Raw genomic sequence first — 72089 nt, forward strand, 5'->3', positions numbered from 1 at the left:
AATAACTTGTACTTGACCAGAAGTATCAATACTTCTAGGGACATTTCACTTAAACAGTAAACACAGAATTAGATGGACATTCTAACGTGGGCCATGATTTGTCCAACGCTTTGAGTTCAGTAGCTGCACACAAACACATCATTGCCCACATGTAGCACTGCCCGTTCTTAACCATGCCATCCTCAGTCAGTCACCCTGTGTCCCGGCTCTTTGACATAGTTCTCCCCATTCTCCACTTTTAGAACTAGGGGGTCCTCAGACACATAACATATCAAGTGGATATGTTATCCACTTGAACCCTATAGCATCCTTATCCATCCTTCAACCAAAACAGCCGATCTACTAACAAGCTGATCACTTCATGTACACTCGTCTGATCGTCGCCCCTGGCACCTTGGAAGCCTCCTCCCTATTCACTCTCAGTCAGCCTGCTGGGCACACTTGAACTTCCGTGCGCGGCCAAAGGAAGCTGTCTTTCCGGGTTTTTAGACTGCTGGTGGATGGAAATGTCCACGCATGGAATCTTAGGTGTAGTTACAGGGTCAATCCTCCAAAATAACCATTTTCCATATAGCCACGAATCACCCTCCATTCCTCCATTGTTACTGAAATTAGTTGTTGTTGTTGTTGTTGTACTATTCTGCTATGTCTGTCTAAAAATACAGTACTTGTTAGTTAAAGATTTAGCTGGGGACCTGGGCCTGTTACAGTAGGAATGTCTTATGTCTGTGAAATCTTTCACAGACTTTCCTACTAGGCTGAGGAATATATCCCACCTTTTTCACATTGGCCTGTTACAGCGCCACCGACAGGTGGACTTTTGAAAATGACTCAAATCATGAACGCAGCGTGCAATTTACATGAAATCTTTCACAGACTTTCCTAGTGGAGCTGTGGACTTCAAACCATCAGCCATTTTAATGACTATGGTCACTAAGCGACTACGTGGAAGTTAATGATTAACTAGGGATAAGAATCTAACATTAATACTTTCACTTTCACGTGAGTTCTGGTTAGTTGTCTGCAAGTTGTTTTAAGTTAGAGTCTTAAAGCGTCGTACGCCAAGGGGTGAAAGGTAAGCGATTATCTTAGCATTTTTATTCAACATTTCATAAAGAATAAATCTGTCTGCAGAACCACTATAGGGTTTCCAGGGTTTGTGAGCAGGAAACAGCGGTCCGTACGAACTGTTGGTTACTTAAATGTGACCAAGTGTAGAAACTATATAACCTCCATTCCCATGAAGAATATATTGCAGCTCACGAATCACAAACTATTTACAGATAAATGTTATGAATGTTAGGTGTGGTAATGTGTCTATTTTTCCCTCTATACAGGAGACATGGCAGGGGCCAGAGGTCACGGTAGATCACAACAATGTTTTTTTTTTAAATATATTTCCTGATAGATGAACTATCATGATCAACTGCAGTGTTGTTATTTCAGCACATTTTGATTTTAGTTTTAGTCATAATCTTCTGTGTGTGTGCGTGCGTGCGTGCGTGCGTGCGTGCGTGTGTGCGTGTGTGTGCGTGTGTGTGTGTGTGTGTGTGTGTGTGTGTGTGTGTGCGTTTTGGGTGGTGTCATTATAAAGTGTTGGTTACATCACTGCATATCTTCTTAATTATGGTTACGTTTAAATTAACAGTAATTCTTTCATATTTCACTAACTGTGCCTTTTCTTTTCTCCAGGTGGTTTTAAACTCAACACTGTAGGCTATGCTGTGTGTTGGAGAGGTAGAGATCTCACCTTCCCCTGTCGTCTCTCTCCTGAGACCAGCGCGTCTTCCATGACAATCAGCTGGTTTAAGGAGTCAGAGTGTATTTACCTGTATAAGAATGGTCAGGTGATCGAGGGGAGGGGCTACGAGGGCAGACTGACCCTGAACATCCAGGAGCTGCAGAAAGGCAACGTGTCTCTGACACTGAGGGACAACAGAGACAGAGATGATGGAGTTTACATCTGTCAGGTCCAACATGGAGAACAGGTGGAGGAGATTGCAGTGGGATCAGCATGTAAGTGACCTACTGTACTGTCACTGTACATTATCATTAACCCTAATGTTGTCTCTGTGGACAGGTGGAAACCCTGTATGTCCAAAACTGTTACTTTTCAGGAGATGTCGTGTGTGTGTGTGTGTGTGTGTGTGTGTGTGTGTGTGTGTGTGCGTGTGTGTGTGTGTGTGTGTGTGTGTGTGTGTGTGTGTGTGTGTGTGTGTGGTCATTAACTACATGGAAGTTAATGATTAACTAGGGATATTTCAAATTCCAAAGTGGCGCAAATGTTTCGCCGCCAAATACAGATGATTCTGGGGGTCATTGACATGAAAAAGGTTGAGCACCACTGACATAGAAACATACACATTTTTTTACATTCTGCCTCAGTCTTCATGATGTACAAAGATCATCTCTCATGACTGATCTCTTAGTATGAAGTTTTAATACAAAACGACGTCTAATGTTTCTTTAAATGGATTGTTTGTGTAATTTGCATAACCCCAAGGTCATTCTTAACCCATTCAGGACAGGAACTCCTTTTGGTGTTTTAAGCATTATGTTATACTTTAGCCATTGAAAAATAGCAGATCTACAAGCTCATAGAGTATTTTCAGATGGGGGACCGTGGACAAATACAGATAATTCTAGGGTCCTTGTGATAAAAAAAAGGTTGAGCACCACTGATAGAAACATAGGTTTTTCAGAAAGAAATTATGATTTAGAAGACATTTTGATCTACATGTTGTGTCTAAGTATTGAAGAGTTTAGCTGTTTGTAAATGTTACAGATAAACACTATATCTAAAGATGAGCAGAAACAGTAGCAGATCTTACTGCATACCATATACTGTACAAGATTATAGTGTAATTTAAGATAACAAGATTATTTATATTACTGACAGATTATTACTATTGACATAGCAGAGTGATTTTTTTAATGTTATGTTTCATGTTATTTTACATTTTGTAAAATCATCTCTGTTTAAAATAGCAGTTTTCTAAACAAATGTGTGTTTTGTTTTTCTTTTCATGTATCATGTATGTGAAGATCTACTAGTTGGTGAGTATCAAACATATTTTACTTCATGTCCTCCTGATGTGTTTTCAGATTAATATCACATACTCACAATCATAGAAGACACACTGAATGGATCTTACACGTCTTCACAGTGAAAGAACATTAGATTTGACATTGTTTGAGCAATAATAATCTACTTAAGTACATTTGGCGCAAATACTTTTGCACTTTTACTCAAGTACATTTTGAATTCTGGACTTTTTTTTAACTACTTTTTCCCCTCTACACCAAATCGCTTGATGTAATGGTGATGTAAAACAAACGGTGCAAACACAAACATTAAATCCCTGTAACAATAAAGAGACAATATGACGTAATGAGGGACAATATGGTGTACATTTTCCCTTTATTGTCAATGGCGTTTTTAAAACAAACATTGAACTAAAAACAAACATTAAACCTGTATATAGGAGGGCCCTCAAAAATATCAGGTCTATCCACACTTTTCCTGGGCTGTGTGTGCTCCAGTTCCTGTTGATTTCATTGGATATCATTGGTCATCTGACCAGTTTCATTGGCTTTCATTGGATCAAATCGACAGGAACTGGAGCACACAAAGCCCAGGAAAAGTGTGGATACAAACTCACAGCGCTTTGTGAGCTTGTAGATCTGTCATTTTGGTTAATGTTCCCCCGTGAATGTGGATTTCTGCGTTCAAGTGTTTAAATCTTCTTCTCGCTATTGCTTGATGTTTAGAAGTTGAATGTTTCTTTAAATGGATTGTTTGTGTAATTTGCATAACCCCAAGGTAATTCTTAACCCATTCAGGACAGGAACTCCTTTTGGTGTTTCAATCATTATGTTATACTTTAGCCATTGAAAAATAGCAGATCTACAAGCTCATAGAGTATTTTCAGATGGGGGTCCGTGGACAAATACAGATAGTTCTGGGGTCCTTGAGATAAAAAAAGGTTGAGCACCACTGACATAGAAACATAGGTTTTTCAGAAAACTTTTAGGATTTAGAAGACATTTTGACCTACATGTTGTGTCTAAGTGTTGAACAGTTTAGCTGTTTGTAAATGTTACAGATAAACACTATCTAAAGATGAGCTGAAACAGTAGCAGATCTTACTGAATATATATATAATGTACAAGATTATAGTGTCATTTAAGATAACAAGATGATTTATATTACTGACAGATTATTACTTTTGACATAGCAGAGTGATTTATTTAATGTTATGTTTCATGTTATTTTACATTTTGTAAAATCATCTCTGTTTAAAATAGCAGTTTTCTAAACAAATGTGTGTTTTGTTTTGTTTTTCTTTTTATGTATCTCATGAATGTGATGATCTACTAGGTGGTGAGTATCAAACATATTCTACTTCATGTCCTCCTGATGTGTTTTCAGATTAATATCACATACTCACAATCATAGAAGACACACTGAATGGATCTTACACGTCTTCACAGTGAAAGAACATTAGATTTGACATTGTTTGAGCAATAATAATCTACTTAAGTACATTTGGCGCAAATACTTTTGCAATTTTACTCAAGTACATTTTGAATTCTGGACGTTTTTTTAACCACTTTTTCCCCTCTACACCAAATCCCTTGATGTAATGGTGATGTAAAACAAACGGTGCAAACACAAACATTAAATACCTGTAACAATAAAGAGACAATATGACGTAATGAGGGACAATATGGTGTACATTTTCCCTTTATTGTCAATGGCGTTTTTAAAACAAACATTGAACTAAAAACAAACATTAAACCTGTATATAGGAGGGCCCTCAAAAATAGCAGGTCTATACAAACTCACAGCGCTTTGTGAGCTTGTAGATCTGTCATTTTGGTTAATGTTCCCCCTGAATGTGGATTTCTGCGTTCAAGTGTTTAAATCTTCTTCTCACTATTGCTTGATGTTTAAAAGTTGATTTTTTCTTTAAATGGATTGTTTGTGTAATTTGCATAACCCCAAGGTCATTCTTAACCCATTCAGGACAGGAACTCCTTTTGGTGTTTTAAGCATTATGTTATACTTTATCCATTGAAAAATAGCAGATCTACAAGCTCATAGAGTATTTTCAGATGGGGGTCCGTGGACAAATACAGATAATTCTGGGGTCCTTGACATTAAAAAGGTTGAGCACCACTGACATAGAAACATAGGTTTTTCAGTACTTTTAGGATTTAGAAGACATTGATCTACATGTTGTGTCTAACTGTTGAAGAGTTTAGCTGTTTGTAAATGTTACAGATAAACACTATCTAAAGATGAGCAGAAACAGTAGCAGATCTTACTGCATACCATATACTGTACAAGATTATAGTGTCATTTAAGATAACAAGATGATTTATATTACTGACAGATTATTACTATTGACATAGCAGAGTGATTTATTTAATGTTATGTTTCATGTTATTTTACATTTTGTAAAATCATCTCTGTTTAAAATAGCAGTTTTCTAAACAAATGTGTGTTTTGTTTTTATTTTCATGTATCATGAATGTGATGATCTACTAGATGGTGAGTATCAAACATATTCTACTTCATGTCCTCCTGATGTGTTTTCAGATTAATATCACATACTCACAATCATAGAAGACACACTGAATGGATCTTACACGTCTTCACAGTGAAAGAACATTAGATTTGAAATTGTTTGAGCAATAATAATCTACTTTTGCACTTTCACTCAAGTACATTTTGAATTCTGGACGTTTGTTTAACCACTTTTTCCCCTCTACACCAAATCGCTTGATGTAATGGTGATGTAAAACAAACGGTGCAAACACAAACATTAAATACCAGTAACAATAAAGAGACAATATGACGTAATGAGGGACAATATGTTGTAAATTTTCCCTTTATTGTCAATGGCGTTTTTAAAACAAACATTAAACCTGTATATAGGAGGGCCCTCAAAAATAGCAGGTCTATACAAACTCACAGCGCTTTGTGAGCTTGTAGATCTGTCATTTTGGTTAATGTTCCCCCTGAATGTGGATTTCTGCGTTCAAGTGTTTAAATCTTCTTCTCGCTATTGCTTGATAAAAGTTGAATGTTTCTTTAAAGGATTGTTTGTGTAATTTGCATAATCCCAAGGTAATTCTTAACCCATTCAGGACAGGAACTCCTTTTGGTGTTTTAATCATTATGTTATACTTTAGCCATTGAAAAATAGCAGATCTACAAGCACCACTGACATATAGAAACATAGGTATTTTCAGAAAACAAAATACAAAAAACAAAAACTTTTTTTTTTTTTTAATCTGCCTCAGTCGTCATGATGTACAAAAGTCATCTCTGACTGATTTCTTAGAATGAAGAAACAATAGCTATTTAATTAAGAATGACGTGAAATGTAAATGGTGTGAATAAACAACGCTTTTTGTCATTAGAAAGCCTACTTTCCTTGGTGGTATAAACAGTACTTTTTGGCCAGAAAGGGTTTTGTTTTCACCGGAGGAAAAATATTCTCTATGAGGCAATTCTCTGGGCAATATCGGTAGAAGGCGCAGTGGAATAACTAAAAGTATATTTTTTTTCAGTGGAAACAAACACAAAGTACCGTTTATACGTGTGGTGGGGGGCTCAGAGTGCTCCCACTAAGGAAAGTAGGCTTTCTAATGACACAACCCGCCTTTGTTTTGGTGAGCAGCAAAAACGTTATTTTTATTTACGCTAAAGACGAGAGGCTGGTCTGCATTCATGTGAGCGGTGGAAGTCGAGAGTAACATAGCTCTATATGCAACGCATTAGAGCTATGGACCAGAGCTAGAGGAGATCCATGCTGCTGGCTGTGCCTTTACTGTACTGTGGTACAAACTAAAGCCACAAGGAAACTAAACCTCTGTTACAGAGGAGAGCAGATGGTAACTTCTGTCTGGACAGTGTCTCTCTCTGAATGTTTGTGTAGATGACTCATTTATCATGTGTGCATCAATTATTACCTCTATGCACAGCAGCTGTGTAGTTACACCTAGTATAGCTCTAGTATAGTCCAATTAGTTTGAGTCAGGCCAGGTGTGACTGTTTTAACATTGTTATTTATTTAATTATTCATTTATTTATGTATTTATATATATATGTATTTAGTTGAGTTATCTTGAACTCTCAGCATGGCAACAGACAGACAGACAGACAGACAGACAGGGCTGCACGCGCACACATACACGGTATTACACGCACGCACACACGCACAAATCAGTGATTCCGTTTTTTTACACAATAATGTATATAATACTACATATATAACACAATATTTACAGTAAATTTACAAAGTCTGTTTTTATCTGATGTGTTCAGATTCCTGCATGCCTGTTCTTTGTATTTACTATTTAGTATCCAATCAGTATAAAATGATGAAGAGTGTAAAAACACAGTTCAACTCTCTTGCAGCTAAAGCTACAGCTGTAGTGTACCTCAGGAAGGAGACAGCAGAGCAGAAGGATAGAAGACAGAGATCAGTTCATGTGTATGGTAAATATAGGATCAACATACTCGCACACACGAACGCACACACACACGCACATGCATATGCGCACACACACACACACACACACGCACACGCACACACGCACACGCACAAACACACACACACACACACACACACACACACACACACACACACACACACACACACACACACACACACACACACACACACACACACACACACACACACACACACACACACAGTTAAGTCTTAAGTCTGTGATTTGTCTAAACGTATGTTCTCTATGTTCTATAAAAGCGACACAACTTGAAATGATCCAGCATATGAACCCGGATCAGAGAAAAGTGTTCCTGGATCAGCAGGTCTTGGTGACAGAAAAAGACACAGAACTGAAGAACAGTAATAAACTACTGAAAGAAAAAGACACAGAACTGAAGAACAGTAATAAACTACTGACAGAAAAAGACCAGGAATTGAAGAACAGTAATAAACTACTGACAGAAAAAGACAACCAACTGGAGGAAAGGATTAAACTACAAGCTGAAAAAGATGAACAACTGGAGGACTGTAAATATCTGCTGTCAGAAAAAAACCAGGAATTGGATAAAAGGAATAAACTACTGACAGAAAAAGACCAGGAATTGGATAAAAGGAACAAACTACTGACAGAAAAAGACACAGAACTGAAGAACAGTAATAAACTACTGACAGAAAAAGACCAAGAACTGAAGAACAGTAATAAACTACTGACAGAAAAAGACCAAGAACTGAAGAACAGTAATAAACTACTGACAGAAAAAGACCAAGAACTGAAGAACAGTAATAAACTACTGACAGAAAAAGACCAAGAACTGAAGAACAGTAATAAACTACTGACAGAAAAAGACCAAGAACTGAAGAACAGTAATAAACTACTGACAGAAAAAGACCAAGAACTGAAGAACAGTAATAAACTACTGACAGAAAAAGACCAGGAATTGGATAAAAGGAATAAACTACTGACAGAAACAGACAGTCAACTGAAGAGAGGCATTAAACTACTAGCAGAAAAAGACAACCAACTGGAGGACAGTAATAAACTACTGACAGAAAAAGACAAACAACTGAATCGGAGAGATGAAGAGCTGAAGATGAGGAAAACGGAATGGGATGACATCATCTCTGAAAACAAACAGCTCGGTGAGAATTGGATTATCTCATCTCTCTTGTTTATTTTGGTCAGTGTTTCATAAAATACTGAATACTGTTTAATATAATATTAAGTACATCTTCATCCTGTCATTGCAGCTCAGCAGATCTGTGATCTGAAGATGGAATTAGAGAAACAGAAGACTGAATCAGACCAAAAGACTGGTCAGTAAACTGAAATACATTTCCTTAATTGGATTATAAAAACCTCATCTCTCTAGATTATCTTTTCAGTGGTTAGTCAAAACATAAATATTAATATTCTATATCTGTACATAAACTCTGACTCAGGACTGAATCAGACCAAAAGACTGGTCAGTAATCTGTTATGTGTGACACTATAACATTAGTAAGTTGATAAATGGTTGTCTTGTCTTCTAGAGAGTGAGTATACCTCTACAGCAGGCCCCAAGCTACCAACCAGGAGATGGAGCATCAACATTCCTCCAGGAAGTTAGTAATCAAATGTAATGTAAAGTTTAGTACAATACATTCCAGGGCATTTAAAAGCCCACTAACCTTTTCCTTTTTCTATTCTCACTGTTTATGTTGTGTTGCAGAGGATGGAGAGAACGCTCTTCCACTGAGGAGGAGAACCAGCATGGCTTTTCTCCTAAACAGTGAGTCCATGTTACTGTTTCATTTTGTGATCATGTAAGTAGTAAGTACTAAGCCTTGTCAAGCCATGAGGCGCATAGGGCAGGAGCCTATCTCCTGTTCCTGTAGCGTGAGGCAGCTTGATGTACAAGTACACCCCCTGGACATGACGCTAGTATGTCGCATGCAGGGATTTAACCCTCAATCCAACCCTTGACGCTGAGTGCCAAGCAGGGAGGCACTGGGTCCCATTTTCAGAGTCTTTGGTATGACCCGTCTGGGGATCGAACCCTGACCTCCCTGCAGGGCGGACACTCTAACCACAACCCCACTGAGCTGCCTCCCTGCAGGGCGGACACTCCAACCACAAGCTAGGCCACTGAGCTGGTGTTGTGATCATGATGTTCCGTTAATTCTGGTCATTCAGTTATGTCACAACTTAAAATGTGTTACTAAATAAATAAAACACTAAACGTCATTATGGTTGGAACAGAGGCGACCTGGGTGCTCTTTCATAGTGACAAGTTGACAACAACAAAGAGTTGTTTCCTTTTAGGAAGAGGTGCTCACAAAATGAAAGGAGTTGGGCGAACACCAAGCACACTCCCGACGAGCAAGGACATCCTTGTTCGTCAGGAGTGTTGTATGGAGTTCGGACAGTGGGACTCCTGTCATCTATGTATGGTTATACTTGTTGACAAGAATTCGGAAATCCAGCTGAAACTATAAAGACTGTTGAGGGTGTGTGAATCAACACAATACCATGCAATGTAGGCCATTAGGTGTGACCTTCCATTTGCTGTCAGAACGATCCCAAAGTGTCTCTTCATAGATTAGAGTTAGACCATAATAGAATACCAAAGTCTGATACCAAAGTCTGAAAAAACACGCCCACTGGGTCAAATAAGTGTTTTCCACATTCAAAACCACATACTCTTTTTTTATGTTATGGTTTTGAAGCATCGACTGACTGTGAAAGGCTAGGATTTTTTTTCTCTATCTTTCTGTAAGGTGTCAGGTCTCAGTTGTTAAAGGGATATGTTTATCCGTTTTAAACTTTACTTAATTTCGTTATTGGCTACATACTGTAGCTAAATCTTTCTATCTTATCTTCTAGTTTCCAGTCCAACAGGACAGTTTGAGTGATGTCTGTGTTGTTTTGCAGTGGGAGGAGAGACCACAAATGAACTATCGACTCTACCAGTGAAGAAGAGCGAAAGCATGGAATGGCATCCTCCATATAGTGAGTCTGATGTTTTTCAAAAAGTATGGCATGCAGGGGAACATGTGCATTATACTGTGAACATTATTAAATGGTACAATCACATCTTTTCAATGTGATTCTGATAACCACATTTGTTCACAACCATTTTAAAGTGTCTAATAATGAAACATTTTGAGTACAACCGCCTGTGCCTGAGAGCCAATATAAGAACACACAACACTGAACAAGCACACACGCAATAGGCTGACTATAACGGTGGGGAATAGGTTGGGTTCGAGTTAAGCAACAATGGAATTGTCTATCATTGCGCATGTTCATGATGACACGTGAACGCTGTTTCATACGTGAATGCTTGCAATGATAGTCAACGACTCAACGGCCAGCGCGTGTGTTTGGGTCCAATCCATCCCAGAATGCACTCTGTTCCTACCCGAAAGGAGGAGTGAAATCGCCTCATGCGCTTTTGAGCAACTTAATGCAAGTGGATGGGAGGAGAAATCCGGTGCCGTCTCTATTAATATATACTCTAGGTGTAGACGGGAAAGTTTGATTGCTGTCTGTGTTGTTTTGCAGTGGGAGGAGAGACCACAGATGAAGTATCCACTCTACCAGTGAAGAAGAGAGACAGCATGGAATGGCTTCCTCCATATAGTGAGTCTGATGTTTTTCAAAAAGTCCGGCATGCAGGGGAACATGTGCATTATACTGTGAACATTATTAAATGGTACAATCACATCTTTTCAATGTGATTCTGATAACCACATTTGTTCACAACCATTTTAAAGTGTCTAAATCCTCCAAATAGTGAGTCTATTGTTTTTCCATATTGCTGGTGAATGCCCCTCTGTTGGTGTAGAGGTGTAGTAGACCACCATGGGGTCTCCTCTGATACACATGGTCACCAGTCGCTGCTTTACACCAGACAGAAAACCCCAAGCGGGTGTCCTGTCTGTAAGGGTTGAGCGAAACATGAAGAGGTTCACGCTGTAGCGTCAGATTTGTCTGGGGCATACATGGACAACTGGTGGCCCGGGGGCCACATGCGGCCCCCACCTTCACTTAATGTGGCACTCAGGTTAATATTATACTGATTATTGATTTGCAAACATGACCCGCTTTAATTACTTCAGTCTACATTTGTAGCTTAATGAGTAGTAGGAAAGGTCGTTTTTATGCCCAATGTATTTGTATTTAGGATTCCAATTGAAAAATTCTGAAAAAAGAATCTGGATTTCAATTCAGATACCGTAATTCGAATAGCTGATCTACGTGCTCAAAACGCATCACACTGTGACACATTTTGAGCTTGTATTGTAGCTATTTTTGCTATGACAGCAATATACAATGTGGCCCTTTGGTGTGAGTGTGGAAATATAGCTGCTGAAGTAAATGAGCTAAGTGCTAAACTATATAGCCCATAAACATACGTAAAGACTTGACTAAATACTCAGGCAAAAATATGGAGAATCAAGTCGACGACTGCAAACAGGCAAATGGAAGTTTCGGAGTCTATTTTATTGTACAAAAACAGCATTCACAGCCATGGGGCTGGAGCCCCATCGACCTCCTTCAGCCTGAGATTCCTAGCCTGCTAAGTCATGACATGTTTGCCCGCAGCTGAGAGACAAAGTAACGTCAGACTATATACAGTTATTTAAGCTATATTAATTGTGAATTGTGATTTCCATATACCACACTGCCCTCTCCATCGTCAAAGTTGTCCACCCCGTGGTCTGGGGCACTAAATCGTCTGTGATATCATATAGTCATGGTAGGCGTAGCATAATACTAATACTGTGTCATATCTGGTGGAGGTTGATAATTCCTTCCATTGTTTTGCGTTTCAGTGGCAGCAGACAACACTTTGCACTCACCAGTGTCTCCCTCCATGTCTGAGCTGAGGCTGGTGCTACTGGGGAGGACTGTAGCTGTGAGGAACGCAGCAGGAAACACCATCCTGGGCAGGGAGGTGTTTGGCGCCGAGGCCAGCTCCTCTGACCTGAGCCAGAGGAGTAGGAGGAGAGAGGGGGACGTCTGCGGCAGACGGCTGGTGCTGGTGGACGCTCCAGAGCTCTCTGGACGCTCACTGGAGGACACGAGGCAGGATGCGGGGCTGTGCGTACGTCTGTCCGCCCCGGGTCCCCATGCCTTCCTCCTGGTCATCCCGGCGGAGGCCTCCGGAGGAGAGGCGAGAGGGACGATGGAGAAGATGCAGGAGGCGTTCGGAGAGAGCTGCTGGGAACACAGCATGGTCATCCTTATCCGCGCTGACGGCGTGCGAGAGCAGAGTGCTGAGGAGTTCCTCCGTGCAGGCAGTCGGGAACGTCGGCAGCTCGTAGAGAAATGTGGGAACAGGTGCCACGTCCTCAACGTCACGGACGGCAGCGATGCTGGTCAGGTTTCACAGCTGCTGGAGAAGATAGAGAGCATGGTGGCAGGAAACACACAGAGCTTCTACAGCACTCAGACCTACCAGGAGGTAGAGGCCCAGGTCAGAGAGATGGAGAGAATGATCCAGAGGGACTTGGAGGAGAGGAGACACGTCCAGGAGCAGGAGATGAGGGAGAGGTTTGAGAAGGAGCTAAAGGACTCTCTGAGGAAGATGGAGGGATCCATCCAAGAGCACGAGGGGGACATCAGGGAGATCGACCACCGAACGAGTGAAGTGGAGAGACAAGTGAGGGAGGAGAGGGATGAAGAGAAGAGAAGAGAGCTGGAAGGAGAGCTGAGGAGGGAGTCTGAGAGAAGAGAGGAGATGGAGAGGAAGCTGGAGAGGTTGAGAGCAAAGAGAGAGAATGAGAGGAGAGAGAGGGAGGAGAGACACAGGCAGGACGTGGAGGAGATGAGAGAGACCTACGAAGCAGAGGCCAGAGTGGAAGCAGAGACAAACCTGATGAAGGTTCTCCTGCCTGAGATCCAGAGGAACATCATGATCTCCAGCACAAAGATGCAGAGAGACTTTAACAGACGGCTGGAGGAGAAGAACAGAGAGATGACGGCACTGAGACAAACGTTAAAGGAGAGCCACAGCCGTTATTCAGTACTGAAGGAGGTTTATCACAACTCACTGGAAGTACGCCTAAAGGTACTGGACAAACTGGACAGTACTTGTGAGGGTTAGGGTTAGGAGAAGAGAGGAGAGCAGAAACAGCGTTCAGCAGATTACATTTTTAGCTGCTGTACAGAACACTCAGCTTATTATGTCAGTTTGGAAGAGCAAAAATACATTTAAAAATATGTGCCATGTACGGAGATCTCGGTCTTTTCAAATCAATCGGTTAAGTGCAGAAACAGCGTTTTAATTTGTAGTTGCTCTACACAGAACAGTTGAACAGTTGTTAGTTGTTAGCCTCAATCCTAAAACTGTTGTGGGTGCTGACTAATGTTCATGTACTGTCATGTCATATAGTTCGAGTGTACACTAAGCTGCTACAGTATACAGATGTAATGATGTACTGTATACAGTACAACTGTATGTCTTCCTTACTTGGTTCTTCAGTTGTTGGAAACAGTACCGCGGGGCGGCAGATGCCACTGCCTGAAAGTGCACTCGCTCCTTCTGCCTTTTTTGGCGACACTGCCATTTGAACAAAGAAAGAAGTTTATTTGGACTGTAAAATGCTAAAGCGATGCTGAACAAAGGCTCAATTGTTCTTGTTTTGTTCACAGCACACATGAGTGACTTATACATTCGGCAGCACTGGCTGCGAAAGACATTTGATGTGATTCATTATTAAACAATATTGTAATGTGATGCATTTGTATCATGTGACTGTTGTTATGGTAGGCTACTACAGGCAGCATGGCAGTCAGCTCGACATTTCATAATGTACATATTAGTAATATGGTGGTGAAAGCATAATGTGAAATTATTTTGTGAATACTACTGTACTGTGAATCAATTTAGGGGTGCAACAGTTAACCTGATTTAACCGAATAAAAATAATAATCGATACATACATAAGTTAATCTATTCATAATAAATCCCTGTTTTATAAAAAACAAAAGCTAAATAAATGTCCGACTTGATCTTCAAGGTCACAACGCATCGCAGCACCATTGTGCAACGAAATATACAATGACAATTAAGCAGTTAATCGATTAATCAATATATTAAGAAATGAAATCCTCCATTATTTGATAATTGAAAAAGGTATTCGATAGAATAATCGCTAAGAAAATAAATAGTTGTGTGTGTGCAAAGCATCACTGAAAACATAAAGTGCAAACATTGTACACACACACACACACACACACACACACACACACATACAGTACATTTATCAGATGTACGTATATAAAGCAAACCCAGCTCAGTCCAAACATTTCAAACTACAGCACAATAAAATACTATTGGATTAAATCACATGGGGACGTGTCATTTGGGGTCCCTCGCATCCTCCATTGGCGGCGAAGTTCTCCTACAACATAGACAAAACAGAGCCTTTTAGTGCAGTGCAGTACTTAAACTATGTACTCAGAGCAATATTTTTTTTCCTGTCAGCTCATACAATACACAATCTGTGTAGAGACCACAGCTACTGGTATCAGTTTGTGTTATGAAATGAGGGCAACTGTCATAACACTCATATCTAAATGTGATAGCCATACCTCTACTTTGAACATAATTAGATGCAACTACAATAGTGTTCCACTAGGTGGTGGTATGGTACTGTGAACTGTTGACTGTAATATGTTATAGTGTCGAACAAAGACATAATAGCCTGCAATATAGAATGGAATTATTTCAGGCAAGCCATCATTTTGACAGCATTTAGAAAGTGTGTGTGTGTGTGTGTGTGTGTGTGTGTGTGTGTGTGTGTGTGTGTGTGTGTGTGTGTGTGTGTGCATACTTGCATAGTCTACCATTGTGGCAGTATAGGATAAGCCAATTAAAGGGACACTTCACCCTTTTTGCAAAAAAAAAAAAAGACGTTTAAAAGATTTAGAACACTTTCCTGGGGGTCTTTATGTGTGTAATATGTGGTTTTAGATATATATATATATATATATATATATATATATATATATAGATAGATATAGCAGTGAGCCCAGTGGACTACAATTACCATAATGCTTTGGTGCACTGCTCTTCCTTGTGGATAGGGGAGGGCTGTCTTACAGTGTAAGCACACCCAGGATTCCATGCACAGCCAAAAGCCGCTGTCTGCCGGCGTCTCTTCCGGGTTTTTAGACAGCTGGTGGATGGAAATTAAGCTGAGCCCAGTGTCCATGACATCAGAGACACTGGGCTCACTGCTAAAACCTCAAATATCTAAAACCACATATTACACACATAAAGACCCCCAGGAAAGTGTACGAAATCTTCTAAACAACATTAACATATATATATGTTTTTGCAAAAACTTTGAGTAGTTTCAAAATAAGTCTAGAAAGTAACGCTTGAAGTCACACAGTAAAGTAATGCCTTTTTGTTTTACCAAACCTAAAAGTTCTCTAAACCCAATGCATTGGGGCAGAAGAACTACCAAGCCCCTGGTTGCTATAGCACTCTCCACCCTCCCTCTTCAATCAGAGGCTAATTGTTTGGGGAGGAAAGCTGCGGCAGCAAGAGGTGGGAGAAACTAACCAGCCATGAAGATCAATCTCTGTGCATCAGCCTCATCACACAACTTTTGACTGAGCTCCGCTTTGCTAATTGGCCACTAGCGCTTGTCAGCAGCCCCGCGGCTGCTATGTGTGCGCGTGTGCGTGCATGTGTGTGCGCAATTTTATAGGCCTCTTAGCCGCTCTTAGGTCGAAGAAGCATGGCTTGACTTCAAAACCAAGTACTAAACAACATGGCTCCTTTGAGAACCATCAGGGTCAAAACCCTACAATGCAAGTCCAAGCTAGCCAAGCGCTTCGACAGTGACCTCCAAAATCAATTGGGCATCGTAAAAAAAAAAAAAAAAAAAGCTAAGAAACATTGTAACTACCATGACCAAACCCGCTAAAAGAAACTTTATCAATGATGAAGCAGAGGAAAACAAAAACAATCCTCGGGAGCTCTGGAAGCTACTAAACAACCAATAGGCTGTGGTCCACTGACACGACTGCCTCCTCTATTTGAGTGACCAAGAGGTGGATGCTGGCAAATACTGCGGCATGGTTATGCTGGACCTCCAAAAGGTTTGTGACACCGTGAACCGTGGTTTTGATAGCAGTGAGCTGGATGCAAATCTACCTTTAGGGGAGAGAATAGATGGTGCAGGTGAACAGAACACTGTCCCCCAGTGAGCTGTGGCGTTCCACAAGGAAGAATACTAGGGCCTTTACTGTTCCTAATTTATGTAAACGACATGACATCAGCTTGTGACTGCAACTTGTTCCTGTACACAGATGACTCAGCACTGCTGGTCTCGGACAGGAACAAACTGCAGGTTGAAAGGGCCCTCAGCTCTGAACTCGGTAGAATCTGCACCTGGCTCACGGATAACAAACTATCTTTACACCTGGAAAAAACTGAATCCATTCTTTTTGGATCAAGCAGTAATCTCAGCAAGGCAGATGGCTTATTGGTTAGAGTGGGTGACAGTATAATCACACGAAAAGAGGAAATTACCTACCTAGGTTCCATCAAAAAGGTCAACCAAAGAACAAGACGCTCCAGAGCCGGAAAGGGCGTCTACATTTATGTGTCTATGTTAAAGACCCCAACACAGCGCTGCCCAAAAGGTATAGATCACGATCTACCAGTAGATCACAAAGGCTGTGCAGGTAGATCACATGACATGGCCCTAAAGAACATTTAAATTAAATATATAAAAGACAATTCTTGGCATCTGTGTCACGGTCCCTTGGCCTGGCCAGCAGGGCCTATGATGTTGTCTATATAGTGTACTGCCCTGTCTGTGTGTTTCTCCCACAGATCATGTGGGCGTCGGCCTACTTGAGACTCCTCATTAGGTGCATTAGGAGCACCTGATCACTGCTCCTGAAACCCTATAAAAGAGGGCTTGCCAGCCATTCTCTGTGTCCCTCTCCAGATGACAGCGGTACCCTTCTGTTTGTTTCTCTTTACCGTTTGATTTGCACACTACAACACACCTTCACCATATTAACCACACATCCACACTGACACCACTGTTCTTTCGTCATACATTCGGTAAGCATTCTTTATATTAAGTTAATATTAGTTATCTCTTGTAAATACATTATTGTTATTTTGAACACTGCTACTGCGTCCTCCTCAATTTGTCATGGCCCAACGGGCCGGGTTATGACATCTGCCACTTGAATTAAAGCCAAGGTGACTTGATTGGTTGACATCAAAAGGCGCCTGTCAGCTCAAATCCACAATGCAACATTTTTGTTTTCAGTGTTGCTGTGCACAAACATGTAGCATTATTATGGTCCTGTGTTTGGCTCTGCTTTTGGGTTCAACTTTCTGCAAACCATGACATGTATGGGTTGTTTGAGTTTTCTCATTATGTCATCACGTGCTGCATTGCACTACAAATAAATAAATAAGAAAAAGAGAAACTAAACTAAAACAAGCGGTCCACTGTTTTTCTTATTTTATCCATATGTTCTCTAACAATAACGCAACACAATCCAAAGTGTTGGTTCAACATGCGTGCTAGGTGAAAACTAGCCAACTGGCATCAGCTTGAGGCTTAAATGATAGCATTGATTGGTCTAATATTTTGGTTTTGAGTCAGTGCTAATATGCTATAGTATAGCATATTATGCTTTTATTCTTTCTTCTATCCTCAAATGAAGACTTCATATAATTGGTCCTCACTGATGCTCATTATAATATGGTAGGCCTACAATTAGTTTTCTTTCTTCTATCGTACCATTTTATGTTTAAACATAATGAGTGAAGTCGTCCTTTCATACGGTTCTATTTTCATTTTACTGGTATCCACACTGTCTTACCAGCTGTGTTGCATGAGTGTGACAATGCACACCATGTGCCTGTGTGAAACAAGGGGGTTGGTTGTTAACAGTTTGTATGAGGAGAATAAAATACCAAGTTCCAAATGAAAAAAAGATGTCCTTCCTCCTATAGCCTCATTTCTGCGTGTGTGCGCTGTGCGTGTGTGTGTATGTGTGTTTAACACAGAGGAGTTTTTACAGCATACGTGGGTTCTTGTCAAAGCAGCACTGTTACTCAGAGCATCTATTTCTAAATGCCCTTGAAAATATGAAATATATCCTGCCTCTGAGATACTGTTAACATAAAATAAAAAACAATTCCAGTGGATTCACTGGTAGTTTAACTTGAAAAAAAAATATATAAAAGCAAACACACATGGCATGTTATGCGAGGATGAATTGGACCACTTTGTTGTCTGGGTGTAAACCTCATATTGTATTGAGAGTATTGAAAGAAAATTTAACATACCATACTGGGTAATAACAAGGGAATATATTGGTTAAAATATGGTTGAATATTTAATGTTAATGGTACACGCAAAATACAGCCCTTAGGGCTGTATTTTGCGTGTCTTAAGTACCAGGTCTTATTCCCTAACTTGAGTAAACTAAAGACCTGGATGCGTGATCAATGCTCTTTGGCCACTCGGAATAGCCAAATGGCATTGATCACGCCTCCAGGTCTTTAGTTTACTCAAGTTAGGGAATAAGACCTGGTACTTAAGACACACAAAATACAGCCCTAAATCTCAATGACACAGCGGTTGTGCAAAGACCCGCCCTGCAGCACTGTTTAGTGCAATTTATTTGTGCGTGTATGTAATTGTTTGTTGAATTACTGATGACAAAGTAGTAAAAGTCCTACAGTATGTATATCCATAAAATAAGCAAGCAGCACGCTAGCAGACAATACACTATAGTTCTTTCTTTCAATTCTTATTCTTATTATTTTCACAACTATTATTACCTGATCGTCTTCTTCTTAAATACACTAGTTTAAGCTCGTAACATGACACTCTATACCGTCATATGCATACATCTGTCGTGCGAATTATCAAAACATTAGAAAGTAGCCGGCGTATGTGTATCATATTGTGAAAATGCCGCCAGAGACATGCCCACCCTACTTGTCATCACTCACCCGGCCACACAATAATAAGGGCAACCTGGGGGGGGGGGGGGCAGCGGACTGACCTCATGCCTCCTTCTATGCATGAGGAGGTCCAAGCTGCTTCTTTTCACCTGACAGGGTGAAATCATGAACTGCCTTCATGATTTGAGGCTTTTTGTCCAAAACGGGCCAATCCTGCAAACTTTGCAAGCCAATGTTCAATTAGGATGGAATATGAAATATCGGACAGATCCGTCTTGAACACATGACTATAGAGATACTGTGTAACGATTTGCGGGATTTTTGTACAGAATCTGGAGGAGTAATATCCAAAAATGTGTTTTTACAAAAGTCGGCCTCCTGGTGGCGCTACAACAGGCCGTTCTGGAAAGTTTGGGGCAGAGGTTCATGTTGGCATCCAGGGAGTGTGTGTGCAAAATTCGGCATTGACCGGGTTAACGATGCCGGAGATTAGCTGTACACACACACGCACGTGCACACACACGCACACGCACGCACGGACGGAGTAGGCCTACAAAACATGCAATGATTGAAAGAAAGAACTAATGTATTGTCTGCTAGCGTGCTGCTTGCTTATTTTATGGATATACTTAGTATACTGTTTACTTTTACTATACTTTGTTACCAGTAATTCAACAAAAAATACTTATAACACGCACAAATAAATTGCATTAAACAGTGCTGCAGGGCGGGTCATTGCACAACCGCTGCGGCATTGAGATACTGTATCTAGGCATAAAAGTAAAGGAAGTGAGGTTGCCAGGGGGTTATTTTAGGTATCAAAAAGAGTGTTTGGTGGTGGTTTGTGGGAGACTCTTTTAAGGCAAATACTTGAATTAAACACTAGAGGGCACTCTTACCCACAGAATGGTTTCAGTGAGGCGGCATGTAGCCTACATTAGTTTTTTCTTGGAGCTCTATTATCATAATGACAATAGTGACAATAGCCAATGTACTGTACACGCTCACAGACACTGTTGCACCACTTGCCATTTTCGCTTTTATTTAAAGGTTTCATGACATTGATTTTCATTAATTAAATGTTTTTGTTTTCATTTTAGGTTTTATGACCTCAATTACACCCACACAACCTGAGCTTTGGACATTCAGTGGATGTTCTGTGGCTGGCCTGGGGTTTTCTCCATAGACAATTAGACATAGGCTATAAACGTAGACGCCTCTTCCGGCTCTGGGGCGCGTGTCACAATTGAAGGCAGAGTTTCCCCAAGATTCCTTGCAAAGCATTTGCCTTCAATGTAACCAGTAGTCACTTGAGTGACAGCGAGAGAGATGAAGGAGTCGCATGAGTGACGTCACTTGGGCAGCGACGCAGCGTGCCTTCAGCAAATGTCTTCAGCACTTCTAGATAAGAAAGCTGCGGAGAACTGTTGCTTTGTGTTCACTCTTTAATGTTTTCTGTTAGTAATCCCCCCTGGCTCTGATGATGTATTGTTGTTTGTATAACGTTAATAACGTTGTTGTTTGTGTTTGTTTGTTTGTTTGTGTTTGTTTTGTATTGTCATGCATTGTATGTCATGACTGAAAGCCTTCAGCACTGCACTTCCGCTTGACTTCCTGCCTTCATTGGGAGACACGTCGCTCCAATGAACTGCAGCGGCCAGTGAGTCATCTATTTTTTTAATAATATACTGTATATGGTTTTCTCTGTGTGTTCTGAAGCCTTTTGAGCTGCAATGAAGACAGGCAAACGGGCCTCAACAGTGACATCAGCTGGCAAATTATCATGTCATATATGGAATCGGTGGACTCTTACCTCACAGAACAGGCACATCAAAGCACTTGTTTGAGCCAGAAAACCCCAGACCACAAAAAATCTACTGAATGTTAAAAGTTCAGGTCTTTTTTGATGCAATTGAGCTCAGGACAAATTATAGTTTTTAGTGGTTTTGGCCCCCCCATGTTTTCTTTTGCCTGGTAGTGTCCATCTTAAGGCCACCATTGTGATGGCCTAAACCTAACCTCAGTAAAACTATGCCTAAACCTAACCATGTTCCTAAACATAACCTCAGTAAAACTATATGCCTAAACCTAACCTTATTTCTAAACATAACCTCAGTAAAACTATGCCTATAAACCTAACCTAAGTCCTAAACATAACCTCAGTCAAACTATGGGAGGTGCAATGTAAAATGGGGAGCGTGTTCTACTGTTTTGGTTACCCTAAGGGAAACACTGTTGTCACCATTTTAGTTCACGACCAAAATGACTTTTCTTTTGTATCGATTACTCACCCCATGTAGACCTGAATTCATGGATACATTTGTTTTGTTTTTCCTAAGCCAATTATACTTTGAAGGGACGCTTTGTGTCTCCATAGGGAACCACTGCTCGTCATCAAATTATTGGCTTAAAGGAATGCGACAAAAACAAAAATAGAGGAGACAAAAGAGTAGACAAAAAAAAATACATGTTTTTGACTCGAGTTCGTGAATGTTGGGGTGGAAGGGGGAGGGGGTGCTACTGCAGTAACTCAACTCAAGCTCATAATGAAATTGTTGTTGCGTTTTATTTCCATGCCGCTGGCGTTCCACTGTGTGATCATCTGAGCAATAGAGAGATGACAGTGTAACATTACACACAGTGCACACGGCTTGTCTCATGCTGAATCCAAATGCAGAGACTATATTTAAATGGGGCTTGATTGTTTGTGCAGCCGTCTGTTGGCAACGCTGCATGGCAAGCACTAGAAACTAAGGCCTTTCTGACAGAATGACAATCATGGGGGAAGAAAATAAATTGTTAGACAGTGTTTGTATTGTTGATGTTATTCAGGTTACATGGTGCTGTGAAAAGTTCAAGACAAGTGAAGTAAACAATTTTGATTTTAGTTTTAGCTTTAGTTTTAGCATCTGGCTAAAATATGTGCAAACATAAAAAGTAGAAGTTAGTTTGTTTGTTTCTGTCAAAGTTTGTTTAGTGTAGTAATGTTTAGTGTTTTAACTATAGGTATAATTTGTGTTTGTTCTTGCAAAGTGACTGAGTGCCAAAAAAAACATTGTATACATACATGGATATTATTATTATTACAAAATAATAAAAGTATCACTTGCACTCACTCACTCACACACACACACACACACACACACACACACACACACAGACACACACACACACACACACACACACACACACAGAGAGAGCTTCTCTCTGGAGCATGTGCTGTCCAGAGGTAATATGCAGCCATTACAGCTGTCCACACCAATTACAATAAATGTTTTTTGATTGCTGTGCTTGTGAGGATTATTTTCCGGTTCCCCCATTGGTGTAAATACAGTACAAGTGAGATACTTGCACTGTAGAGCCCTGCAAATGATGAGGAACAGCTGGTTAACTTGTTTACAGGGCTATGGTCCAGCACAAGAAATGAATGAGGATAAAAAAAACAATATTACAACCACTATAACACAAAATACATATACACCAAATTCAGTTAAACAATTCATTGTATTAATCTCACTATATGGGCAATTTAGTTGAGTAGCTTTGCACGAAGAAACACAATAGCAGACGTACTGGACAAACAACCAGTGGTGGAAACAGTTATTCTACTTTAAAGTTACTTAAAGGAGAATTCTGTGCTAGAAGGCTTTCTTACCTAGTTGTTACGCCCCCATGCATCAAAGAGGTCCAGGTGTTATTTTGTGCAAAAGTGCATTATTGGCTATTTCCCCTACCATAAGCACTCAATGGGGTTGGGTTTTTGTGCTAATTCGCTTATTTCCATCGAAATAAGTATAGTAAAGTGTGCTGCTTGGGATACTATTTACATTACGAAGAGAGGATATATACAAAACAAATTGATTTTTAAGTGATGGAAATAAGCAAATTAGCACAACACCCCATAGCCCTATTCAATGCAATGCAATTCAATGCGATTCATTGAGGGCTTATGGTAGCCAATCAGGATGGAAGATGGGAAATGGTGCAGATCCGTGTTGATCACATGACTATGGAGATGGTGTATATCGAATTGTGTAAAATGCGTACGAGTAATCTACATAAATGTGTTTTGCCTAAATCGGCCTCATGGTGGCGCTATAACAGGCCATTGAGGAATATTTTGGGCAGAGGTTCGTTGTTGGCATCCAGGGAGTGTGTGTGCAAAGTTTGTCATGGATCGGGCCAGCGGTGCCGGAGATTAGCTGGTAATTGACGGACGGAAGGAAAGATGGACGCACACACACACACACACACACACGGATAGAGTGCAAAACATACTCTCTCCCCATGCCTTCGGCCTGGTGGAGACAATTAATGGATGGGAATTATTGATTAATTATTAATTGATAAGTCGTGATAACCTTATCGATTGATCAACCGGTTAGTTGATTGATTTCTTTCCCGTCAATGTCTAACATAAAAATCTACATTTTGCTGATATACAGAAATAATACAAAAGGCATATTATATTCCTTAATCAAATATTTATTTGACCATTTACGATACAGGGCCAGGCAATGGAATGGAATGAAAAGTGCACTATGTCTTGTCTGTCACATTACTTGCTAAAGTTGAAGCAGCTCAGCTCCGAGACAATAAAGCTACAGTCTGGATAGTGTGATCTGTGGCAGGTCTACAAGCTCAAGTCAAAACATGTCACTTTGAGCAGGTTTTGCAGTTGAGGGTACCTATACCCTAGGAAACGCGGTGGACATGAAATCTCGAAACTCCACAGAGAAAGGCCCTTTCGCCAACCCCACATATAGGTACCGTATGGACACTGATGACACCGAGGAGAGAACACGCGGCCATAGCATCCCCGGCGGGAATCGAACCCAGGACCTTACCTGTGAGGCGACAGCACTATACCGAGTGCCCCACCGTGCCCCCACTAGCTTACGTGAAAACACAAAAAGTTAAAATATGGAGATAATAGGTTTCTGCCCGATTATCAGCGCTGTTGGGCAGAAACCTGTGCATGTTCGGAACACAGGTCCCTTTTCTTTTTTACATGGCCTAATCCTATACGGTATACCGTAATAGTTTTGGACATGGCGACGATATGCATGAGAAACACGACTTGTAACAAGAGCAGCCATCCGCCTCTTGATGTGTGTGTGTATGCATGGCATAAAATGTCTTTATTTGACTTGGTGCTGTGTGTGTGTGTGTGTGTGTGTGTGTGTGTGTGTGTGTGTGTGTGTGTGTGTGTGTGTGTGTGTGTGTGTGTGTCACGGGGTTTGAGCTTGTACAGACATGCAGCGTTGTAAATTCCTCCCAAGCAGATCATTATTACCACCGTATTAGGAGTGGGATAATTTTGTAGTCTGCCCAAGTGACATGAGAGACCATACGTCTGCATGCCTTTGAAGTAAAAAAAATAATTAGCTATTCTGCAACAACGAAGATAATTAGCAATGTCCAGCTCATAAATAAACACAATTTTCCCTCACACACACACAATTATTCATCAGACGCCCCTGAAATAGAATTACTTTCCCCAGAGTGACATGAGCGCACAAACTCCAGTATGTATCGCTCTTGGCAAAACACGAAGGCAAACTCAAAATGGCAGGGTGCTTAATGGACCACTTCAGTTGCGTGAAATGTTTACTTAGTCCAACTACATTGTGTACAACAGACAGAGAAAGAGCGCATTATTGTAGACAGAGCATTAGTGTGTTCTCCTAAAGCCGCCAAGATCTTTTTATTTCATTTGCTTTGACACATGCAGGTTTTCAACCAAATAAATGCAGTCTGAGATTCTATTCCTTAGGTGCCGGAGCACATGCACTTGCATCATGTGTTTATTTTATTTATTTATTGTAAATTTAACACAACCAACAGCCTGTGACAGGTCGGCGGGAGAGTTTCATTTTCAAGTCAACTACACACTACAGTATGCGTCTTCCTGGTCATAGCTACTTCTATTTCCAGCACGTTTCCAAAATAAAACATGGGTTGAATGATCACATTGCAAAAAGGGAGGAAAAAAAATGAAATGAGCGCCCCCTTTGAGAGGAACTGGGTGGCTATGGGACCCCCTTGACACATCGTCAAGCCTGTGTTATGACAGTGCGTAACTAAGTCTGTCTCTCTCGTCGACTTTTGCATCTGTTGTCGTTGCATATGGAATATGGAACATACATATACTTTTATGAATGAACTGCTACTTGGAGTTATAGCCTTGGGGACAGCAGTCGTTTCATGTTTTGTTTTCAAAACAAATGGTGAGTTATGAACAGAAGTTGGTCAACAACATTGTCATCGTGAAACCCCGCGTAGACAACCGACTTCATGGCTCAGAAACTCAAAATCATTTCAGTAGAAAAAGCACCAAAATGTCATCTAAATCTAGTCAACCAGGCCTGCAGTAGGCCCTGGACAAATTTGAATGACATTATTTAAATAAACTATTGAAATACGAGGAAATGACAGAGGGAGAAATTTACTTTTAACGACCACCCGACAGGAGTTTTCATGTTGCACGGTAAGACTACGGTCATTAGTATTATTGTCATCACCTGGGTGGGTCAGTCGTGTAACGTTCCCGACGTTAAGCTGTGTACAGTACCAGTGTATATGTTCAACAACACAGCCATGCAAAATAACATTGACGGCTATGAGGTGTTGAAAGCTGGACCTGCATAGCAACAGTTGCTAAACTATTTTGATTGGCATTGGCATTCAGTGATTTGGGTGATTTGGAAAAAAAACCCTGGTCTGCCCGGTAACAAGATGTGCACATGCATGCACTACAGTGGGGGGACCAAGGTCCGCCCCCACTCGATCATGATTGGCGGAAGGCCCCTCTCTATGCTGATTGGATGAAGGCTTGGCCACCTAGCCAAAAACGAAACCTACCGTTTTTTGACCCGCAGGGAATAACTGAGAACAGGGAGGAACTCCTTATTATGGTCAGCACACTCTATAGTAGGGAGGATTATCACAACAAAACAAAAAAAGTGATATTTGAATGAAGTGAAATCACAGAATATACCTTTAAGTAGTAGTAGCGCTGATGAGGATGTCATTGGAGGACGACGACGCCGATATTTATTTAAGCATTACTGTTCTGATAATGGAAACTTTGACAGAAGAAGACTCGCTCACGTATAGAAAATAGAAGTAAAATTCCTTAGACTGAGACTTATATTTAGCTCATTACATGCTCATAAAGTGCTCTGTGCTCAAAGTGCAATTAAAAAGCAAACGTTTCGGTCCTAAGACCTTCGTCCGTGCTATATGATTTTCACAGACAAATAACTTGCTCTTAAAGAGCTCCAAAACAATCAGTGTTCTGATAATGGGCACCACATGTGCCTGCTGCTGCTGCTAATGTTTGTTATAGCCTAATGTATTCATCACTGTTGTCATCCTCCTCCTCCGATGATGATGATAAACTTATCAACGCTAATACTATACTTAATTCTGTACTAGTGTTTTTTTTAATCTGGGGCCCACCAAAGCAATCAGATATTTGTTTCTGAGCCATGCTGTAAAGTCCGTTGTCTTTTCGAGATTTCACAATGGCAATGTTGTCCATGACTCAACTTCTGTTCATAACTGCCTAGGTGCCCAGACGGTTGAGCTAGGAAGACACAATTGAAAATGAACCTAAAATAATAATTCAGACATATTGTATATTGTATGTGCATTTGTGGTGGCGGTACGCCTTCTAGAGGTACCAGAGCGCAGGAGGGAGGTTCCGGAGCCGAGCTCCAGCAAGCTTTGGCATTAATAGCACTGCCTATCACTGAATATAATATAAATGAGGAGACATTCAGACATTCAACTATAATGCAAGTGCCATTTACAGTCTTTGATGGGGATCCCCAGGCGGTCCCCAGCTAAATATGTTAATTTCAACCACTTAACCATTAATACGTTGGCTTTTCAAAAATAGAAGATGTACAATGTACAATGAGAGATATGTATTTTTAACACATCTTCACTTCTGGGGGTCCCTGGCACAAACCTTTTCAGATGGGGGTCCGCAGCCAAATGTGTCCTTGGCACAAAAAAGTTTGAAAACTGCTGATGATTAGCACTCAGCATCGTTAGCATAATTGGCCTCCTGTTGTGAAGGAGGAGGGGAGCGGGTAGGTACAGTAGCTAGGTGCATGGTGGTGGTGTGGTGGTCCTCTGCAATTCAGAAGACAAGGCTTCATCCTCGCCCCGCTCCTCTGAGACCCCCCCGGCACCCCCACTCATCATCATTCTTCTCCTTCAAGGGCGGGCTGTCGTTGAGTGACAGACGGGGCTTAACGTGTAGCTTCTCAGATTAGATTTGATCCTCGGGGGCTCCTTATAACGGGTGGGGGAAGAGTAGCTCGAAAAGTACACTTCGTGCAACCCAAAAGTAACATAATGGAATGGTGAATTATGCAACATAGTAGATATGCATCATGATGAGAATATATGTAGTGTATTATGATAAACAGAAAACAATGAATATGTAATCATGGAAAATGAACTTTAATTGCATGCTGTAGTTAGTGTAGTACATGTGGCTGTAAAGGTATAAGTGGGGATTGGCCATATAAGAATGCATACAGTACGTTTACTTGTGTCGATAATGAGCACTTAACTTACGTAACGACAGGGAAACCTTCATCTTGACTGGGATCGTCGACTACATTTTCTTTCACTAAAATCGAAATAAGAACTAAGCTATGATGAGTGAGACTATATGACTAAATATACTGACACTTTTGACAATAAAACAACAGACTAAAATGTTATGGAAGGACTAGTGGAGAGGACATCCAGTATAGAAGTAAGACAAGTAATGTATCCTTAGAATGCACGTGGGTGTCAATCTCCGAAAGTAACCTATGTACAAGCTCACAAGGTGTCTGACGTCTAAGTATAAATTAATCAGGCTCTACAATGCCATCACAGCCCCGCCAATTTGCGGGCGAGCCAATTTGTGGACGAGTAAATCGTCAATTTTTGTCCTACAAAAAGATGAAATTCCCTGACAGTGAAGGGACGATTTACGATGATAAGAGCGCCCCTCACTTCACATGGGTGTGTTTTTTTTGTAGCCTGTATACTGGTCCCATGCTTCTGTGCTAGAAGGAGGTTGATCGTATTCGACACTGTGGACGCAAGACAAGGCTATCATGGTTTTCATTGTAGTTTGTCATTCTTTTCTTTACAACACTATAGTTTAGTATTCATTTTGTGATAAATGCTTAAATGTTAGTGTTAGTTTGAGTTTCATGGTTGAGGAGAAGGGGCGGGATTAGTGGACGGTGACATCGCCGACCACAGGCAAATCAGAGGACTTTTTTTGGCCTAATTATCCAGAAAACCCCAGACCACAGAAAATCCACTGAATGTTCAAAGTTCAGGTTCAAGAAGAAAAGTCACCAGACCTTTAAAGTTTTGTGCGAGACAAGGGTGTAGTTTTAAATACTGAAGTTACTAAGTTAAAGTACTCCACTTACAAATCTGACAGCTTTCACTTGCGCAGTTGAGTAATATTTGACCAGGAGTATCTGGAGTTGAGTATAGGCTACTTTGTCCATCGCTGCTATGCACATACACTATACACATTGGCGCCCACTGTCAAAATGTTCCTTTCTGCGTTTCTCTTCCATTGATACTGCAGATAATTCAGTTCCTGGGTGGTATTAGAGGATAAGGCACTCTGTTCGCCCACCACCGCTGAGCCCCGTTTCCTCCATCCTGGTCTGGCAAGCCAACAAACCAAACGATCACAGCCGTGGGTAGGTGGGTGGGTGGGAAGGAAGCTGACAGGCCATTGTGTCCTCGCTACTCTTGCACTGGGTTACGCCTACTGGCTTGCACGCTTCCAGCCATTCTCTCAAAACATGTTTAAGAAACTTTCTATATTGAGTACTGACTGGCTGGCTGGCTGGCTGGCTAAATGCAGCAGCATCCTCTCAAAACGAAATGTTCACCCAAATGCTTAACAAACTTTCTTTATGACTGGCTGGCTGGCTGAACACTGAGTGAGTGGAAACTCCACTTGTTTCTGTAGTAGTGGAAGAACTGCATCACAATATATAAGGACGTAGAAAGAATAAAATGGCATATACATCCGTGCAGTTCACTGCAGTATGTACATGAGGTTTAGACATAAGGTGGATGAGCACAGCAGCATGATATATATAGAGCAGCGCTCTTTAACCGCTTGGCCGCCAGGATATCCCCCGTTCAACCCTTATTTTGAAGATCCAAAACACCGCAACCGGAACCGGACGTTGACTGAATGGGGTGTGTGTGTGTGTGTGTTGTTGGAGTATGTGTTGCTCTCTCACTACAGTAGCTGATGAGAAGTACAGGCCGGCGCCATTACAGCGACCGCTATGCTCCGTGCAATAAGCGTTGTTTTGACCAGAAATGCCGCCTGGGAAGGGGAATTGGAGATAAAAGCGACTGAAAGCGCAAATCAAGATGGCACAGTCCAGTGTTATGGCTAACAACAGATAGCCATCCGAAGCTAATGTGAGTAGCCTTTCGACTAGATCTGATCAAAACATTTATACAGCTGAATAAATAACTTACGCTTATTGGCGCATGCCGAGACTAATGATTAAGGTGTTTTTTTGGCGGGGAAAGTGTGGTCCGGGTACCCCCAGGGGTCTTAGGGGTGGGTTCCAGGGGTCTTGGGAGGGGGGGGGGGGTTCCCCAGTAAAAGTAATCACACATCACATTTCAACCACTTTATCCATTTATATGTTGGCTATAGCAGATTCAAGCTACACAGCGTGTCACCTTGTGCCATGCTGTGAGCTTGGACTCTAAATAGTAACAGTAAGACTTGCAAATAGCCGGCCGGTTCCTTTTAAACACCCAGGGTCTGACCATTCTGGATTCTGCGTATTATTTTACAAGTCTACTGCCATACAAACGAAGGCACGACCGGGCCATGACTCAGAGGAAGATCTCTTCTCTACATAGCTAATCTACGAGCTCAGAGATGGTGGATCTGCTATTGGACAGGGGTCCAAATGACCGTTACAGGTCTGCAACTCTGAAACTGAAAGTGTACAAATGTACCAGCCACCTACCAGGCTGATAAGCTGGCTTTAGGCCTGGCAGAGGAGAGAGGTGGTGTTTATGTTGTACCAAATGTTCCATCAAATCTAACTGGGGGTCCTTGAAATGAAGAAGGTTGAGAATCACCCCCCCCCCCTAGGGCTTCCATAAGCGCCTTGTCCTGTCGGTGTAATTGAAGCAGACAGAGACAGCTACTGTAATTACACACTGATGATCCGCCCATCTGACTAATTATATTCCTCATTACGCCCTCATAATGCTCATTAGATCAAGCCTTTCTCAGGGCCGACTGAAGGAAGCAGGAGCAGGACTCGCTGTTGAACAGAGAGTCGTTGGAAGCTCCATGACAAGCCCATCTACTGAGAAAAACACATTAAATGCCTCAGTTAGACAGACTTATAGACAGTTGTGTGCCGGTGTTGTGCTCAGTAAATAGCAGATCTACAAGCCCACAGCACGTCACAAACGTGACGCGTTGCAAGCTTGTATATTTCATTTCAAGCACCCCCAGTTTCCATGTTCAGTGTTTATTCACCCTGGAGGCTGGGACTCCATGTTCAGTGTTTATTCACCCTGGGACTCCATGTTGAGTTTTTATTCACCCTGGGACTCCATGTTCACCCTGGGATTCCATGTTCAGTGTTTATTCACCCTGGGACTCCATGTTCACCCTGGGACTCCATGTTCACCCTGGGATTCCATGTTCAGTGTTTATTCACCCTGGGACTCCATGTTCACCCTGGGACTCCATGTTCACCCTGGGACTCCATGTTCATGCTGGGACTCCATGTTCAGTATTTATTCACCCTGGGACTCCATGTTCACCCTGGGACTCCATGTTCATGCTGGGACTCCATGTTCAGTGTTTATTCACCCTGGGACTCCATGTTCACCCTGGGACTCCATGTTCACCCTGGGACTCCATGTTCATGCTGGGACTCCATGTTCAGTGTTTATTCACCCTGGGACTCCATGTTCACCCTGGGACTCCATGTTGATGCTGGGACTCCATGTTCAGTGTTTATTCACCCTGGGACTCCATGTTCACCCTGGGACTCCATGTTCACCCTGGGACTCCATGTTCATGCTGGGACTCCATGTTCAGTGTTTATTCACCCTGGGACTCCATGTTCACCCTGGGACTCCATGTTCAGTGTTTATTCACCCTGGGACTCCATGTTCACCCTGGGACTCCATGTTCAGTGTTTGTTCACCTCTGAGAGTGTACCAATGGAACCAAATGGGTGTCCATTTGGTTCTTCTTCAACCACTGCACACATTAATTCCTGGAATGTATCTCAAATGGTTCTCAAACATATGCATGTGAAATATGTGTGTTCAGGGACCCCTGAGACCAGGGACCCCAGAGACTTGTGTTTAAACTCTAAATTAATTTCTAAATTTAATATTCAATCTCTACTCTACTATTTCACGTGTTGTTGCATCGTGGCGCTTTTTGAGCTTGTAGATCAGACAGCTATGTCCGAAGTATAAAAAAGCATTACATTTGTTAAACTGTATTCACTAATTTAGCTGGGGGCCTCCCTGGAACCCCCTCAAGGACCGCCTGGGGGTCCTCATACCTCACTTTGGGAACCATGTAGAGTTGTAGACTATAGATGCTTGTTTTACCAAAAAGCAGGTGTGTTGGGACAGTAGTGTATGAAGACTATAATACTTTTCAGTGGTAAAACCTGGCAACCCACAGTTCAGCCGCTCATTTAAATATTCATGCTGTTTCACTTTTGAAGTTCACAGTTCATCCGCCATGAAGCACAGCAAAATAACACCCTGTTCTGTTTTTCATTTGGTCTTTTTCTCAAGGACAAACGTACATGAATTAAGCTGCCAATTCTGATCCAACTAACCCTTAGACCGCTCTCTACAGTGGGTCTGCTGCTGTTGTTTCCACGCTATAAGCCCCTTACCAGGCGGAATGGAATTGGAAACCTGCAAATTGTACAGCAACAGTCTACCTACTGAGCTAATGTTACAGCAACTGCCTAGGGAGGGAAGTGAGAAAAACAAAAACAAAAAACAAACCAATTGAAAACATAAAGGTACAGTACAGTAGCCTATACATATTTTCACAAAGCCTATCCATCCATCCATTATGTGGTTTAGACAAGGTGCAAGAAGAATATCTGTGCGTTTGTAAGCCTACATGAGACATGTGTAATGAAGACGTTAATTATTTTCATGGTATTCCCATGATATTGTCCATTGAAACATGACATAATGGCATTATGTCAATGCACTTCCAAAAATGAAAAAGAGATGACATAAATGACAATGGCCGAAACGTCAGTGTTTACATAATAAACGAAACGCTGTGGAGTACAGCTGTGTGCAGACTTTTTATACTGTTGTCTAGTGTCCTGTCCAGCACCAACAATTAACTGGATGTGTGCAATCAACCCACACCTGTTTTGAATTACATAAACAAACCCACGTTTGTGTCCTGCTTTTCATGTTGTGCTGGATCGTTGTCCAAATAACCGTCAACTACCATGACACTGAACTACTCGGATCACAGATTTTACACTGTCGCTTAAATTGCAATACGAACCCATAGTTTATAACAGCAGTGATACAAAGGCTTTCAACCATGAACCACAACACACACACACACACACACACACACACACACACACACACATCCCTGTTGGCCACATATCTGACAGCCAGTGACTGACAAGAATTGAGTTGCATTTTATGTGGGGGGAGAGATTTGCAAGCCACGCATCATCAATACATGTTGCTTTTGAAAAAGCCCATTACAAAGACATGGCTTTAGCTTCTATCCTTTGGAATATTATTAATGCATACGCTATAGATTCGTTGATACCGATAAGTTAGCCTTTATACATAAAACTCCTCCTGGGAAGCGTTCTAGGTACAGTAAGCAGCATTAACATAAATCTTTGATATATTCTTATCGGTGCTCTTTTGAGTTTGCTGACAACTCACAACTCGATCATCGCAGTGATTGCTCCTTGTGTTGTAGCACGCAATATGAGCGAATAGTGGTTTTCAATGTCAGGTCGACCACGGCTCCTAATGGACACTCTGAGAGTGATAGTGTACAAATGGAACCAAATGGACCCTCACGTGTGACCAAACATACAGCTCCATCTCAATGAATTAGAATATTGTGTAAAAGTTCATTTTCTTCCGTAATACAATTCAAAAAGTGAAACTTTCATATATAGTCTCAATTCATTGTGCATAAAGTGAAGTATTTAAAACCTTTTTTTGATTATGGCATACAGCTCATTAAAATCAAAGAATCCTATTAATGAATTGTAATATTTTACGAGAAATGTCGACCATCTGAAAAGTATATTAATGTATGCAGTTAATACTTGGTTTGGGCTACTTTTGACCAAATTATGTAATCAATGGGGCATGGCATGGAGGTGATCAGCCTGTGGCACTGTTGAGGCGTTATGGAAGTGGTTGGCTTTGATAACAGCCATACATTCATTTGTATTGTTCAGTCTTATGTCTTCCTCTTGACAATACAGCCTATATTCTCTGTGGGGTTCAAGTCAAGCCAGTTGGATGTCAAGAGGAAGGTGTGAGACATAAGACTGAACAATACAAATTAATTTACGGCTGTTATCAAAGCAAACCTGGGCTTCCATAACACCTCAACAGTGCCACAGGCTGATCACCTCCATGCCACGCCCCATTGATTTTTTTGTTCAATTTGTTCAAAAGTAGCCCAGACCAAGTATTAACTGCATACATTAATATACTTTTCAGATGGTCAAAATTTCTAATTTAAAAAATATTTTTTTAAGTGGTCATGTATAGCTTTTTTGCATGAGAAAAATAAATACATTTCTTTCTTTCTTTCTTTACCAATCCTCCATACCAGTAGTCATCAGCCAATGGAGTGTTGTGGTGGTGTTCACCTCTTTGTTTTGGTAACCCAAAAGATACCCACGCATCTACCAAAACAAACAGTGAAAACACCAAACCACTGCAAAAGGGAAATGTATTTCTGCTAGGGGTGCACGATTATGAAATTATGACCGATATGCGATATCCGATTATTTGCAGGGTCATATCTGCCGATACCGATTCTGACCAATTCCCATATTATATGGATTAGGCTGCCTTCAAACATCATAAATACACAAAACAAAAGCGACAGAGCCATTGACGGTCACATTGATATTGCGTCATCAATATCTGTGACAATATTCTGAATTATTTTGAGACCGATCCCATACCGATATGGCATTTTTATGGCCGATTTCGTGCATCACTAATTTCTGCAGGTACATACAGTATATACAACACCACCACACTACTACCATGGGTAAAAAAAACCTGAAAAGTTACATAGCCCAGTGGTTCCCAAATTTTTCCGTGTCAAGGACCCCCAAATCAACATTTATTAGACCACGGACCCAGTGACGTAGAGTCTGTGGGGGCCGGGGGGCCAGGTCCCATTTGAAAACATATACCTGTGACCCCGATAAGGGAGGATTTTTAGCAGTGAGCAGGCTCTAGCAGTGATTCCGAAACATATTAATTTCAAGGACCCCCAGTTTCACACGCATTATGCCACGGATCCATGATTTAATGGCATTTCTATCTCTGGTACCCCAATTTATATTGTAAAACCACTGTTAATTTAACTCTGAGAGTGCATTTGTACACTCTCTGAGTTACAGACCCATAAGGGTCCCCCCTGGAACTCCCTCAAGTACCCCTGGGGGTCCCCGGACCCCACTTTGGGAACCACTGACATAGCCTACTATCCCGTCAAATAAACAATGATCCTAGTGTAGTAAATTAAATATGGATAATGCCATAATGGTGGAGAATATACCTTGCAGGTTTCAGTAGAACAAATGGAGGATCCAGGCACATCTCTTTCTTTCAAATAGTATACAAGTTTATTCCAGATTAGCCGAAATCATGACATACAAGGCGGAATGCATCCTTGCAAGTGAGTTCTCACCACGATGCTCCGCTCACATATACATTCAATTGTCCAGTTCCAGTTAGTGCATGTACGTGCATGTGAGTAGACTTTCATTGGTGTTACTGTGTGACAGAGGTGTGTGTGTTCCCAGTTGCTAATGACCCAGGTTACCTTCTGGTACCTTCTGCTCTCTCATGCCCTGGTGCTGACCCCTTATTTTATGGGTCTAAACTGTCTGAGTCACTATCAACAAATCACCTCGCCCAAACTCAGCTTTGTCCTCATCTCCTCCGGCTCTCTGACCTGTATGACCCTGGCCATAATAGGCCCTCTGTGTTCAGGCCTCCTGGAATATAACTCCATATATCTCAATGTAAAGTCTCTCACCTGTGCAGCACATACTCCATATGACATTGTGTTTGTGTATGCAAATACAGGTGTATTATTATGTATACTCATGACTTGATCAAACAATTATAACATACTAAAGATGAACGGCTCTCTCTGTCTCTCCAAAGGGGAGAAGCCTAGGGCAGGGGGTGGTCATGGTCTCTTCTGCATACCCACTTTGAGTTCCTCCCGCTGTTTTAGTTGGAGGCAGTCAAATTACTGGGTCTCTTCACATATCTATCCCAGAGTGTGTCTCCACCTCTATTTATCTATATATCTATATGCCTACTGTATAATGCCTATATGTCTGGGCGCCAATACACAACAGAAAACCCCCCTCCTGGCATCCTTATGCCAGGACTTACAGAGGTGCCCAGACAACCAATAATTAACATGACTGGCCCCTTAAATAATAAAATGATATTCAGAGTCCAGACCCCTGTCCGATAAACCACACAAACCATATTTCCACCTGACCCCCCTGGAAAGACAAACAGCCTATTATACAGTAAAATAATGAAAAACACACGCTCACCTAAGCACAAATGAACAAAATATAACAAAACATTACTCAAACAATACTATCATCGACCTTACTCATAAACTAAAACAAACTTCTGCCAGTATAAGCCGATAAAAACACTACATTAATATCATTAACCTTACATGATCTATTGACTAAATAAACTACAAAACAAATGTAAGTAAATCATTTTAAACATAAACAAATCCTAACTTGACCTATACTGCATAATTACCATTCAAAACAACATGAATCAATCATAACATGCACAGTGACGAAATGGCATATGCGGCGCACATCTAAAACAAATAAAAACCTATGCTTAACGCAAAATCTTCGCCGTCAGTGACTCTGACAACCACCCAATTTCAAAGATAAGCACCCGTGTTTTGAAAACGATCCCAACATTCAAAATGAATCATTAAACCATAGTTTGACGTGCTATGCCCCCTGAATTTTCGACACCCCCCTTGACACAGGAGTGTCATATGAACTCCTTGAATTGTATCACATTTAGAACAGACAACCCCTTTGTAAATAGATTTGAAACTGAACCATGTGCTAACACGAAATGAAACTCCTCATATAACTGAAATCCTATTTAAACCAAATCAAATTCCTATAGCCACTGATTAAATTCAAATACCTGCAAATGAAAAGTTGACACTCAAAACATATGACACAAATAATAAAACAAACAAATAAAACCCAAACAATAACTCCACACATACACGTGTCATTAACAACCCGTTCAAAAATAATAAATCATACTAAGTGACAAAACTGCCCATCACCGAATATTACATGTACTGAAACACATAAAACAAAAACAAAGATTCTCTAAGTTGAAATGCAATATCTCTAATGACAGCGGTCCTCTGCCATTCCTCCCCCACTGACCTTTGTTGAGGTCCCCTGAGTACACACCAAGTCCGTACATGCGACATGCGATAGACACACCTCTCTCACTTCAGCCAAGAGACGACAGGTCTCACTAGCTCGCTCTGCAGCTAATTGTTGCACTGACAAAATGAAACCAAACATCCCTAAGAATAGCACTATTCAGTACTTTGTTAAATCTAGTTGATCTGTATCAGCACAGAAAACAACAACCTGTTAGACATAACATCTTTCAACATTGATTAAAACCACGATTTCTCAGCATTAATCACAATTCAGATGAATCACGATTTCTTCTCTTTCTCCATGATGTAAATTGTTCAGATGTTCAGACACGCGGTAGGAAATGGCTCCCACATTTCTTTTTTCGCCTACAGAATAACAACGCTTTAGAAAATCTTCTTGATTCTCAGAGCTGAAATAGCTCTCAGATCTGTAGGTACAGAGCAGACCGTCACCATATACTTCAGTACAAGTGTACCACAACTGCCTTGTAGTTGGTCATAGCATCTCCTTCCCGAGCAATCACAAGGCTCTGACTGGCCGCTTATTGCTTGTCATGTCAATCATGACAGCAATAGCATTGAAACTCTCCTCTTCTCCATCGTATCATGAACGTTGGAAGCTCCTCCCATGGGTCCTGGTCCAGAATAGTGTTCGTTCCGACACCTCATGCAACGAACGCCGTAGTATCTGTGAAGGGTCACCTGCTGTTTTGATCTCCTGACGGTAGGAGCTGATTTAGGAGCTCCTCCGTGTTCCGTAGACAGCTGCCCTGAGGTCACACCCCCCTGGACTCTCCGTCCTCTCGGGATGACCCCATCTTCCTGTTGGTCCTGCTAGATGTCCCCTGTCGACATCTTCTGAACCTGGAGATCACTAGTGCAGTTGGAATCCGAACGGACTCCTCTCCTTTCCACACCTATTAAAGGAAGCATGCAGGCCCCTCTACAGAAATCTCTCACTGAACTACCTAACAATTCACTGATGTCAAATCAACAAGCTCATGTATGCTAGGGCAGGACTGGCGGTTAAACTGAGAGGCACATTGTTTTAACCCTGACAATGTTCAACCTTGGTTGATCATCCCTCGGCTGAAAACTCCACTTCCTGGAGACATGGGCTAAAATCCCCTCAGTCATGTTACTAGCTATAGTCAGCTGTTTCGACCACAGGGTTTACGACTCCCCATGATCAGTATGTAAAATGTACGGTGATGTCAGCCGTCGCCTTCACCACCCCACACACACACCTTGACTAAGGCCAATAATTGTTCAAATTCACACCAAACCCCTCTTCCTTGCACTCCACTTTTGACATCAGACTCCAGTCACTTCTCACTCCTTAGAGCAGAGCTCAAATTCAAACTCCGCTCACATCTCACAATGAATCTTCTAAAACACAATAGTACTGAAGATAAGGACAGGACAGGAGGTCCTCGCTCGTATCTTATTTACGGTGAGAAGAGATGGCTCTCGCCTCTCCCCTCTTAGTCATACTTTACTGGATATAGCTTGGTGTTCATCCATACATTCATTCATTAATTTCGTTCGCTCACTCACACATACATTATTCTCAATCAAACACCGTGATTTCATTCACACATACTCACACTTTCAGGATTGTGATCTTCTCATTTAAACCCCTGGCCAGTCTACCCATTTCAAGCTTCATATGACCTGGCAAACATTTCTGTTACTTCTGACACCGTAGGTGTACCAAATCAAATTCCACCGCCAAAACAAAAAAAGGTCAACAGTAGACATCTACCATCGCTATGCCTTTTTAAATGAGAAGATTCCATGCCTGCAGACATTTACATCACACACTAGGACAGAGTAGAAGTGTTATGTTTCTTCCACTATAAGGAGAGGATGCCCCCCCCTTGACTCATGCCCTCACTCACATGCTCCCACATTCCACACACTCATTTACATACAACCCTCTCATAAAATGAGTAGATGGAGATTTCTCACTTTAAACAACTTTCACACACTTTCTCACATGCACACGTACATACCGTACATGAATAGCCTAGTTCCCTTATCTAATTTAGTTCATTCATTCAGTTTATTTATTAACCTCCTATTAATTTCCAACCTTCATGTGAATATTTGACCGCCTGGAGGGATATTGTTCCCCCCTACTTACATCAGCATGCATATTGTCTTGTGGCATTAACATTTTGACTTGTGTCTACCGTCAGTATGACCCCTGCAGCCCCTGCAGAGGTTGCAGTCGGTCGCCCCGGTTACACTGACGCCAGAAATGACTGGATTCTCCACATATGTAACAAACGCTCTGGTTCCTCTGATGGGAATTACTACCCGGTCCTTGACGTCTAGGTGGTCTAACCCCTGGCAGAGGAGAGTATGGGAGGTACCGGGGTTCAGCCTGGCCAGCCCGTGGCGGCTGCTGCTGACTATCTGAACTAACCACCCTCTGTCCTGCCAGTTGAGCAGAACTTACCAGTTGGGCACAAGTCAACGCCCTCTGCATCTCCGCATCTTGTTCTGTCTGAGTAGTTAACTCTCTTCGGTACAGGTCGACATAACGCGCAACATGGTCTATATACATCGCTTTAGTCATGCTGGTAAGACCCACAACCTCCCTTAACTTCCTCTGCACTGTCTCGGGCAACCCTTGTTCAGTCCTGTGGCATATAATCATTTGTTCTAGCATGCCCAATTCAGATTCAAGCTCATCAACTTCATCCCATCCATGGGTGTCTGAGTATATTTATTATTCATTATTAACCCTGTAAAATAAATACTAAACAAAATAATAAACAAACAACCCTCAAACAAAATAATAAAAACAACCTTCCTCAATCAAGACAAGGTCTCTTGTGTTTGTCTGAGTTCTTGCCCTGGCCTTTCTCTGTGGTGTGATGGGTTGACTAAAAACACAAAAATACAAAAGTAATGTCATTAGTATATTGTTCCCTTATATGTCCTATAGGTTATTACTATTATTATTATTCTTATTGTTACTGTCCTATTTCCTATTATTATTATTATTTTCCTAAATGTTCCAACCCAAATCAATATATATATATCATCCCCCCTTTAAAACATGTAGAACATGTTTTAACCATAGTCCACCACAGGCCAAGGCAATTTTCACATCATTAACTTGTATTATCTCGGCACAAGAAACTTTATCAACCTACACCCATTCGGTGTCGAATCTAAACATGTAATACAACTGTCTACCCTTCTAGACACGGAAATGTAAGCCCCCAAAATAAACTATTCATTCACAGATTAGTCATTCATCCAATTAACCCGACTCCGCACAACAATTCTAAACTTAGGACCTTGTTTCTGCAATAATCAAATACTGTAGGGTGCATGATTCCGAAATATGACACCCCAAATTTTATTGACACCTAGCCGTGTCGCCAGACCCACTCTGTCGACATGTTTTCCCCAAAATGACTCTTCCCATTAAAATGGAACTGCAAGAAAACACACTGACAAAACCATTAACTCCTACTCTACCTCGTCACATTACTACTACTTGTCGATGGTGGATTCAATACTTTGTAATATGACGGGATACGCCAGGTCCATGTACCTCACCATTTCCACTACTTTGGATGTGGTGAACCCAATACTTCACTAAGTAATGGCTTACATCATACACAGTCGGTCCCTGAATGCCCTCAAGTAAGCTGCCCATCAACTCACCATAGGCCTCTCTAGAGCCTTCTATTGGGGTACAATTAAATCCTAGGGGTCCGCGTGAACTTCTCCACATAGCACCTTCGCTGTATCTTATTTACTGCCAGTCTATCTTTCCTGACCCAACTTGTCTACCAACTGACCTCAGCTAACATTCCCACGTCCCCATATGGTCTCATTCAAACAATTGTTGTTACCTATGAAAATAGTTACTCAAAGTTACACCATAAATGACATCTATGTTGTCAGTGTCTTTTCTTTTCCTGCTCACACCCCATATATTTACTTATTTAAATGACGGCAGCACATACTTGCTCTTACTACCATTAGTAGCTAGTACTAATATGCCAACACCATTGTGAGCTGCGAAAGCACTTTCCGCTGTACTGTACTGTATTTTACTCGCACTCTACCCTGACAACAAATTGAATCTCACCTCATCTCATCTTATCTGTGACACGCATTCCACCGGCCCTGAAGACCAGAGTGCAGCACAAGACCGTCACGTATCATTACAAATACTATTTCAAATCAATTGTTCTTTAACAAAACTATGCCCGCTATATACTGCACTCATATCCTAATTAATCACTTAACTGATACAATACAACGTAGAGATTGACTGATCTTACACTGGTATATATTTGACCTCACATGACTGTAGTAGAATCCTAACTGAACTGTCCATCTTCATTTGTATGAGCATAGCACTGCCCACACATGCTGAAGTGATCCAATGATCGATCACTCCTTTAGTACTATATTATCAAGCTCCACTCATTTACATTAGTATTGTAGTATTTGACCTGCTGAGCACCCGATCATAGTATGTCTTTACATTCAGCCCTAACAATCTAATACCCTGCACTAAACGTCTGTGTTACAGAAGGACATGGGGGTTTTGTTTGTTGCCCTGACCATGTTGTAAACTAAGTCATAAACATTCTAATAGCGCTAGGCCAGCTATTTTCCCTATGCTTCGTCAAGTCAAGATCCTGGTCAAACCAAAGTCATATATCCTGGGGCACAACCATTTAAAGCTTACCAGACCCAACCACCCATTTCTATACACAGCAGCCATGAGTTACAAACCCTTCAAACAACTATATTTTAAATGATCACAATTATAGTTGTTAGTACTCTAATATATCATATTCCATGTAGGCCTATGACGTATTGCCATACTCTTTGTTTTTACCTACTGTAGACGCGCTGGATTAAAATAGAGCTCCAAATGCCTAAATTGTAAATTGCATTCCAGTTTTCTCTGAATTTCCTTAGATCTTTGCAAAAGATGTCACCAGATCAATCATCGTCACAATATTCTTATTTGCCAATCAGTGACTAGTTGTTAGCCTGTATCAGGCCTAAAGAAAGCCCTTAAAAGCTATTATATTTACCCCTAATAAATGCAATCACTTCCATCAGCCACACAGTGTTCAGGCAAACTCTCCAATTTTGTCACATACAGTAATACACATAGTAGCCTACATGATCAGGTCTCTGGCTCAAATACCACAAAACTAACTCTTAGGTGGGTGGGGCCTTGGGGCATTGGGGGTAAGTCCCTGCGACATACTAGTGTCATATCCAGAGGTGTACTTCTACATCAAGCCGCCTCACGCTACAAATGACATGGGATATATGGGATCCTGCCCTATGGGCCTCATGGCTTGGCAAGGCTACTTTACTCCCAATAGTCTCACTGAAATAACCCCGCGGGTTATCCACTAATTATTTTTTAACATTACCAATAACAAACGACAGCTACAAAGTAACTATCTTGGGAAGTAACCCTTTACATTCTCAATAGGAAACACAACTAGAACTGTAGTTATGGTCAATTCCTGTCCACGAATGGGCTTTACAAGGTGATCCACTTTAACCCTCTCCTGCCTGTAGCATGGACCATGTTACACAGAGGAGAGGCGAATAGACAATGAACCAATTGTACGGGGTAATTATCTCACACAACAGCATGACCCCTGGCCAGCAAGTATAGGCCTACTATCTGATTACATTTTCAACAAACTGCTTGTAGAACTGCTTATTTTTAAAACACTTGTCTTCTCACTATATCAAATTTATCATCTTAAATTGTATTTCACTATTTGCTGTCCTAATAATTTCCTCAAAGGGTAATGTAATCCAGGTCCCATTCCATAATATCTTTCCATTCCGTCTTATCTTAAACCTTAAACAGTTTACATTCTGCTTTTCTCTGAATGTGTCTACAATTTAAATAACTTGCCATCGCGTACATTTCAGAGAACAGGAGATCTGGTGCATTTGGCTCTTAACTAATTTACAACATTAATCAGGGCATGGCCTGTCTGGGGACTTTAGACTATACATTTTTAAACCACGTCAGGGGAGAACAACCGCTCCATTTTTTACTGCTTAGGGAATTCACATGCAATTTTCCCAATTAACAACAACGTTAGACCATAAGCTGATCAGAATGAGGCAATACACTATTTTAATAGTTATTATAGCTACCATTTTTCATAAAGGCTTAACCCCACACTATAAATTATATAGTGAAGTCAATAGACGAGGCTATCGTTGGTCACTATTATACCTAAATTACTTTTTAGCTCCACGTTCTGATACAGCTTGTCCACAATGCATTTAACTATTAAAAGAACGATGTCCCCCACATGTGCTACGAATATGGCCTAAGGAAATCTATAGACTTCTGCTCCTACTACAGCCATCTGCCTAAACATGGTATCCCAAAACATTCCAGCAAGCCCTGCGCTGTGATAACCGGGTAATCATGGCTCCATGAACAACAGCTGGGTTTATGTCACAATGTGGTCAGATATTTTCACTCCAAAGCAACACAAAGAATACCTATAGAATTAATTAACCTTTATATTCTCATCATACACATTTGATCACTCCTCAGACATACAGTATGTGTTTTAGCATATCTCCCTATACTTTTTCAGTCCTCCGCTAGAGGATCATGACACTTCATATAGAATGGATTTATCTACATCCAGTTATACTAAGTATTATTTTTCATACCTATCTCCACTTTAGGCTCCCGGCTGTTAACTATTTAACATCACTTTTCACAACGATCTCTCACACTCCTTTTCTTCTCATTCTGTCTGTCCCTCTCTCTTCCCCACACACATACGGGCAGACAGACATTTAAACCGTCATGACAGTCAAGTCCATATAGCGCTCAACATTATGTTATGCTCTCGCTAGCAGCGGGACCCACAAGGCGACTGGCGAGGATTATAACCTCCCTTAAGTTATTAGTAGCTGCGAATTTAGGCAAGACAATTTGTCTCCCTTTTAGATCATACACTCACAGACACACTACACGTAGGACAAACACACACGCACAGCTCGCTCAAACAAACAGACACATGCATGCAGCCACAAGTAATCGAGTATTTCTACTCTCCCCTGCAGCGCGCATGCGGAGTTTGCGGACCATAGTATACACTCCTCTCCCAACTAATATATAGGCCAATATTCAATACACCAGCCCGCATACAACAACCGATCAACACGCAGTATAAACAAAAACAAAACTTAAAAAATCGCATCCAAGAGAGATAGATTGAGTGCAGCGAAACAAAAAAGGAAAAATAAAAATAAGACACTTAGGGTCGGATCACCATTAGACAAATCCACGCAGGGTCGTATGACCCACTTGCTGAGCATAGCCTACACACACAAGGATCCAGACATTGAGACACTCGAGATATCCCAAATAGGAAAACAAAGGAATAATTAAATGACGGAGGCTGACAGGAATTGTCGTCACCGTAACACACTTACGCACACACACAGCCAAAATAGACAGAAACACAGCCCACAGAAAGGCAGACAGATCGACCACACTTTTGACAACATACAACAAAACAACCTACCCTATCATTGCAAATTCAATTTTAATCCAACCATTTTCATCACATCCATCATAATTAACTGGTACCAATCTGTACCTGGTGCCTCTATACACCTCCCAAGGCTCTCACGTTACCTGCCTATACATATATTATAATGGGATGATTTTTTCACATGGGGTGAGCTCAAAGCCTTAATTCTATGTAACCCGCTTCTGTTTACATATTCAGTTTTAACAATTTTATATAACCTTGTGTCACATATTCAGTTTTAACATTCGAAAATTCTTTGCCACCCTCATGCGCTGCCCCACAGGTATAGTCGCGAATTATTACTCCGTTTAATTAGGACAGTCTCCCCGCGATCATTCCCCAGAATGATCGTTACCAACCAAGGCGCAATCCCACGTCCCTAATTATTCCCAAAACGTTATAATTAAGCTTATGGCCGCCACTGCACGACATACCATCGATCATGTCAAACCAGTTCATTGTACAGTATAAATGAAACAAATAAAAATATATCTCAAAACTAACAAATAACAGCCTCACGCACCATTCATTCCATGTCAACTCGGTGTAGGCTACCCACCGATATTATCCAGTGAGCCCCCGCTCCCGTCACCCAAAGCTGACGTTCATGTCACATCATAAACACATAAACACACCCCAGAACGATGCAGCCCTTACAAATAATCCAAATATACTGTACAATGGACGCATATAAAAGTCGTATAAACATGATCGCATTCAACACGTTCCTAGCAAGTCTTTTTTGGACAACATGGGGTATTTCCCAGATAAGCCTGTATAACCAACACAGGTTTGCAGTAGATTATTCACCGCTCGACTTAATATGGACTTAAATGACTCCAGCGCAGTCGGCACAACATCGCACAGATCCGGGAAACCCCGTGTCATCACATTTCAGTTTTCACTTTTTATTTTAGTTTTATATTTTATATCATTCCATTTAATTTAATTCAATTTCACTTTCAATTAGTTTTACAATTTTATATCAATCTACTTTATCTCTGGCAATTGCGATTCCCAGAAATAGAGTAGGTAATCATTATTATTAATAATAATAATTAATAATAATAATTATTATTATTAATCATGGACTCTCACTGCCCGCAGTTTAGTAATACTCTCACCATTATGCAACCGACGCCAAATCAACGTAGGTTCTTTCCGTTAACCTGTTCCTGGAAACGCAGTGAGTCAACTCACCAGGTCTCCCCCCCCAAAAAAATAAAAAAAAAACAGGCTGAAATCGTCCGCAGCTAGCTCGCCAGATTTGTAGTAAATTAAATATGGATAATGCCATAATGGTGGAGAATATACCTTGCAGGTTTCAGTAGAACAAATGGAGGATCCAGGCACATCTCTTTCTTTCAAATAGTATACAAGTTTATTCCAGATTAGCCGAAATCATGACATACAAGGCGGAATGCATCCTTGCAAGTGAGTTCTCACCACGATGCTCCGCTCACATATACATTCAATTGTCCAGTTCCAGTTAGTGCATGTACGTGCATGTGAGTAGACTTTCATTGGTGTTACTGTGTGACAGAGGTGTGTGTGTTCCCAGTTGCTAATGACCCAGGTTACCTTCTGGTACCTTCTGCTCTCTCATGCCCTGGTGCTGACCCCTTATTTTATGGGTCTAAACTGTCTGAGTCACTATCAACAAATCACCTCGCCCAAACTCAGCTTTGTCCTCATCTCCTCCGGCTCTCTGACCTGTATGACCCTGGCCATAATAGGCCCTCTGTGTTCAGGCCTCCTGGAATATAACTCCATATATCTCAATGTAAAGTCTCTCACCTGTGCAGCACATACTCCATATGACATTGTGTTTGTGTATGCAAATACAGGTGTATTATTATGTATACTCATGACTTGATCAAACAATTATAACATACTAAAGATGAACGGCTCTCTCTGTCTCTCCAAAGGGGAGAAGCCTAGGGCAGGGGGTGGTCATGGTCTCTTCTGCATACCCACTTTGAGTTCCTCCCGCTGTTTTAGTTGGAGGCAGTCAAATTACTGGGTCTCTTCACATATCTATCCCAGAGTGTGTCTCCACCTCTATTTATCTATATATCTATATGCCTACTGTATAATGCCTATATGTCTGGGCGCCAATACACAACACTAGTCTGTTTCGAATCACTGTTCTGCTGACAAGATGCATCTCAACCATCACAGTAATTGCTCTTTGTGTACAACGGATCATAAACAATCTAGAAGAGCGATGCCTCCTCAGAGCAACGTGTCCATGACTCCACTGGAATTCCATCCCAGGGATCGGCCCATGGTCGCTATAGGATTGATCTTGACAGGACAGAATTCTCGTCTCGAACGGCGGCTGTAAAAATCCCCGATATTGTCTTTGAACGCTTATCAGAGTCAAACAGCCCGGCAAATCCTCACGAATCCCCCCCTGGCCGGCGCCTCATACTATAGCGCCCTCATCTCACATAACCCTCCACACCTCCATTGATGTTTTATAACCACAACTTGAGGGATTTAAGGGTCCCCTTTTGTGTTGAAGTGCGGGCAACGTGCTTAATCATGCCAAACACCTGCTGATCAATTTAAAACTAACGGCGTTAAATCAAAGAGCCTTGGCTGTAGCAAGCATTTTCACCTGCCTCTTTTGCCACAAGTGCTCTCTCTCTCTCTCTCTCTATGTTGCTGCATGTCGGACCAAAACCTTGTATCTCCATATTTCAACTTTATGTTTTATTTGTTTGCTTTATTACCCGTTTTTCTCTCCAATTTAGCCGTTATGCCAATTGATTTATATTAATGTGTGTTGTCACACACAGCGCATCTTTTGGTGAGGATCGACCGCCCAATGTTGGGCCCACGTAGGCCTATACTCCTATGAGCCCATAAGAGTGTGCAGTGACCGCCTGCCGGCTGCCGGCTTCCCACCCTGAACGTGGGTCAATTGTTTTTGTATAGAGATAGTAGATGCTTTGACACAGTCGGATGCACCACGGTGGATTCGAACCCCCAGACTCAGTGGTATTTTCGTCAATGAATGCCCTACTTTGTTGTACAACAGTGGAAATAGCCAATCTACGAGCATGTCATTTCGTAATAGATGGTAAATGGTGCATTTATATAGCGCCTTTATCCAAGGCACTTTGTATAGATTGTGCATTACATTCACCGTCCCAACACACACATTCATACACCAATGGCGGCGGAAACCATGCAAGGCACCAACCAGCACATCAGGAGCAATTAGGGGTTCAGTGTCTTGCTCAAGGACACTTCGACACTAACTCTGGGGGAGCCCGGGTTCGAACTGGCAACCTTGCGGTTACCATCCAGCCACTTTACCCCTGAACCACTGCTGCCCCATCAGCTATTTCTGATATTTTTAAGTGGTGCAACTTAATTACGGAGCTTTGTGTGTCTCTGGCTGCCTGGCTCCCATCTACTCCAATGTTTTATAAATGCTGAAAGCAATGAAAAGCATTCAAAAGTAACATTTTGGGACATATGAGATATTTTCACCCAACAGCGGCCGGTGTCTTTGTCAACATAAACACCACCTGCCAGGCCTAAAGCCAGCTTATCAGCCCGGTAGGTGGCTGGCGCTCATGCCAGTGGCTGATGGCACCACTTGATTGATGCCTCCAAATGTGCGAGGTGATGATAGAGAACACAGTGGGTCTCTTGGGGGGTGGAGGGGGGACTCGGAGAAGGACATTGAGAAATGATTATCCCAGAGCAGTGCTTCTCAAACCTTTTCATATCAAGGACCTCCAAATTAATTTGTATTCGGGGCTGTGGACCCCCATCTGAAAAAGATTTTGTGCCAAGCACCGCCCGCCATGTAAGATTTGTGCTAATACAAATAAATAATAAATAAATAAATCTACAAGGTATGGGACTTTTAGGGGCCTCTCTGCCAAATGGCACCAGTTTTCCGGTCTGTTGTTCCATTGTTAGTCAATTGAGTTAATAAGAGTATGGAACCATGACAATCCAACATAAGCCGTTTGGTACATTTCCATATTCAATTAAATCTTTGTTTCAGACTCGGGGTACAAATCGCATACAGAATAACATTACACAAACGAATCACACCCATGTGAAGTGAGGGGTGCTCTTAGTCTGATGTAATGATGATGTAAAACAAACGGTGTCAAAACAAACATTAAATTCTCTTTATTGTTCATGGGATTTAATGTTTGTGTTTGAGGGACAAAACAAACATTAATTCCTCTTCATTGTCAATGGCTTTTAAAACAAACATTGAACTAAAAACAAACATTAAACCTGTAGGGCTAGCGCCCCTCAAAAATAAATAAACTATAATTAAAAACCATAAAGAATATGCTCACAGTCTGTAGAGGCTGTTGCACCAATGTCTCCAAATCATGGGAGAACAGAGTAGAACTCTGCACAGGGTTGGTTAAAATCATAATGACACCGTCGTCGACACATACATTACGTTTCATAGAAGGGCTTGACAGGTAGTCACGGGAGTTCAGCTGGCACTGTGCCATCTTGGTATACCCTCAACAGCAACAGTAATGCATCATTATGCAACCTTTATTTTTTTGCATGCTACTAGCCTTGTAGTTACTCCACAGGTGCAGCAGTATAAGGGCATACAGAAAGCTTTATCAAATAAGACCTTGACTTCTTTACAGCACTTGTGGAATACAGTTTGCACCGTTGACTGGATGTCTGTCACCTGTGAGATAATCAGTCTGTGAGTGCATATAGTTGCAGTGATACTGGGAGATGAATAATGATGCTCTCTCATCCCTCTTAAACTTTAGGAGGACATAGAGGAGGGTTTATGAACATAAAACGCTCAGGAAAAAGAAAAACACTTTAAAGTCCTAAGAGGGCACTTCATTAATTCAAGATGAGACTGCCTTTTGAACATCCATAATGTTGATTAAAGGGAACCTGCTGTGAGGGAAGAGAGAAAGACTAATGCTGCATTCACATGGAATCAGGAAAGCGGTAGATGGCAAACGGCATAACCTGCTGGACGGCATGGAACAGTAAAAATATTAAATATTTTAATTAATCACTAAGCATGTTTCCATAAAGCCATGGTTTTCCGCAATAAGGCTCTTGCGAATACAAAATCCTGAATGGAAATACCTAAAAATGCAAATAAGTCTTCCTTTTTTCGCAAAATCACCTTTGTGCTTGCAGCTTGTCATGGACACTGGGCTCACTTACTTCCTGGACTACCTAGGACTACATGTCACAGTAAGACAGCCCCCCCCCCCCCCCTATCCACAAGGATGAGCAGTGCACCAAAGCATTATGGGAATTGTAGTCCAGGAAGGAAGTGAGCCCAGTGTCCATGACATCAGAGCAGAGACTTTGCAGTCGCCCTTCCCCACCAGAAAGTTCTCGGTGTCTTGCATGTGCTTGAACACCGAAGCGTTAAATCTGCAGTTCAGTGATGATGATGCCATGTCCATGACCTCAAAGTAACGCTGCCGGTACACGTCCTCTGCTGTCTGGAAGACGTGTGGAGGAGCACCTCCAGTGTCGAATCGGATGGGAATCTTTTTTTTTGTTTCGGTAAAGATGGGCTCTTTCTTTAGTTGTCTTTTCCCCAAATGGCTTGAATCCTTCACGAAGAGACGTTATGTCTCCCCTGAGCATGTCCAACTTGCCTGCGGCTTGCTGGAGGTGCAAATCGTGGCTTCGGAGAGAAGCGTTGACTGTTTCCATTCGTGAAAGAAAAGTCTGAATCATTTTCAGATAGGAAAAAGGTGTCAAACTTCTGTGCGGCTTATGCAGACCACCGGCTCGACGCTGACTCACTTCTTTGTGCATGCAAATCCGCGAGAAATGCCACAATTGCACTGTGGTAGGAAACAACTGCTCTTAACGAGGCTGCTCTCACGGTCCAACGCGTGGGGCACAGAGGTTTCTCATCCTGGTACTCGTTAAACCAGGCTAGTCGCTCTGGTGAATTTCTGATCAGTGTCAGCGCCGTCATAGCACTGTCCTCTGAGCCTACTCACTGGTAGTGCGTATCTGATCAAGACGTCTTGTAACAAGCGAAAAAGTGTTTCTGCTGTCGTGCTTGAAGTCTCGTAAAATCCAATAAAACACTCCTCTGTCCCCAGTGTGGCAGTCACATAACGAATACAGCATTAGGAGGCGGGTGGATTTGACCTTTAGGTAGGCTAGAATATCGTCGGGGGGGGAACTCTCGCGGCCTCGCTTCGCTCGGCCCCGTGCCGCAGATTGATTGATTTATTTCCCCCAGATGGTCTAAAAATGAGTTACTTATCATGAATTTATTACCAATCTCGTACACCATTGCTCACAAAAGCAAGATCCTTGACCCAATTATAGCCACTGCATCAAGCTTTTAATTAAAGTAAAAGTAGTCTGAGGAAAAGTAACAGTTCTGTTCCCCGGACATTGTTTTGGGATATTTTGGCTGAGCTGGATCTTTTTCTCAAGTTTTCAGAGTTATCACAGGCGCTGCTGCTGCCTGCTGGCTGGCACTTTTAGAGGAATTGTTGGCTCTTAAAAGAGCCGTTGTTGTAGCGGCAAGTTCTGTCGCTGCATGGGTCGGCGGCATGTTTCAGCGGCGGCAGGCATCGCTGGCAGCGAACTGTAGCTTCCTCTGGATGAACCTCTTCTTATAGTGGTGGACCTGGTGGTGGTTTTCATTGTGAACAATTAAGCAGAGCACAGCACTGTATGCATCTTTTATACCTACCTGGCAAGGTGAAAACAAAAGCCACCCGATTAGCATTTGAATGGCTGATCTGAGAACGTAAGGGAGGACACTATAGGCAACCCTCCACCACCCCCCCCCCCCCCCGCCTCTGGGCCCGGGGGCGGGGAGAAGTCCAAGAGGTGTTAGAATTTTTTAAATTCCCCGAAAATCCTCATGGGGGCCAAGGCCCCGTGGCCCCCACAGACTCTATGTCACTGAGACACTGTGCTCACTGCTAAAATCTAAAATATCTAAAATCACATAGCCTACTAGGCTACACACATAAAGACCCCCAGGAAAGTGTTCTAAATCTTCTAAACGTCATTAACATAAAAACAGAACATCAAAGGTAAAATAAATGTCAGATAATATGAGCCTCTCTGCGTGTCTCACTTGACTGGCAAAATAGCGCCACCTGTAGCGGACCCAGCTGGCAATAAGGAGTTGGAGATCGACTGATGAATTTTACCATTTTATTTGTAAACCGTCACCGTGAAAACTGAAAGAAAAACATATAATACATCAAAGATCAATAAACATCACATCAATAGCGTCACATATCAGTACATCATATAAAGTAAATCGTATTTATTTTCAGGAAACAATGAAACTCCAAAAAAAACATTCAGTGAACAATAACAAGAAAACATAAAAAACAATAATACCTTTTTCCCCTTCCAGCTAGGCGCTAAATCATTGAGATGTGAACTGCTCATCTCTCTCAAGGTCCATTCTTGTGTTCTCTCAAAGTTACATGCTTGTGTTCTCTCAAAGTTCCATGTCCATGCCAAACAATTCCTCTCCCTGCACCTCTCCCAGCTGGATTTAAATAGCCCTCTGATGACAGCCGGAAGGAGCTGGCTGGCGCTTCCGGCCATACTCTTCAAAATAAAGTTCAGCCTTCTCGGGGTCCGTTACACTCCCACCAATAATACAGTGATTTTAAAACCCTTTGCACCAAGTTTAAAATTACAAATTATTTTTCCATCAAAATCATGTGACCCCAGAAGCATTTAAAATGTTCACAAGAGGTAGCAATAAACTGTACCACCCGTCTCCCACCATGATGCCTCCTCCCACCTTGGGCAGAGCTTCCTCAGGTTGTCCTCGTTGCTGTGACGCTCCTCTAGCTGCCCGTTCCGCTACTACAGCAGCCGGGGAGTCTTCCTTGGCAGCCACCTTGTAAGCCACCAGAGCCACTGCATGAGGCTCGGCCCCCCTGACCTGTCGAGCACCAGCTCCCACTGAACCCCCTGGTGCCTCGGCATCTGAGGCCAGGGCAGCTGCATGCTGCTGGACTGAGTCTTTGGGCCTCCCCGCTGCTGCTCCCTCCATCTCCAGCAGTTTCTTGACACCCATTTCTTTCTCGCCGTTCGGAGCACCCAGGCCTGGCTGTTGTGTCGGGTGGATCTCCTCATGTTGCTCCTCTGTGACTGCAAGGAGTCTCCTCTGCTGCTCTCTCTTCTCTGTGGCAGCCCTCTGTTGCTCTCTCTTCTCTGTGGCAGCCCTCTGTTGCTCTCTCTCAGCAGCCAGGAGCCTCTGCTGCTCCCACTCTTGCCTCTCCATCTCCCGTTGTTTTTGAACTTCCCTTTGTTCTTCCTGCTCACGTATAATTTCGTACTCATGAAAATAATTCTGCACTTCCATTCCGTAAAACTTTCCATTTACCATGTTCTCAGCAACAACTTTGAAAAGATCTCTTGAACCGCATTCACATAAAGCCACTCGGCCTCGTAGACCATCAGGTGGTGTGATGCTGCATTTCTGGATTTCACCAAACAGTTCAAAAATGTCTTTACTCTTCTCCAATGTGTAAAGGAGAAGTCTTGGATCACTCTCTGTAACGCCGGACCTTAACTGTTTCTTTACTATTCGTGCTGCCGTTTTCCAATGTTCATATAGCTCAAAAATACCTTTCACTTTATGCTCAACCTCGGAATCTGTATTGCCTGCCATTTTGTAAAGGAAACTGAGAATCAACCTTAAATGACCATAGAAATAATTTAGCACAGAAAAGTATATTTCCCTTAGCCAACTGTATTATCAAACAAAACAATCTTGGAAATCATAAACAGCTGAAAATGTAATTAAACAATCCTTGTGCAAGTCTCATCATTTTGTTCAGTTCCTTTTCCATATGGTTTGTTTCCTGACCTTGTTGTGCCTGTTCTATATTTTAGCTGTAGTGTTCGTGCTGCTGTTTACCAGATCCAGTCAACAGGTTTGATGATGTTGAGCTCAGGTGATGCCTCAGAGGTTGAGTGGCGGCCATTTTATTTCAGGTGTAGAGTAGATAGCAGGCAGCAGGGTGAAGGTATGTAGAGGTGATGAGGCCATTTGGGTAAAGTTTTCACTGTAGCGGACCCAGCTGGCAATAAGGAGTTGGAGATCGACTGATGAATTTTACCATTTTATTTGTAAACCGTCACCGTGAAAACTGAAAGAAAAACATATAATACATCAAAGATCAATAAACATCACATCAATAGCGTCACATATCAGTACATCATATAAAGTAAATCGTATTTATTTTCAGGAAACAATGAAACTCCAAAAAAAACATTCAGTGAACAATAACAAGAAAACATAAAAAACAATAATACCTTTTTCCCCTTCCAGCTAGGCGCTAAATCATTGAGATGTGAACTGCTCATCTCTCTCAAGGTCCATTCTTGTGTTCTCTCAAAGTTACATGCTTGTGTTCTCTCAAAGTTCCATGTCCATGCCAAACAATTCCTCTCCCTGCACCTCTCCCAGCTGGATTTAAATAGCCCTCTGATGACAGCCGGAAGGAGCTGGCTGGCGCTTCCGGCCATACTCTTCAAAATAAAGTTCAGCCTTCTCGGGGTCCGTTACACCACCTACTGCTTATTTAATATCTCCCAAGAAGCTCATTTTATCAGTGGATGTGGATGGAAACAAGAAAAATATGCTTTTCTTTTTTCGAATTATTACTTACTTACTCGCTTACTATTTTCTAAAATTCTTGATGGAAAAGCACCTATACTGTCAGACACTGAAAGTGTGAATGCACTAATGCAGGCTATTAGACACTCCCTAAACAGGCGGCACGCGGCCTCCTGTTGCCCCGCCCCCTTAGTTCCCCCAGGCCCCACACACACTTGCTGTGTCCTGTTGTGTTACTCCTGTACTGTTGTACACAGTTACTATAAACACAATTCTCCATTACGAGCTGCGCTTTGTTGGGAAGTACAAAGAAAGAGTGAACAACAACTTCTAAATGTGACGTTCCAACTCACGTGAGTTCCTTACGGAAGTTCAGTTGAGTTGTCTGTCAGGTGACGTGATAACTGTTGAGCAATATCGTGATTCGTCGTGACACTTGCGTCAAACTGTTTTGACAAACTCTTTATTCTCGAGGTGAGTTCATGACGCGTGTGTGTGTGCATGTGAGTGTTTGAAATGTGAATTTAATAGACCATTAATGTGCCTGGAGCATGGCTTAGAGTAGCCGCAATTTGGGATCCAATTGTAAAAAAATCTAGAGTTGCAAATTGCGGCTAGGCTTGGAGGTGCTGTGTGCATGGTGGCGTGGGCCCTAATACTATAATGTAGCCTAGATAATTATAGGCTGCTTTTAGTTTTTGTACAGTATTTATAAAATAAAAGTAGTAGTAGAAAGAAAGAGAAAAACGTGTTTTAAGCACAATGTTTTTTGGGGGTGTCACAGCACCAAATATCTTGTACTTATACCGTTTGTTTACCAATATTGTTTAATTGAAAGTAGTGTTTTTGGAGCCAAGTGTTACTCTGATTAGGCTAGGATCCATATTTCTACTTGGGTTCAAGGTAGCTGGTAGCCCCGCAAGCAGAACCCGAATGTAGTAAAGTTTCTGACACTTTTATGACTTTACTGCATTGGGTCCTGCTTCACGTGGGGCTGTCGCCAGTTACGCACAAACAAATACAATGTAAACACGCCATGAGACGGACTTCTGCGCGCTTTTACCATGGTTATTCATGTATTGACTTACGAATGTGCGAACTATAAGTACCTTACATACCATACCGACACATCTCCTGTGTCGCGGAAGCCGTTAAGTATTTTTAATCCATGATTGATTAAAAATGTCGCTTCTTCCTACCTTGTTTATTGACACCTCATTGTACCGCCTATCTGGCTAGCTAGTGGTGCTACAGCTATGACGGAGCAGATCAAAGGCAGGGACATAGCCCGCAAAGCCAACCGCACATCGGGAGGCGGTACAATAAACGGTAAATAAACAAGAAGAAATCAAAGCGACATTTTTAATCAAACATGGATTAAAAATACTTAACGGCTTCCGCGACACAGGAGATTTTATCAGAGGTATGTAAGGTACTTATAGTTCGCACATCCGTAAACAAACACAATAAAAAGCGTCGTAATACCGCGCCGATCGACTAAACTATGAGTTTGTGTATATCCGCGTCCCAACAATCGCATTGAAAAATCTTAGCGTGACCAGGAACCCTACGGGTCAGCCCGGTTCGGTTCGGATTGGGCTGACCCAGGGGGTTCCGAGAGGGGCTAGGTTCAAGGCATACTCAGATTTGTAGGTGTAGGCTACTATAGTAGCTCTGTGTGCATGCATATTTAAAATAAAATCACCTGTGTGAAGTGAGGGGCGCTCTCATCAGCAACTGTCTATTATGCTTAAGACATGACGTAAAAATTCTCCATTCATTGTCGATGGGAATTTGTGAACTTTGTGTAGGACAAAAATCACACCCGTGTGAAGTGAGGGGCGCTCTTATCATCTTTCAACATGATGATGTAAAACAAACATTGAATTCTCTTTATTGTCAATGGCGTTTTTAAAACAAACATTGAACTAAAAACAAACATTAAACCTGTACACGCCCTTCAAAAATAGACACTAAGCCGATTTGCTCAGACACTGACGTAAAAATTGTCCATTCATTGTCAATGGGACTGTGTAGGACGAAAATCTACACTAACGGCTGAATATAGAAGGGGCTAGCGCCCCTCAAAAATAACTACACTTTTTTTGAAAAACATCCTTATATAACAATAAGACCTGATGATCATGTTTTAGGCTGGAAAAAAATCACGGCACACACAAGCAATTGAAAACGCTAATTACAAGACAATTGGAGTACTTTGTTGACGGCCCTAGCTGTGCTGTGGTCTGTCAACTTAACTATCCAAAATAAAACTAGCCTACATAAACCACATGACAGTCTGGAATACTGTGCATGTTGTAACAGGATACAGACTAGTATACATGTATGTGACTTTCTTTCTTTCTTTCTTTCTTTCTTTCTTTCTTTCTTTCTTTCTTTCTTTCTTTCTTTCTTTCTTTCTTTCTTTCTTTCTTTCTTTCTTTCTTTCTTTCTTTCTTTCTAGTGTTCCTCCCAACCTACTCCAGACCCTATAGGAGCCATGGGTGCAAGATCTGTACTACGAGTCTCCACGCAAGCCATGGTCTTCTCTGCAGCCGAGCATTGTGCCCCAGCCTGGTGTAGAAGCCCACATGCCAAAAAGGTTGTAACTTCCATTAACAACACACTCTGGATCATAAATGGTTGCCTGGATCCCACTCCTGTGTTCTACCTGCCAGTCCTAGTGGGAATTCTCCCGGGACGGTCTCCGATGAGAGGCTGCTACCCAGAAACATGCCTGGCATATCCTGGATAACACCACTATGACATCCTTGCCTCTAAACAGACTCAAGTCCTGCCACCCATACAACAAGGCAATACAAGAGATCAGTTCTATCCATGTGGACCATGCAGTGACACGTTGTCACCGCTACATGTGGGACCAAGGAGACGGCATAAAAAGAGAAGATCTTACAGACACGCCTGCAATGGATGCTGCTGAACTGACTGCGTACTGGGGTTGGTTTCTTGCAGCATGCAAGTGTGGAGAGCTTGAGAAGACATCACCTGTCCTCTGTATAGACCGCCATCGGAGGAGGCCCAGCCTCTTTGATGTGAGACCTGAGACAAGGGCGTGTCTGTACTAAAATATCAACCAGGATGAACATGCTACCAATTAAGCATGCATGTATGGGGATCTACCAAGAGTTTGGGAGAAGATTAGAGCCGGGAGAATGCACCACTGCACCAGTCAGTCTCTGCCATTGACACCGGGAGCGCCCAGCAGAGGAAAACAGATTCTGGTGTCGATAGCCAGATGTATGGAGGATCAACAGGACTGGAGACACGGCTGGAGGGCTCATCTCGGGAGGAACTACTAGTCAAGTAGAAGACTGCTCTAGGTAGGACTTTCTTCATTCATTCATATTTGTATTTATTTTTTGCTGCTGCTGCGTGTGTTGTATGCGAATGTGATTCAAGCCGTTGTACTACTGTTGTCTTTTTGGGACCCAAACAATGGCATGTTAAGTGACTAAGTGACAGTTTGTGGTTGTGTTGTGGCCGCAGTTGAAGGCAGCGAGTAACAGGGAACATGCATGGACCCATACGTGTGTATGTGGCTCTTGACCAATTCAATTATCCTATGTGTTAGTTTGCTATTTACTTAAGTTGAAGCTAGAGGTTTTGGGCTTTGTCATAGCAGCCATCAATTCCAAATGTTCATGTAGAATAAAAGACACACTGTAGAGTATGTGACACATGATGTGAAATATGCTAGTTGTGCTTTGATATCCCATCAAATATGATATATTTTATGATATTTGATTGATTTAAGTATCTATTAATATTTAGCAAAATTACAGTACTTTTCAAGCACAACTCAATACAAAAAAACGTAACTGTGAGTGGACGGACGACCCAATAAAGCATTACACTTCGTAAAGGTGCCCTTTGAGAGCGGTTTTGAAGGAGTCAAGGGATTCGCATGTCTTAATGACCGGTGTTGGTAGGGCACATATCTGTGGCATATATAGGAGCGAAATTAATTTAGTCCCTTGTTTGTGCCAAATCTGGGTTGCACATTGTTTGTTGAGTTCCCTCTGGGGGTTCCATCCTGGAGGTTCTGGTGCAGAGAAGCGGATCACCCGGGCCTCTGCAGTGGTGAGCCAGTGTTTTGATGTGTCGTGAAGGAAATTATCATCAGCCGATAAACTAAATGCTATTAAATTGTAGGCTTCATTGGTAAATATGTCCATATAATCACTTTGGCAGATAACTGTTTTTAGAGCAGTGATTCTAAAACCTTAAAAAAAAAGAAAAAGATCTGCTTCTGACCAAGGACCTTCATACAATCTGAGAGTATACAAATGGAACCAAATGGACCCATTTGTACACTCTCAGAGTTACAGATCAGCAAGGTTCCATTTGGTTCCTTAACTGTACCAATCATTTTCCTTGGTAGTTCCTAAAACCATGAGCCACTGTGGCCCGCCCCGTACACACACACACACACACACACACACACACACACACACACACACACACACACACACACACACACACACACACACACACACAAACAAAGTTATAGTTCTATACATACAGCAAGTTTATGAATTAAATATGTTCTTTATAGCGGAATTGATAGTAGACCTGCTGGCTTGGTGTACTATTGATCAGGTGTACTGAGAAGCTGGGTTGGATATTAGAATAGATATATGCGTGTCAGTCATACATAATTAATTATATTTAAGCTCTAGTGGGGCAGTGGGGTGTATGGAGTTGAAAGAAAAGTATTGATGGGACAATATGAGTTCAGAGAGTGTCAAGCTGCTCCGTTGTCAGCCAATAGAACGATGAGGGGCGCTGATGGATTACGCACGCACGCACACACACTAAACAGTACACACACTACACAGTACGCACACTACACAGTACACACACCATCTCTCTTTCTCTCTCTCTCTCTCTCAGCCTACAATGGCGAGAGCATAGTAATGAATCCACGGTACTACTGTATGATTCATAAACAGACGCAATGCAGTCACACAAATGCGTCAGAAACAAACACAATTGCGCGCTTCCACAAGAACAATACAAATCTCAAATACTAATGTTCCTTCCTATACACATTAACATTGGCGCTTTGTCTCGAGGCTATAAAGCCCCCATCCAGTCTCTCCCTCATCTGATGAGGGGCCGTTTATGAATATTAATACGCTCTAGTCTCCTCATCACCACTCCATTCTTTTCTAAGAGCCTTTGAAGTTTAATGCCATTAGCGCCATTGCTCTTTGCAATGAAAGACCACAATGGAGGAGTAATTACACAGCAATTATGGCTTTGTAATGGGAAAGAAAACATTGTCTCCAGGCCTGCGGTCCACCCACTTAATTAGTCTGAGTAGAACTCGAGTACCATGCAGGAGAAGCAGGTATATACGTTGGGACACCGCAGGGAATGGCAAGTTGTTGTTGGAACTCTGATCCATGGAGACCAGCTGTTCCGTTAAGATTATTATGAAAACTGAAAAATTTGCAAGGCGTTCTGATGGTCCTGGATTTCTCCTTGGGTCCTTTATTTTTTTCTTTCATTTTGGCATGTGAAGAGTGCAAATCCAACCAATTATACCCAGTGTGTTACCGGTATCGCCCCAGAGAAAATAGCCCGCAAGTTAAGTTTTTGGCTCATGTGCCTCCCCCCAGAAGGGAGTTTGTATCTTGTAAATCTGCTATTTAGCACTATTTGTGAGTGCTTTAGAATTTATTAGGGAAAACGTTTGCCTATAATAACTGTAAGGGGGGGATTATTAATCGATTATTGACTTAAATTAGCCTATTGATTATTTTAGTTCGGTTTACTGTTGTCCCGTTACTAGGCAGGTAAACAGGGACTGGACAGGAGTGGTCAAACTGGTATGATTGGATGTCACCGTGCAGAGGCTATGGAATGAGGTCGTTGTTTGTGCCTCCCTCTCACCTTGTAAACTGGTCCTAACTCTCTCTCTCTCTCTCTCTCTCTCTCTCTCTCTCTCTCTCTCTCTCTCTCTCTCTCTCTCTCGCCACTCTGGCCTAAAGGACTGCTGTGTTGTATAAGCTTCTGTTGTCAAGGACTGAGAAGATGCATTATTTTCTTATCAGGCTAATAACTGTAATGCACTGCGTGTCCTCTGCTATCATCATGCAGGAAGGACATTTTATTGTATTTCCATGGTTCTCAACCGTTTGCATGTCAAGTTTGAAATGCATTTGGCCATGGACCCCCATCTGAAAAGAGGTGGTGCCATGCATGCATTGACCCCCAGAAGAGAGAACCCTAGCCTAAGCCTAGCCCCTCATTTTGCTTTTCTTTTTTCAAAATGTTTTGAAAATACTCAACAATATATAATGTAATGTTTTGTTGGATGATCTGTATTGCTTGTTGATTAAGAAAACTGCAGTTGCTAACTGTGTGCACTGCACATTGACACAGCCCATTGTGACTAGACGTTTCAGTTGAAGAATATGCAGTATTATATTCATCCGTCTGTCTGTCCGTCCGTCCGTCCGTCCCTCCCTCCCTTCATCTGTCCATTCAACACTTTGGTCCCAAAACACTATACCTCTTAGTTATTAAAGTGGGGTCTATGGACCCCCGGGGGTCCTCGAGGGGGTCCCCAGCAAAATAGTTGATGTCTGTGTCTTCAAAACAAAGCTACCTTTCCGCTGCCTATATGGACGCGTTGCTCTCTCTGTCTCTCCCATCAATCTCCATTCAGACCTTAACCTCCCCCTGTGTTAGCCTCGCTGCCCTACCAGTCAAGCACCTGTCACCTGACACTCCACCCCCACCCGCCCCTTCATTGGACTCATTAGGGGGCCCTGTCCTGCCTTGATCTCAGCTCTGATGCACAGCGGATCGATGGGGTGTGGGGTGGAGGGTGCACGGTGCGTTAGGGGCCAGAATGGTAATATATAGACTAAGGCTGGTGCTGATGCATTGATGCATTGACAGGTGCAGCAGCGGTAGACTGAGGGTGTGTGTGCGTGTGCGTGCGTGCGTGCGCGCACGTTCGTGTGTGCATGTACTTGTATCACTAAACTAAAAACGTTAGTAGTTTAGGTGGGGTTAGGTTGTTTGGATTTGTACTGCATTTAGAGGTTGGGTTTAGGCGTGTGAGCTTTATAGATTTTTTAGGTTTTACGATTCATTAGCATCACCTTCCTCAAAAGTTGCAGTGTGCGTGCGTGCACCGTGCGTGCGTGTGCGTGCGTGTGTGTGTGTGTGTGTGTGTGTGTGTGCACACGCATGCATGTGAGATAGAGTGTTTATGCACAGGCGATAATGAAACAGCGGTGATCAATGGCATAGATAAGATGCCAAACTCATTCAAATCAAATGTACTGGCTTTGATCAATATGGTCTCTGGGTCTGTCAATGGACAAATAAGGGCCAGGGAGGCATCACAGCTCTCCACTGTTATAAGCCCAAAATAAGTGACTATATCATTATCAATCAACTGAACCACTGTGGCACATTGTTAGCCTCTAGATCCGCTTTTGCAAACATTTCAACAACAGAAATCTAGCAAGGGCGTCCCTGGCAAACATATTTTCAGATGTGTCTGCGGACAATACATATCCTCTACATGAAAATGTTTGAGAAGCACTGGTTTAAACAATGATTTAAAAATAGCAAGCCCAACTCGGCAAAGCCTGCAGAGTCACTAAATAAGCGGACTTGGCAACACTGCTTTAGTCCTGAAAGAATTCTGGAAGTGTTATAGGTGCTATACTTGATATTTTTTGTTTAAACAAAACGTTTTTTTTCCTTTTTTTTGTTAAAAGACACACGCACACACGCACACACGCATACATGCAAATTGCAAGCCCAACTGTGTGTTGTATATTAAATAAATAGAGTGAACGAACACCAGAACCATGAATTAAATAATGATTCATAAATAGCTGTACGCCTACATCACGTGTTGTCTTTTTCCCTTCTATCTGTGTTGTTAACACCATCACACAGTGCCCGCTCCAGGCACAAATCAGCAGGGGGGCATATTTTTCTCCAAAGCGGGCACTTTATTTTTAAAACCCCCCTATGTATAACAAATGCTCGCCTATTAACACAGTGATGCGTTGAAATAGGCTACAATAATGCAGCGGCGCCAACAACAAACAAACAAATACAATTATGTTGAGCATTATAATGTCTTCTGCATAATTACCTTGCATTTCTATTAACTATTCAATTCATTTGAAAATGCTATATTATATTTATAATAATCATGAAGAACATTTGTAAAAATCTTGCCCCCCATTGCCCCCCTGTAGAGCCACCACTGCCATCACATCCCATCGACGTGCACAGCCCTGGCACAGCGCCGAGCCGCACACGCACACTGTTGTCTTGCAAAAGAATAACATAAAGGAGTGCATCTCCTCCTCTGTCACTGTGTCCTCTGTTACTGTGGTCTGTGACACCACGTTTATGCAGTCATGACAGATGGATAGCCAGTGGTGGTTGTCAATTGTATGAACACTGTTCATGGCAGTGGTTCCCAAACCTTTTCATGTCAAGGAAACCCCCAAATTGACATTTATTAGCCTGCGGACCACCCATTTGAAAAATATATGCCAGGGACCCCCCATTAGAGAAGAATTGTATGGCTCTGATTCTCAACCATTTTAATTTCAAGGACCCCCAGTTTGACCTGCATTAGTCTACGGGCCCCTATTTATTGGCAATTCTATCTCGGGCACTCCAATGTGTATTGTAAAATCAAAGTAAATTTAACTCTGAGAGTGTACAAATCAATTTGTACGAACAATCAGTTTGTACACTCTGAGTTACAGACCCATAAGTGTCGATTTGGTTCCCAACTACCATTTAGCTGGGGACCCCCTGGAACTCCCTCAAGGACCCCTAGGGGTCCCCGGACCCCACTTTGGGAACCACTGGTTTATGGAGTGACTGAGTATTATGAGTGTGGTGGGCAGGTTGGGTAGCCATCTCCCGATGCGGTCTCCAGCAGGGCTCGACAGTGCGACTAGGTACTCGCATTTGCGACTAAAAATATCACTGTGCGAGTTGTAAAATTCAATTTGTAGCACAGGTGCGACTACAGGATTTAACCATTCAATCGTGATAAAGACAAGTCTCTGTCTACAGCAAGTGCACATTCTATAGTCGCGGTTCTATACCTACATTTATATTTCTGAACGGCGGTGTCGTTCGCCAAAAAGAGCAGAGCTACAAGCTAACAACGTGTCGCGGCTCAATGCGGTTTTCATTTGAAGATCTGTCCCTTTGCTCCCACCGCCCCGCCCCTCCCTGTGTTGCTGATCAGTTCTCTTCTCTTCCCTGTCAGCAGCGGAGCGAACGCAACAGGATAGCAACATAGCATGTATTGGTAGCACAGTGACAGAAGACAGAAGGAGTTGCTAGGACCCCGACACGTTGAATACTAAAGTTATTTAGAAAGTTTGTAATGTTAAAACATCACTTGATATAACTTTTAACCAAACGTGGGTGAAACAGCGTGCAGCCGCGCACGTAAAGAGTGCACGTGCGCACGCACATGGAGTGGACGTATTGATGTATACCGGTATACCAAAACAACCCTTGCTAAGCACCTCTCTAAAAGCGTGTGCGCAGCAGCGCAATACGAATGACCGACCTGGCTGGATATATTAGTCAGTGGCTTGCTCAGGACCAGGTCCCCCTCTCCATAACTCTAAATGCAACGCATTAGACTAGCTATGGACCAGAGCTAGTCAGTGGCCTCACTGGCCTGCATAACGAGCAACGTAAAAAGCCTATATGTCGGATTTTCTGTCTGAACTGAAGCAGTCAAAGCCAAGGAGAATGTTACATTACTAATTCACCATCGAGTAGCCTCTGCACTAAATGTCACACTCACATGATAGAACAGCAAGATAAAAACGGATAGTCTGTCCATCCATTCATAAAATGAATTGACTATCTATCTATCTATCTATATATCTGCATACCAAACTAATAGTCTATCAGTATAAAACAAATTGATTATATAGATTATATAAAAAAAAATGATATCCAGATGAATATCAATATTGTGATAATTTCTGAAAAGATATTGTGATATAATATTTTGTCATATTGCCTGCCCCTACCTCATATCACTTTATTAAAGAAAAATCACACCTGTGTGAAGTGAGGGGCACTCTTATCATCATACATCATGTTTTAATTTACGTCATATTTAGCAGAATTTTGACCTAATTTCTCCGTTCATTGTCAATGGGAAATATTGAGACGTGTGGGGACTAAAGCTGTATATAAGCTGTAAAAACACATAATTTGATAACTTTTCATCGTGCTCCTAAAATAATTTGTGTGCTACTAGATTTTTCAACTTAGGCGCACACGTGCTACTTGGAAAAATGCTAAGCGTCGAGCCCTGGTCTCCAGATTGGCACAGTTGACATTCGAGGCTTCGAGCGAACCCATCAGGTTTATCCTTAAACAAGGAGGTCGCACATTGACATAACTCCACACAGGCCTACTGTACGGAACATTACTGTAGGCTACAGTATACGGCAAGGGAGACTTCACTCCACACCTCCAGCAGTCTCCAATGTCTCTTTGTCATGAAAATATTGCGCGCCGCAGCGCCGCTCCCAATTAAATCCTCGCATGTATATGCGGATTATGCGCTCATCATGGCTCATGCAAAGCACTGTTTAAAATGAAATGGCTTAAGAAAGTTAAGCATTTAAATAACTTGTGACATTGTTTTAATTGCTTGTATATATCCTACCGATTTCATATGACATGCCTTTACAAAATATATCTTTTTCACATTATTCATTAGTTTATAGCTAAACATTTTACATAATTATGTGTAGATGCCTGTGATGCTGCTCCGCTTGTCTAGTTCTCTATATGACAGAAAGACTGTGTAGGACAAAGCCTATACTCCCGACCTGACGGGATATTTGGCGTGGCGTACGCCAAAGTTCAAAGTCACGCTGGTATGATAAATGCCGAAACTTGCGGTGATTCCGTCATACGTACGCCGTGTTGATAAATGAGGGCCTAATATTGGCCTATACTGTATCTCTATATTGTTATAGATATTTGTGATATACAGTGTTTGTTCAGTAACGGGGGTCTCCCCATCTCTTCAGCTCTTTAGTAAACATGCTTTTTAGGTGGGTTCAAATGTGATCCAATCAGGAGTGAGAACCCCACAAAGATCATGCGTATCCAGTTAGAAATTGTGTGTGCTTAGTTGCTCACTACCAAATTGACTTGTTATGTCCAGTACCCTGTACGAGTTATCTCTCCTGATTGGATAACATTGGTATCCCGACCTGACGATGAGTTTTCTGTTTACTAAAGTGCTGTAGAGACAGGGAGACCCCTGTTACTGAACAAACACTCTACAGTACAGTATAGCAATGATTGCTATCGGCAGATAGAGTTATTTAACATCTATTCTATCTATTCAGGTCTAAGGAGAATTCCGGACAAGCCCTTTTCTTACCATAATCAGATGTTGTCATATCCAACCACCAGTGGTAGAGGTGAAAACAATAAATAATGAATCCTTCTCTATAGCACGCCCTCCGAGCATGAAAGTGGGGTTTATCGGCAGTTCACGTTTTACCGCAGCCCCTTTGGGACAAAACTCTGCTGAGACTCTGGAGAGTATATTCCGACGTTACGAGAGACGGTTGTATATAAATGCAAGTCGAGCGATTTGTATCGGGTTTAGCGATAAACCCGCCGTGCACGGTCGGAGCTGTGGTGCTTCATGGGATGTTATGTTATGTTTCACGTGCACAACTTGTTGTTGGATATAATAACATCAGATATAAGGTAAGAAATATAATAAATAATACAAATTTCTCCTTTGACATTTGGACTACTTCAAGTAACTTCCAACCCCCCCCCCAATACAGTATACCCCAACTCGCAAAACCTGGCTTCCGTTAACAAGTGTGGAGACATGAAATAATTACTCACTGGTTATCTGTAATTGGACCAATAATGAGGTTGGGAAGAAAAAGAGGGTTGGGGGGGGGGTGTGTGTGTGTGTGTGTGTGTGTGTGTGTGTGTGTGTGTGTGTGTGTGTGTGTGTGTAGGGGGGTCATTAGCAAGCTTTCTCTAACACTTTTTAACTACCTTTCCGTCTTTTGGCGGGCGCCACCTCGAGGTCTGCGTGATTGACAATGCACTAATTAGCCAATCAAGGAGCGAGGTGGGTGGGTGCGTTGGGGGGGGGGGGGGGGGGTACCCCGGCACCTGTGTGGTCACTCCGAAGCTGCAATTGCCTTCTGCCCCGGCTCCCTTGGTTCCTATTAGAGCCAATCTGTTACTCATGGAGAGCCTAATGACCCAGTAATAAGACAAGCGCTCTAGGAGTCTGTCTTAATGAAAATCACAGGACCACCCCTGCGGTCGAGAGTGTCTCCATGGTATGGCAGGCGTGATGTCACACTACTAGTGTTGGGCCTCCAGAAACTCTCACCGTGGCGAACAGTAACTAAGTACCTTTACTTGAGTACTTTCAGTAAGTACGTTTTTGGGAGTTTCTTTCTTTTTTTCTTTTAGATGCGGGCTCATCGCCCCCCAAAACTGCAATTATTCCTTTCCTTTCACCTCGCTATCTCAGCCAGGTGATTATTGGACCATGATTGGATGAGGGCTATAGGGTGGAGAGAGCATGCCAACTCCACGCTGATTAGTAATAGCCTCTGGGCCAGAAGAGAGGCCAGATATACGTCCTTGGTGTCCACCAGTGAAAGTTGCTCTGTCAAATTCATACTCTTTAAATATAAGTAAAAGTAGCCTATTGGAATCTTTCAAAACTTTTCACACTTAAAAATAGGATCTACAATATCACGACGTGTCGCAATATGACTATAGCTGCCAAATAGTGGAGTAAACAAGAAATTCAGCTGCTGTCGTACACAATGCACACGAGAGGAAGACGGTTGACTATCATCATCATCATCATCATCAGTCATCGTATAGCTGCTGCTATTTCATCACATGAATTTATAGCATGATGTCGACCTAAATGGCGTTATTACGAAGGGAAAGGATAGGATGTCCGTCGTGCATTTGTTCATGAGCATTTGACCAGCAGCTAAAGCAACTCGTAAAAAGTACAGCATTGATCAGCTATTTTCACTACTTTAGTTTTCTTTTTTAGAACATTTCTGAAAAATAATTTTGTGGTTAAATGTGTAGGCCTACATTTTGATACAGCAATGCATTGATATTAAGCACTTTTCAATAGTTAAAGGAATACTTAAAGGACCACTTCACCACTTTTCAACCTATCTTCATAATTAGTCCTCACTAATGTTCATGATAAAATACTCGTCGGTGTCTCATAGAGGCGCTGTGGGCAGGTCAGAAACCCGTCCATCAGTGACATCATCGTTAGACAATATATATATATATATTCTTTTTTTAATATTTAGATTTGTATTATCGTGAGAACGATGGCTTCCATCTTCGCATTGCAACTTTTAAGGAATAGAAAGCCTGCAGTTTCTATTAGCTTTGATTCCCCATCGATGATGTCACTGGTGTAGGGCTTTCTGAACTGCCCACAGCCCTCATATGAGACACAGAGTAGAACACAATTGTGGCATTTAATCATGAACATTAGTGAGGGCCAATTATATGAAGGTAGGTTTGAAAAGAGGTCCTTTAACATCAATGCATTGCTCTATCAAAAATGTAGACATTTAAAGCCTGCACACCGCCACTTGCTAGATTCAGGGCATTTGTTGTATTCTGCTCTGAACCTAGCAAGTGGCGGTGTGCGGGTGTCCCTCCTTTCTTCTACAAAGTTAAAGACAACAAAAAAAATACCATGATAAAAAATAATAAAACATCCATTCATTAAAGGGGAAAAATACTTTTACGAAGTAGTGAAAATAGCAGAAATCGGCAATTTCACTAGTTTTGGTTTCCGGGAGAGAAGTCAAGTTTCTCTTTTGGGTCTCGAGCTGCAAAGTTTTGGGAACCACAGGACTATAGGACCCCTGGGGGGTGTTCAGTGGTTAATAAATACAAGTAGTGAAACGAGGTTAGGGTTTAGATTAGAAATGCAAAAGGCTGAAAAGAGTCACGGTGTCCTTCTATTCCCCCTCCTCCCCTCGCCTCCCCATCCTCTTCAGGCCCTGCTCCAGCTCACAGTGTGAGGTGTTTTGACAGTTTGGAGCCGGGGCCCTGTTGCCTCCTCCTCAACGCCCGCCCGTACGTCCGTCCACACTGTGCCTCTGAAGCAGTCATTCCAAAGCTGTTGCACCTGATTTGCCAGGGGGTTGGCGATTGGAATGACACCGACAGATCCCCTATACGCGTTCCCCTCCCCCCCTCCGGTGACGCGCGTGACATTCTCAATCCCATTTGCTGTCGACGCGAAAGGGTTGACGGTGAATATTTATGCCATTCTGAACGGGAACCCATTTTGGTGTTGGCATCATGTTATGCTTTAGCAATTGAAAAATAGCAGATCTACAAGCTCGTAGCGCGCCACCGAGTGGCACGCTACGGGCTTGTAGGTCTGCTATTTATGAAAAATCGAAGAACGACTGACATTTTTAGAATCTGATCTCAGGCCAGAATGGGTTAATCAGACCAGTGTGTGTCCAGTGGAAACCTCGTATGAATCTGATCTCGGGTCAGAATGGGTTATGCCGCCGTGATGCGGGGCGAATCATCAGTTCTCGTCCTTATCCCCGGCGACTTAACTTTTCGCTTTCTGATCCGTCACTCCCCATTGTCTGCCCGCTTGGCCCCCGAACCGCGGGCTGTCACCGACCTCCCTGTTTAGCGGACAGATAATAAGGCTCTGCCAAGGATAAGGTTACCCCAGGAGCTTAATATTCTCTCTGTGTGTGTGTGTGTGTGTGTGTGTATATACAGGGTTGATTGACCCCTGTGACCTTTTCACCCACGTGGGACTACGGGTAGATTCTCACATTTAAGATCGTCATGAAGGGAACTAGAGAGCTTGTCATCAAGGAACTAGAGGGCTTGTCATAAAAGCTACTATAGAGCTCATGATAAAGGTATACTAGAGTGGAAAGGAAACATGCTTATAATCTGGACAGGACAAAGGCAGCTGTCGTAGGTGAGACGGGCCGACTTTAAGACACTGTTGACTGTACATTTGCAACACGTTGGTTCGTGTCAAGTAAAAATGTGTGATTCGATTCGGTTACATTTTAGGTTTTTATCTGAGGCTTAATGGTATAATAAGGTGAGGTGATTTTGTTTTAGATTTTCAGGGATGCCAATTTTATCCAGTCAGGAGAGGTGAAGATTGCATCACTCCACATACATTTCAGTAAGTGCAATGCCTTCGCAAAGTCACTATAGTTACGTTTAGTTCACGTAGTTAACTATAGTACTCCTGTGAAATCCATAACCACAAAACATGGGTGTCAAAACTTCAAACGTGGGGCGCCGCTGTACCACATATTTCATAATGGCTCTAAATGTGATTCCCAAGCCCGACAGCCTTTACGGCGCGTCTCTACTAGTCGTGCCTTTATACTTTACTCGTGCCTTTACTCCCTGTCTCTCTCTCTCTCTCTACTGTGTATATTTGGGCAGAAAAGTCTCAACAATATCAAAAGAAAACTTTAAACTTCAAACCACAACAACTTCACAGACGTCTGAGGCAGAAAAGACCCACATAACAGATATCAACATTAAACGTCAAACTTAAAACCACAACAACTTCTCAGATATTCCCACACTACTATCAGACTGGAGAGAGTTTTTCGCTTTTCGTTTACATCCAGGTGCATGACATGAACCCTGATTAGAGAATAACACAAACGTGTATTTTGAATGAGACGCCTCAATCAACTCTTTGGCTGTAAATCTTTTACCTTCATGGTGTGTTTTTTCCCCCTCCCCTTTTTTTTGTTTGATGGATGGGAGCAAGAGAAGTCTCTCTCTCTCTCTCTCTTGGTCATTTCCATTTCAATCACCAGCTCTCATCTTAGGGAATCATCATCCTTATGATGAGATCAATGATTTATCCAGTTTAAATTAAAGTTTGGCTCTCTGAGAAATGACAGAACTTTCTTTGGGTGAAGAAGGAGCAGGGTAGTAGGGGTGGTGGTGGTGGTGGTGGTGTTGGCGGGGCGAGTAAAAAGATCCATTTGTAATGCTCAACCACGTCATGGCGATACTTGATGAGGATTGCTTTAAGCCGTTAAAACCGAGAAAGCATCTGTGTCATTTTAGATTTCGTACCTCTATATTCATATTATAATGGCAACATACTTTTTACAAAAAACGCTCACAGCGCATCACTTTTGTGAGCTTGTACATTTTTGAAACTTTTTTAAAGTGTTTTTTCTGCCTTTTATTGATAGGTTGAAAGTAGAAATGGGGAGAGAGATGGGGGAAGACACGCGGCAAACGTATATTTAATGCAATCATTCTCTTCTGGGGCTCCCTGGCACAAGACATTTTCAGACGGGGGTCCGTGGCCAAATACATATCTTGGCACAAATACGTTTCAGAATGATACAGATTTAGAAGGCATTTGTGTAATTGGCCTCAGGCCTAAATGGGTTAAATACCAACAGTATTGTCCTAATGACGCCTATCAATTATTAACAGGTGGATTTTCGAGAAGAGTAATCATAAGGCCTTTATATATATTTCAATATGGTTGTCCCATTTCGACGGCGCGGATTAGTCCAGAGATGGTTGCCGCAGCCACGGGAACCGGGGATTACTCAGGGTGCAAAAGGACAACGGCAGTGATGAAGCGCTCATTTGTTCCCAGCAGCCCCTCTCAGACCTGTCGGATTGAGGGATTTTCAGGGAATGGATCTTGGGTAGCCTTCAGCACATTGGACAGTTAGCGAGCTTTTATTTAAATCAGCTTGTTTGTCATTGTCGCCCAGGCTATAGCCCGAACTCCCTGGCTCGTTCTCCCTGCCTCTTCCAGAGCACTATTTCCGCTGCCAGCCCAGCAGCCAGCCAGCCAGCCAGCCAGCCAGCCACCCTCTCTCTCTCTCTCTCTCTCTCTCTCTCACTCTCTCTCTCTCTCTCTCTCTCTCTCTCGCTCTCCTTTTTTTGTTGGGCCTTACTCTCCACTATTGTAAATAAAACGTCATCACTTTCCTCCCACCACGCTCCTGTCCCCCCTGGAGCTTTGACTTCCATTTCAGCATGGAAAGTAGCCATAATGCCACCTGTATTGCAGGGGGGGGGAAATGAGCATTAATTCAGTTTAGTCTTGACCACAAAACAAATGTAATTCTTGGGACCTGGGGTTAACAGCGTAATCGCTACATCATCTCTGTCGGGTAGAGAAACCATGACTGTTATGATTCTATACTATAAGTACTGGACCCTCGTCTGGTTCTGACAGACCGGTCTTGTGTGTGTAGGCTGAGGTTGGTGTGTGACGACCCGGTTGAATATGTCCTTGGTTCGGCGGCGGACAGACGGACAATAACATGACACCAGACAGTATCACGCTAAGACGCTCGCAAAGTTTATTACATTAATACAGCACATATATATAGCTTGGATCCTCATGTCCTAATGACGTCACTGACTAGACACTCACAATCACTGCCGCAGCACACTTGACCTTGCTGCTTGCTCTACTCCAGGAGCTGACTATAAAGTGTGTCACAGTTCAGGCAGTAC

The 72089-nt window shown here is 42.1% G+C and overlaps 1 protein-coding gene across 1 annotated transcript; it reads left to right on the forward strand.

Annotated features, from left to right (window-relative positions):
* Nucleotides 1-1790: 1790 nt before the first annotated feature.
* LOC308313914 (uncharacterized protein) lies at nt 1791-38195 on the forward strand (the record flags this gene model as incomplete). Its single annotated transcript, XM_080761242.1, has 7 exons — nt 1791-2016; nt 7788-8057; nt 8778-8843; nt 9239-9298; nt 12348-13573; nt 35605-35758; nt 38110-38195. 7 exons carry the CDS (start codon nt 1791-1793, stop codon nt 38193-38195), a joined length of 2088 nt encoding a protein of 695 aa, XP_080617368.1.
* Between the last annotated feature and the right edge of the window lie 33894 nt (nt 38196-72089).

The sequence above is a fragment of the Protomyctophum bolini genome (genome assembly GCF_963924005.1).
Source record: "Protomyctophum bolini genome assembly, chromosome: 4".
Taxonomy (NCBI): Eukaryota; Metazoa; Chordata; class Actinopteri; order Myctophiformes; family Myctophidae; genus Protomyctophum; species Protomyctophum bolini.